The 72,089-nt window shown below is 38.5% G+C and overlaps 1 protein-coding gene across 1 annotated transcript; it reads right to left on the bottom strand.

The window, feature by feature from the left end:
• Positions 1 to 14,229: 14,229 nt before the first annotated feature.
• Positions 14,230 to 68,279, bottom strand: ASB4 (ankyrin repeat and SOCS box containing 4). Its single transcript, XM_003252519.3, has 5 exons — positions 68,070 to 68,279; positions 58,193 to 58,492; positions 26,192 to 26,682; positions 17,926 to 18,039; positions 14,230 to 16,906 (listed from the first exon to the last, which is right to left on the bottom strand). Exons 1-5 carry the CDS (start codon positions 68,254 to 68,256, stop codon positions 16,718 to 16,720), a joined length of 1,281 nt encoding a protein of 426 aa, XP_003252567.1. The 5' UTR covers positions 68,257 to 68,279; the 3' UTR covers positions 14,230 to 16,717.
• Between the last annotated feature and the right edge of the window lie 3,810 nt (positions 68,280 to 72,089).

Raw genomic sequence — 72,089 nt, 5'->3', positions numbered from 1 at the left:
AATACCAATATTGGGATTTTGCTCCAATAGTGTTATCATGACTTTCTATGGATCATCTCAATACTGCTGCATAAATGATCACCAACCTTGGTCAAATGTGCAAATGAATGTTGACTTCACTATTTCTGGTGTCCTTTTGACTTTCCCAATGCCTTCCTTCTGAACAACAGTACCCTATGTCTTCTTAGGGGTGTCTTCTGACTCTGCAACCTTGGAAACAGGACAACAGCTATTCCTTAAGCTTCAGCTATGTGCCTAGCACTTTGTGACATGTTTTCTATAATCATCTATTAACTCTTCACAATAACTCGATGTGGTCCTTGTCAAAGTCCCTATTTTACAGGTGAGGCAATGGATGCTGCATGGGGTTGGAAAACACATAAAATATCACATTACTGGGAGCCTCTCTGGGTCCCCTGGCTCCAAAGCCAGTGTCCTCTCTCTTCTACTTCACCACATCTCGTCTCCTCCTTGTGTTATAAGCATGTAGAAATTACTTTGTTCGCAAACCAGCACAAGACACTTTGATTTTAATAACAAAGTATTTTTCTAGTAATTAAATAATATTTTATCTTAACCAAATTGGAAATGAGACTAGATGATTAGATGACCTTTATAATCTCCTCAATCCTTAGTGGGTAAAGTGGGACTGTCCATAAAAGGTCAAAGAAAGCAAATGCCCAGCACAGCAAAAGGCGTATGGTCAAGTAACACAGAAAAACGTCCCTTCATGGGGGAAATGAAGACTTGAAGGCATAATAAAGGCATTATGCTTTATCTAAAGCAAAACTACAAATTGAATATCTTATTCGCTCTTTGATAGCAAAACATATGCAGACATTTTCTGAACATTTATTCTCTCTAGGTGACTAGAATAATATCTACCATTTGTGGAGCACTAACTACTTGTCTAAACACCTTGCATTTGTCAGCAATTTATTGAAAACTGTGAACTCAGAAAGATTCAAACCTGAGGTTTTGTCTCCTATTGTGGCTGTAACATGCTCTGTCGAATCTCCCTTTCCCAAGACTTCATGGCTTCTCCAGTAAATGCCAATTTTGTGACCTTTTTAGGTTGGAAAAGATGCAATCCAGTGCCATCCACTTCAGTTTCTTGTCCAATTCAAATGTCCATCTTCTCCCCAGGACACAGTGGCAGGGAGAGGAGGCTACTCTTAACTCTTTCCCCTCCCTCTTGCATTTTCTGAGCCCTTTCTATGTTGAGGAAGAAGAGAGAATTCTCAAAAGGCAGCAGAAATGTTTTGCTTACCAGTTGTTGTTATGACCTCTGTCCTCCATGTATGAGTCAGTCTCTTCATTGCACAACCTCCTTTCATAAGAAATCGGCTCCTGTAGACCTCTTCCAGTCTCCTTAGTTTCCTACATAACTCACCTTACAGGCTTTTGCTGCTGGGGTCTCTTCTCTTGGTAAGTCACAGTCTAGGATGAACTTGCTTCACAATAGTTCAAGCCTGGTACCTTTGTCGTATCTACTTGACATACGAAAGACTCATACATCTTTTTTCTACCAGACAATGGGAGTGTGCCTCATTGCCCTATTGCTCATTTTCTCTGTCTTGAGTTCTGTCCCTATATTCTTTCCTACTGCTAGAGTAAGCAAAAAGAATACTACAGATCCATGACATGAGTAGGTATCCAACTGAAAAATGAGATTTCAGGCTCAACTTATTGCAGGCATCCCCCAATCATTAAAAATGTTTTCCTTGGAATACTCCATTGGATTATGCATAAGGAGCACTGAGAAAGAGTAAAAGGAAAAGACACAGAACGCTTTCTGAAGCTGAAGAATTACAATTCAATAGTCCCCTCAAGATTAGTGAGTACAGTGGTAAGCGGAGTAGCAGAACGAATTTGCCTCTTAATGACTGGTGTTTACCAATCATCTATTTGTCCCCTAATTTTCACCTATTTGTCTCTAACTCTGGAGCCAAGTAGACAATTATGAGACAAAAAAAAATTCCACTTAGTATACTATGACACACAACTCTGAAAGATAGGCATTGTTATGCCTTAGGGAGGTAGATTGCAAATAATAATTACTATTACTTTTTGAGGGCAGGAGAATTTCCATCGCCTCACAGAGTGCTTGGCCTATATAGGGCTCAATAAATATTTATTAAATGACTACGCAGAGTGAATGAATAGCTCAAGGTCATGCTTGGGAAATGGTGACCTGGAGTTCAAATCCTTTTCTTTTTTACCATCAATATCTCTCTAAACAAAATGTCATCCTAACACTAATGCTGATTAAAGCCATAGTGGTGTCATATAAGAGTTTCTTCAGTCTAACTCAGTCACACCTTTCAGTGAAATAACTCATTTCTCTCCCCATATTGGAATCCAGTCCTGGGATGGTTCTACACACATGTGAAACCAATTAGCAGGTCCTAAGCCTAGAATGAGCTTATTGTGCCTGAGTTTGACATTCTATATTTTGCAGTTGCATATGGTTGGTGAAATCTCTCCATGGCAAAATCCCTGACATTCACAAGTATTAGTTTCCCCTGAGCTTTTCTATTTTCAGTTGCTTAATAAACAATAAGGATCGGTGTGACATTTATCATCTGTTAATTGCCATAGGTTCTCAAATTCAGTCATATAAAGGCTGGTTGGTTATTTTAGGGACTTTAAACAAAAAGTATTGGATGGATGGATGGATGGATGGAATGGACTAAATACCTACATTTCAGGGAATTGATACCTTATGAATTCATCTTGATTAATGGCAATTTCATAAGCCAAAAAAGCAGTTGAGTCTCAGAAACTTGGAGAACTATTCAAACAGCTTTAAAACAAAAAGCTGTACCCTATATAAATACAAGGGATATGTGAATAACTCATTTAAAGTGTTTTATTTAAAAACTGGTCAGGCGCCGTGGCTCATGCTTATAATCCCAGCATTTAGGGAGGCCAAGCCGGGTGGATCTCCTGAGGTCAGGAGTTTGAGACCAGCCTGGCCAATAAGGCAAAACCGTGTGTCTACTAAAAATTCAAAAATTAGCTTGACATGGTGGCATGTGCCTGTAGTCCCAGCTACTCGGGAGGCTGAGGCAGGAGAATTGCTTGAACCTGGTAGTTGGAGGTTGTAGTGAGCCAAGATCACGCCATTGCACTCCAGCCTGGGTGACAAAAGCGAGACTTTTATTTAAAAATGCATGGTTGATTCTTCCCAGTATTATTATAGAGGAAAAAACATGGTAAATATTTAATTTTAGAGCTGGGCCAAGTTGAAGACACCAAGGATTTAAGAAAACTTTGGGGAAGGGGTTGGAAAGACATCTTGTACATCAAAGAGAAGAGTCAAGTTTTTTTCTCAACATTGCCTGCACTGGCTGAATTTCAAGTAATCTTTGCCATCCTTGCTGAAGCTAAAGCAGAGGGCTAACGAGGAACAGCAGCAACTCAGACTCTTCTTGGGCAAATGGACAAAGTTGTTGACTATTTTCCTTGGGTTCTACCTCAAAGATCCATGGCCTGAGTCTCTGAGATGCAAAACAAATGCAAGCAGAAAGAATATATTTGCATTTGGGTTTGGACAACAAGATTACAGGTGCCCAAAGAGGTATGGCGAGCTCCAGCAATAATTTTTCAACTGATCAAGAGATTGAGAAGTGCAGGGAAACAGTTTCAGGCTTGCTTTAGAAGGCTAGAGAAGCACAGAGGAGCGGTAACAACTCAGCACCACACAGTGTCCCCTTCCGAGGCAGGAGAGAGGCCTTGCTTGTCTATTCTTGGCACTGATCAGACTCTCTTATAAGTTTTTGGCAACCTCTCAGAGAGAACGGCGTGTTCCCTGCTGAGTGTATAAAGGGCTTGGAAAACATGTTTGTGTGTGCAACCCTGTGGGCAGGGCCTGGCTTAGTCGCTCTCTGTCACATACTTCCTCTCTGGAGTGTCAGGAGGCAGCCTTTGACTTTTAGACCTGCTGTGCAAGTCTTCAGAAGCTAAGATAGTCCCCAGGTCCCGTCTGGGTACGTTGCTGTGTTTCCATCATCATGGAAGAGATAAATTTTTAGGGAACCTGGATGTTCCTGTAAACCATGGTTCATAAAGTATTCTGTTGCAATGAGTAAATACAGGTTGGATTTCCGCTAACCTCCTATTATGGTCACAAAGCCTTCCTTTGGAAACTTGCACCTGTTTTCCCCAGTGAGATTTGGTCAGGCATGATTACTCACCCTGTGGGAACTAAGATAACACAGATTAACACCAGTGCTCCTTGCTGCCATCTTGGAGCTAGTGACTCACTCCCTGCTCGTCAAACTTCCTTTTCAGAAGAGTGAAATTTGAGCAGAAGGAAGGATTAGTCAGCTTGGCCTGACAAGCCCCTTAGGAAGCTCCTAGGGTTTCCAATAAACAGAAAAGGGGTCTTTAGAGAAATTGTGAGCTCCTAGACCCTCTGGGCAGGCAACCTAGGTCCACCTGTCAGATTCTAGTAACAAACAGCAACAATACTGTAGAGTAGCTTAAAAACAGACTGTAAGGTTTCGTCATTACAGACCTGTTCTTGTGAACAAGGTAAATCCATTTTAAAAATGGAGTCTCGGCTGGGCGCGGTGGCTCACGCCTATAATCCCAGCACTTTGGGAACCTAAGGCGGGCGGATCACAAGGTCAGGAGATCGAGACCATCCTGGCGAACACGGTGAAACCCCGTCTCTACTAAAAATATAAAAAATTAGCCGGGCATGATGGCGGGCACCTGTAGTCCCAGCTACTAGGGAGGCTGAGGCAGGAGAATGGTGTGAACCCGGGAGGCGGAGCTTGCAGTGAGCGGAGATCGCACCACTGCACTCCAGCCTGGGTGACAGGGCAAGACTCTGTCTCAAAAAAAAAAAAAAAAAAAAAAAATGGAGTCTCCCATGGAACTTTCTGGAATCGAATCTAGTGAAATTCCTCCGTCTTCCAATATTTCAGGCACTTTAACCACTTTCTTAATATGGTCTTGCACTGTAGTTACCAAGTGCACTCTCTTTCTATATCCCCATCCTCCCGTAACTCTCTCCTAAGTGTCAGGGATTTAGTGGACATCCCCATCCTGCTATCCCATAAGCCCCTCAAAATCAACATCTCCAAAGTTAATTTTGTCATAAGAAACAAGATAGCGTAATGGTTTAAAAACAAAGCAAAACACACAGGCATTGGTATGCAAGTGATTGAGTTTGAATCCTGCCTCCACCTCTAATTACCTGTGAGATCCTAGGCAATTGCATAACCTGTCTATACTACAGTTTAATCGTCTCTCAAAATAAAAATAATAGTATTTTCCTCATAGGGTTGTAGTAAGAATTAAATAAATTAAAGCATGCAAAGGAATTAGCGTCATTATATTTTCCATGTCAGGTTTGCTATAAATAAGAGTTTAAAAATGAATGAAGCAACACAGTTAATGCTTAATCTAATACTTAGTCAAGCTACTGGTAACAAAAAACTCAAAACATGAAGTACAGATTTCAGAAGTCCAGATTTCAGAAGTCCAGATTTCAGCAGCAATTTTGATAATTAGTAACTAGACCTTGAGTGAGTAACATAACTTTTCCAGTCCCCATTTCCTCATAGTCAAAATAGGGATGGCACTAATAGCTACCAACTGTGGGGTGTTGACTGTGTGTTAGGTACCATTGCTGAGTACTTTATAAGCATTACAAATAATAACACAAAAGTTTAATAATCATTTTGGAATAATCACTGATAGACAATATAACATTCATTCATTCTTAAAACAGTATACACTGAGTGACTATTAAATGTTAGGAGTTGAGATACAAAGGGAACAAATGACAAACTATTCCAACAGACAGTTCACCAAAGAAGATACACAAATAGCAAATAGGCAAGTGAAAAACTGTTTAACATCATGAGCCCTCAGAGAAATACAAATGAAAAGACTTATCACTATTCACCTATCAGAATGGCTAAAATTAAAAAGACTTACATCACCAACTATTGACAAGAATGACAGCAACTGGAACTCTCATATTGCTGGTAGAAGTGCAAACATGTACATCACTTTGGAAAACAGTTTGGTACTTTCTTGTAAAATTAAAGTGGCTGACCTTGAATTTCACTTCTAAACATTTGCCCAAGGGAAATGGAAACACACCCAAAAAAAGATTTGAGCAAGAGTGTTTATAGCATATTCGTCTATTGTATTAGTCAAGGCTCTCCAAAGAAACAGAACCGGTAGGTTATATATACATAGAAAGAGAGAGAAAAAATATGTTAAGAAATTGGCTCATATGATTATAGGGACTAACAAGTTTGCAATCTGCAGGGAAAGCCAGCAGGCTGGAGACCCAAGGAAGAGTTAATGTTTCAGTCATGAATCTGAAGACAATCTGGAGGCAGAATTCCCACTTTCTCAGGGGACCTCCGTCTTTTTCTTGTAAGGCAGTCAACTGATGGGATGAGAACAAACCCCGTATTATGGAGAGTGATCTGCTTTACTCAAAACCTATTAACTTAAATGTTTGTTACTTCTAAAAAATATTTCCACAGCAACATCTAAACTGATGTTTGACCACATATCTGGATACACATAGCCTAGCCAAGTTAACACACAAAACTAACCCTCACATCTATTATTACTCTAAGCTGGAAATAACCCAAATCTTCATCGCTAGGAGAATGGATAAATATAGTCACAGGATGGAACACGATTAAGCAATAAAGAAGTATAAACTACTAATATATGCAAAATATGGATGAATCTCCAAAATACTATGTTAAGAGAATGAAGCCAAACACATAAGAATATATGCTGTATAATTCTGTTTTTGTGAAGTTCAAAACCAAGTAAACCTAATCCATGGTGATAGAAACAGTACAGTGGTTGCCTGTGGTAGACAGGAATTTACTAGAAAGAGACAAAAGAACACATGAAGATATTCTGTGATAATAAATGTATTGTTTACCTTGATTAGAGTGTTGATTACAAGGGTATATACATTTGTAAACATTCATACGATTATCCATTTTAAAGTTGTGTATTTCACTATTGGTAAATTTTCCTTAATCTTTTAAAAAACTGGAGAGTTTGCAGTTCCTTCTTTTAAGGAGGTTACAGCCTGGTGGTAGAGACTGGCAGACAGGCATTTACAACATAGTATAAGTGAGATACTTAACCTAATTTGCCTATTAAAGCTTTTAAAAGGGGACATGGGAAATTGGAGTGGTATTTTTGAAAGCACCCCCGGTATCTGAATGTGCAGACTCATCAGTTTCCCAATGAAGGCCAAGACTTTGCCATTATTCACCTTTGAATCCACAGCAGGTACAGAGTCCAGCTCAATAAATATTTGTTGAATAAATGGCAAAATTCTATGCTTCTCCTGACCAAAGAAAACCAAAAGTGAAATCCTGTGCCAGCAGCCCTGCCTTCTAATTCCATCCAGCTTTTTATTTACATAATTCGAGACCAAGAGCCTGTGAGAGGATTGAGAATGAAATCCAAGGATGACAAATGTATTTCACCTTGCCTATCAACTCTAAGCAATTGGAAGTAACAGTCCTTACACTGTACTAAGAAGAACTCTGCGGCTGAGTCTGAGCTCAAAAGGAGAGAATATTTTGGTTGGTTATTATTGTCTGCCGTAGGTGTAAAAAATAACACACACCACTTTTGCCATCCCTGAAGAGCTCAAATTCAAGCACCACATAATATCGAAATAAGATACAGACACAGCATATGTTCACTGAGTCAACCTTGCTCCAACGCAGAAAAAAAAAATTTAAGAATTATTGGAAACTAAATCAAATGTCTACACATTGAAAGAGGGCCCGTATTAATTTATTTAGATGCGGCCCATGTCTACAAATGGGCAGATTTCCTTCAGTGGGCTGCAACTGGAATATCACTGAATATCTATTCATATGCTCACATATTTTTGTTAGATATGTGTGTGTCTAACCATTTGTGGAATGTGCAGGGTCTACAAGTCAGTCACTTACAGAAATCTAGAACTCAAGCAGAATGGGACTATAATAATAATTACAATTTATTAAAAGTTAACCAAGTGCCTGACATTGTACTAAACAATTATTGCTCCTAGTTACAAAGGTGGGAACTGGGCCTCAGAAAATATTAAGTGGCAGGGAGGAGTTCCAACTCTGGCATGTCTGATTCTATGCATTACTCTGTATGGCTACCTATTCAGCTATATTATCTCAATAACTAATTCTTTAATGATTTTCCAGAAGGAAGCAACTCTGCGACCATACTGGTGGAGATGTCTGACCATGTGCAAAAGTACATGGGACACCTGTGACCCAGATGGCATGATTAGGCTTCTCTGGCATTGCCTGGGATGGGCAGAAACATGCATGTCTCATTTTGGAGGCTTTTCATCCTGCCTCTTTGGTAGTTTTTGATCCTAGCTTGGTCCTGAGCTCTCACCTGTAATCTATTGCTAGAAAGACAACAAACGCTATTCTTGCCAGTTGTTGACAGTCCCTAAGAATATATCAACATTTACTCTACATAAGTACATGCTCACACTGAGATCCTAGCCACGAAGAAGCAAAACAAAAACAAAAACAAAACCACACCACCCGGGAATGAGAACAAGAAACAATAAGGGAAGGGAGAAAAGGAGAGAATGTGAAAGAGACAGAAAGAAAAAAAGGGAGGAAGAAAGAAAGAAGGGAAATTGAATGAATGGAATTACTAATGAAATTGTCTATTTCAGTGCTACACAGAGAGAAACTAACTGCAATGTTGTTTTTTCCTTCCAGATTATGTAACCACAGGACAGAAACCTATGGTTCTAAAATCGTTTCCTGATACCCAGATCTCTTTCCAATGAAGGGAAGAGCAAAATTCTTTGAAACTGTAACCAGGAGATTAAAGAAAGGTGCCATAGAATACCTATTTACCTTTCTTGATGTTTCTGGTTTAATTTTCTTCAAAACGGCCTTTAGAAATGAAAGCTGTCTGTAATTCCATAGCTGTGATTCACGGCAGGGAGAAAATTATCCTACAGTGCCTCCTTCGGGCCAAACTGCCAGGAGCAGTGAACCCTTAACAAAACAGCTTGGGACAGTTTGTTTCAGAGAGTGAGTCTGTACCACGGGAAAATCATTGCAGTTAAAATGCAATAAAAAGAAAACAAAACAAAACAAAACAAAAACAAAAAGCTGGGTCTTTGGCCTGTGCACATAAATGTCTTAGAAACCCTGCCATATCTGGCTGGGCACAGTGGCTCACACCTGTAATCCCAGCACTTTGGGAGGCCGAGACAGGTGGATCACAGGAGTTTGAGACCAGCCTGGTCAGCATAGTGAAACCCCCTGTCTATCAAAAAATAGAAAAATTAGCTGGGCGTGATGGCATGCACCTGTAATCCCAGCTACTTGGGAGGCTGAGATGACAGAATCCCTTGAACCTGGGAGGCGGAGGTTGCAGTGAGCCGAGATTGTGCCACTGCACTCCAGCCTAAGCAACAGAGTGAGACCCCATCTCAAAAAAATTAAAATAAAATAAATAAAAATAAATAAATTTCCCCAAAGAGTCTTGAATGTCAAGTAGTTAATCACCATTTCCTAAATAAAGACATTGACACTTGAGTTAAGAAACTGATCCAAGTTCACAAAGATATTAAATGGAACAATCAAGATTAAAACTCAAGCCATTGGATTCCAAAGTCCATATATTTTTCTTTGTGCCACACTGCAGTGCTAATTGGAGTAAACAGTTTTCAGCTTCTTTGTATTTTTGTCATAGACTTAACCAGATGTTGCTTAGGAACAATTTGCTGATGCCTGTGTTTTCCTTGATGGATCATCCTAAGAGACCTTTTGTTGTCCATCTGACTTAAGCAGTATTTGGAGTCCTGGGATCCCTGGAAGACTGTAATGATGTCAGTGCTTCAGTGAATAATTCAGCACTTGAACACTGCCATGTTGAGAAATATAAGCAGTCCTAGACCTCCAAATTGTACTCTGTTCTGTCATTTTCTGATGCCCTGGAAGAAACATTTCTTTCTTTTTTTAATGCAATTTTTAAAATCTTTAGCTTTTGATAAAAAGAAAAAGTAAGGCTATCATCCCCTTTGTTGCTCAAGAGTAAATTATTCCATATGATTGGAGTGTTTTACATGAGAAGGGAGGGTTAATTAGTGTCATTTTTACAGGATCAGATTGTATTTGGGGGTGGCATGGAAGAAAAGAGTAATGATAAAGGCAATTACCTGGTATTAAACATCATGACGATGCTCTGAAAATGATGAATATCCTGTAAATGTTACATGGTTGTATCATAATTGTTACTGCTATAAAAATTATAAGGTTGGAAAAAGTATAATTATGATGATAATAATATTCATTGATTCCCCATGGTGCTTCCCCACTCTTTGAAACATTTCATAATTTCATCCCACTCAGCTCTTCCAACCTCATCCTCTGCTCCCCACACACAACAAATGTTCATCTACGTGCATCAAGTTACTCTAACTGACAGTGGTGGATACTCAGTGTATACTCCAGCTCTCACCCTTTGTCAGGGATACTCACTTTTAAATTCCCTCCCAAATCCCAGGGCCTTACTGTTACCCAAACTATTACCTAAACCCCACCCCTCTTCAGGTCACAGATCAAGTCCACCTGCCTTCCCTGGTCCATAGTGGCTTCTATCTGCCCTCAACTCCAATAGCACTTACCCTCCCGACCACCGCCCAGGCTGTCACGGACTTGTCACAGTGTTTTCTGTGTGTGCATCAGATCCCTAGAGGAAATGGAGGACACACTCAGTAGGGGTGACTGAAAAGAATCTAATCAAGGGCTGTCTGTGGAAGTCTAGGTAGGGAGCCAGGAAGGGCCCCAATCTTCTGCCAATCTTCCCGTGGACTGAAGCCTCTAGGAAACCAGGTGACAGGGAGTCAGTTGATACAGTGTGTGAAAGTCATTCTGCCAAGACCCAGAGCAGGGTAGAGAGAGGATCCTTGTTTAGAGAATGGGCAGCTCATTTTGTATGTCTTGCTTCCTAAATCAAATTGTTCGTAATCTATATTGGTTCCCACCACTTGTCAGTCAAATACTGACTTTTAGCTTCTACCACATTTGGAACAGGACAAGGAGTGAATGTTTGCCTTTGTGCCTCTCAGCAGGTGTGTCTCGGCTCCTGGATCTTGAGAAGGACCTCAGTAGCTACCTTCTACATCTGAGGCTGCCTTACACACCCCAGCATGATAGCAGTTTTGTTCATTTTTCTCTGCTTAATAAGCACTGAAAACTAATCCAGGCTGTCTTTAAGAAATACAAGGTGGCTATTTTATTTCCATAACTGGATTCAGCATATATTTGCATAGTGGTTATCCAATATCATTGAGACATAGCTCTTTCTGAGAAAACAGAAAACCAATTAGTAAAGAAGAAATTTAAGTTCACTTAAACCACTTAGTGTCACTTTTTTGAAAAGAAAAACAACAACAGCTGGCCAGGCACGGTGGCTCACACCTGTAATCCCAGCACTTTGGGAGGCCAAGGTGGGTGGATCATTTGAGGTCAGGAGTTCGAGACCATCCTGGCCAACATGGTGAAACCCTGCCTCTACTAAAAATACAAAAATTAGCCAGGCATGGTGGCAGGTGCCTGTAGTCCCAGCTACTTGGGAGGCTGAGGCAGGAGAATCGCTTGAACCAGGGAGGTGGAGATTGCAATAAGCCGAGGTCGTGCCATGGCACTCCAGCTTGGGTAACAAAGCAAGACTCTGTCTCAAAACAAATAAACAAACAAACAAACAACAACAACAAAAAAACCACTTTTGGGGGATGTTTTTGCATACATTGTTTTTCATTCATGGCAGATATGATCAAACATGAACAAAGCAACTTATCACTGAAATGCAGGTTTTTAAAATCCTTTCTGATGGACCAAATGGCTCAGTTAGACAGCACCTCATTTTAAAAAAAAACTGTGTAGTTTTTATCCTTATTTCTAAATAAAAACAAATAAACCAAAACCTTGAGCTACTAAAAATGAATCTTTTTTTTTTTGAGATGGAGTCTCGCTCTGTCGCCCAGGCTGGAGTGCAGTGGCACAATCTCGGCTCACTGCAAGCTCTGCCTCCCAGGTTCACGCCACTCTCCTGCCTCAGCCTCTCCAAGTAGCAGGGACTACAGGCGCCCGCCACCATGCCCAGCTAATTTTTTTGTATTTTTAGTAGAGAGACGGGGTTTCACCGTGGTCTCGATCTCCTGACCTCGTGATCCACCCACCTCGGCCTCCCAAAGTGCTGGGATTACAAGCGTGAGCCACCGCGCCCGGCCTAAAAATGAATCTTAAAGTGACTTGGTAACAACACTCCTCTTCTTCTTCCCACATTTATCAGAGAACTACACAGGTAGCATACCGAATAAAGTCTTTTTTTTTTTTTTTTTTTACAGTCAAGGTCTCACTGTGTTGCCCAGGTTAGAATACAGTGGTGTGATCATAGGTCACTGTAAACTTGAAGTCATGGGCTCAGGTGATTTTCCTGCCTCAGCCTCCGAAGGAGCTGGGACTACAGGCGTGTGCCACGACACCCAGCTAAGAGAATAAATTCTTGCATGTGAAAAAATAAATGAATGAAATTATTCTACCCTCTGCTCATTTATTCTGATACCCAATGACCCTCCCTGCTAGGGATCTCATTGCTAATCTATGTCCTGCTACAAAATTCATCTCCTCCTTCTCTTTCCCCCACTGCGAAACAGCTGCGAAATCAGCTTCGTACATGATACATTTTCAAGTGACTAAATTTTTCCATAGTCAAATAGATCATTGCATCTATTTTACTACTTACAAAAATACAAAGATGCAAAAATTAATTGGTTGGAGTGTTTACTAATCCCCCACTCAATGGAGAATTTCTATCCCTACTCTCTACCTCAAAAAAGCCCAAGAAGGTCAGGGACCTGGTTTGTCTTGTTCCCCCGTGGATTCCCAGCTGTCATCAAAGTCCTGACACAGTACAAGCTCACCCAACTGTTCCCAAAGTGAATAGAAATCTACAATGTATCACCTGCAGCTACAGCTTCACTCTAAGGATATTCTACTCCACTGGTGGGAGCCTATCTCTACAATATAATGATTATGACAAAAGCAAGGACATTAATAATAATAAAATGCTACTGAGTGTCATGGTCTGCTCTACATGTTTTAATCTGTTAATAACTTAACCCTCAAAACAATCCTATAAAAGTCCTATGAAGTAGGCACCATGACTATTCTCATTTTACAAATGAGAAAACTGAGGCGTGGAGCAGGTGTGTCATTTTCCCTATATTATGAGTCAGATAAAGAGGGGACCCCGACAGATAGCATCAGAGCCAAACTTCCAAACATCTAACTGTAATGCATCTATTTTATCCTCCTAAAGAAAGTAAGAGGAATTCCTTCCAGATACTAGCTGTGGTGTTTGTGTTTCAAAGAAAATGGGTGAATAGTTGAATTCATTTGTAAAAGTTTGGAAAGTGTACCAACTTAGAACTTTGTAAGTTCTTCACAAACAATCAGATGAGTAATAAAAACATGAGGCTCAGCTGTCTTTTCCAACATTGATAACCCACTGCAAATGGTTTGTTACTTTTCTTATCCCTACAATCATCATTCGACTACCGTGTTTTTATCAGAACCCACTGGGTTTGGAATAGAAGGACAAAGTAGAGACATAACACTCGGTGATTAAAAAATAGAACAGAAGTGTGTCTAGTTCCTAAGAAGGAGAGAAAACGAGATAGGTGATATTTCCCTCATATCTAAGATTCTTCCTCTCATGTAAGTTTCAGAAGAGAGATATTTTTTTCTTCAAGACAGTAGATCCTATTTACAGAAAGTTTTCTAAGAAAGTAACAAAGGTGTCGTGAGGATATAATTTCCTCTGTTGCTTTGCCCAGGGTTTAGTGGACAGTGAGAATGAAGGAAAATGAAAAACCCCAGGAGGACAGAGATGGTGAGAGGCAGAGGAGAATGATTCAGTACAATTTCTTTATTATTGTTGAAACACACTTGTTCTTACAGCAAGAGGCTGCATTGTATTTGTGTTCTGGCCACACTTATCCTTTACTTTCTTTTGAAAACATTATTTATTTACAGGTACAATTCCTGATTCTCTTTTTTTTTTAACTGTTGATAAAAGCAATGAAATGTGTAGAGTTCTTCAGTGTCATTGCTGAAAAGTCAAAGCTGGGTTAGGAAAAAGAGTCTTATTGGTAAGTAAACAACTCACAAAGACGAAAGGAGACAGAAGAGCTTTATTTAAGTTCTCTAAATAAAAGTTCAAAGATAAGGAAAAATCACTTTAATTCCACCAATGAAAAATTACAAACAAGTAGCCATGTATTCTACACTAGATGAACATAAGTGTTTAAGCACAAGCAAGGTGAATAAGAAAAGTTTTCATTTCCCTGGGCGAGGAACATCTTCTCCCTTTGTCCTCAACATCAGTTTTCCTTGCCCCAAGTCAGTGCATCACAAGCTTTTCTGCTAGAATACTCCTTAAGACGCAGGGCAGCAAGCAATCCTCCGATTGTTCCAGGGTGTGATCTTGTTTTACTTTGTTAATTATTACTATTTTAAGATTTCAATAGTTTTGGGGGTACAGGTGGTTTTTGGTTACACGGATAAATTCTTTACTTGTGAATTTTGAGATTTTAGTGCACCTATCACTGGAGCAGCGTACACTGTACCCAATATATAGTCTTTTATCCCTCACCACTCTCAAGCTTCCCCTTGCAAGTCCCCATAGTCCATTATATCACTCTGGATGTCTTTGCATCCTCATCGCTTAGCTCCCACTTATAAGTGAGAACATATGGTATTTCACTTTCCATTCCTGAGTTACTTCACTTAGAATAATGGCCTCCAGCTCCATCCAAGTTGCTGCAAAAGACATCATTTCATTCTGTTTTAGGATGTGTTCTAATACCACTTGCTGCAAGCAAACTATTTTTGAACGATCAAGCTTTATGTGAATAATTCATACAAATTCAGCATTCTATTCCATGATATAGATCTTGTTTTAGTACAAAATATCTCCACCAAAATATCTGAGTAAAACTGATACTTAAAGGAGATTATTGTATCCACCTAAGACTTTTCCTACACAGCCCTGGGAGTAAGACAATCCCAGTTCAGAAGCACAGTCTCAACTGAGATTAACCACAGTCTCAACTGAGATTAATCAGTTAGGTGATCGCCAGTTACATTAAATGATAACCTATTGGAATATCTGACATCATCTCTATTCAACACTCCAGCATCCAAAGTTAAATATGATGGAGAACCACACACATAAAAGAAACCTGCTCACAACTGACAGATTTGTTTGCAATTTACTTCTGCTTTAACCTCTAAAAAATGATGCTAAGAGCAATGAGCTTATCTAAAAGTGATTAGCAAGAACAAAAAAAAATGTGAAGCAAAATTGACCTCATAAACCACAAGGCCCAGAGCTTAATCACTTACATTTCTCTTTCTGCAATCCACTAACTAGCAAGCCTGATTAACACAGTAATCTTCCCAAGTTTCTCAAACTTTTACCATTTTCAAAAAGTCTCTCTATTTACTTTTTGTGGCCCACTGTCACTAGCAAAGTGCTCCTTATCTCTTAGCTACAATGCTATGAAATGTCAGTCTGCTACATAAAAAGACCGAAGTAATCAACTAGGTCCACTCACACACTTTCTTTCCCCCATTTTCCTATGCTTCCTTGTCACATGCACTGGAGCCATTGAGTGTGCAATATTTTTCTCAAGGAGTCTGGGAAAGTATTAATACTAACCAAGAAACCATAACAAAATGACACACTATCTAGAAAAAACCTTAAAAATACCCTAACAAGAGCAGGAGATCCTTCTACTTTACATAACCCCTTCGCTCTTTATCTTCATGCTTAAAAGAAAAATCACACTTCATGTCAGAAACACAACTTTGAAAGATAAGCATTAAAAATGAGTCTGCACCCGTACTCTTGCCCCGTCACTTTATGTTGCAGTTAGCTGTGTGTATGCCTGGATCCTCTGCTAAATGGTGAGATCCTGGAAGGCAGGAGTCACACGGGACTCATCTTTGCATCTCCAGTCTCTGGCTCAATGATGTCCGGTTCAAATGTCCATTCTTGACTATTAACTGGACTGATGTTTCTTTCTCATTTCTAATTTGACTCCAAGATCTCCTTGTTTTGACTATGCTCATATGCCTTCATCACTGAAATAAACTTGAGTAGCTTGGTTTGGGGGGTAGGAGTTTGCAAAACTAGCGACAGTAATTACTACTAAGGGGTAATGGGGGAAGACACCAAGTTTAAGAGGCCAATTGCAAAGCCTGCTATATGGCCATTTGAATGAAAATGTAAACATATTACCGATAAGGCACAGAATTATATTGGTTGGAAGAAAACCTGGGTCCCATTTCAGATGAGATAAGATATGAGAAATTTTACAAAAATATTTCAGGTACTTAGTAAGAACACTATACATATTAGTTATTATTGTTCTATCAGTACATTCTGAATACATCCTTGTCTTTGAAAATTCCTTAACTTTACTTCTTGTTTATTTCCCCATACCATGATATTCTAGGATTAATGACAGTGTTTGTAAAGTGTTTTGAAATCCCTGAAGTGTTATAATCAATCCAAGTACCATTTTATTTATGCAAACTGTGTCTACCCAGCGAGTCCACTTAAATACCTAGGATTGGGAACTGCTGTCTCATAAGGCTTAATAAATAATTCCCTCTGGCTCTAAAAGCAAGTACTTTTTCAATGACAATGGGAGGGAAAGCAAAGGAATTGCTCTATGGCATCTGTTGTGTAACGTTCTTCTAATGGCACATCTCGATAAATGCATGAGAGTCCTTGGAGAGTTACAGCACACAGTAAAGAGAGAGTGGTAAAAATCCCAGTATTTCTGAAAAGGAAGGCAAGAGAAATTAAAGTTAGCAAGGCCCCACAGTTTACATCAATAAAAATCAGCAATCCTGCAGCTAACCTCTACACATAATGGCAGCTTCCTAGGGTCTCTATTGGTGAGGCAAAAATTAAATGCAATATTGAAATGGGAGCAGTGAGGCGGTGGTATACAAGGAAAGGGGAGGGGAATAACACTCTACAATTCAGAACCCAGGGGATAAGATAAAATATGCATGTGTGAACTGCCTGGACGAATCTAAACCAAAATAGCAATTTTAAACACATTATGTTCTTGGTGTGATACATATACTCAGATATTTAATGGAAGTGAAGGATTAATGCAGCTCACTCAAGTTAGGTGACTTTTAAAAGTAACACAGCCAATAAGTAGCAGAATAAGATTACACCTAAGCCACAGACCTCCAAGCCCAGTGAACTTTGCACCCTGTGCCTGATACCTCTCCATGTGTTAGAGACAGACTTTGACATCTAAAACCAAGAACCAAGGGTGTTCAGTGGGAAGGACTGGCGTACATTGATAGCAAAGTTTGAAAGTCTACAAGTGAGAACTTGACTCTGCCAATGGCTTTCTGTAGGACCCAAGACAGGGTTTTTAAAACTCTTTCCTGCATAATAGTCACTTCACGATATTTAAAAGTAAATGAAATAATCTACACAAAACGCTTTAATATTCTGGTAAAAATGCTATATGAGCAATCCCAAATGTTATCATTTAACTCATCTAAATTAATTAGAAGAAAGGAAAACTGCCACATTTGTATACTTAATTCAACTTGCCCTTAAATGGAGGAATTCCCCAAGGCACTCCTTAATGCCACATATTTGATGGAAATATTAACTCTCAAACCTGCATTTTATAACCCTTTGTCTCATTGCATTTGAGTACACTTTAAAGGCATCCTCAAAACCAACTTTTTTATTAGAATTTTCCGTACTTTTAGAGCAGTCTGGAAGTACTTGATAGTGAAAACTATCGGAAGGGAATCGATTGTTTACCTCCAAGTCATCATCGGGGATAGCTCGTCTCCACTTTGTGTTCCATCTGATGTGTTCATAGGCATTGACTACAACTTCAATTGCTTTAGGACAAGAATGGCAGGCCTGTATCACCTGCAGAGGAAGCACAGAGTTTCATTTCTTTGATGCACATATATGGTTCATTCATTCTGCTCACAGAGACATCAAGAATTCACAGACCAGTGGGCATGGTAGCATGTGCCTGTAATCCCAGCTACTTGGGAGACTGAGGCAGGAGGATTGCTTGAGCCCAAGAGTTCAAAGCTATCTCGGGCAACATATCAAGACCCTATCCATAAAAAAAACCAAAACCCACAGACCTATTAAGCTCCCTGGAATGCCAAAATGATTTTGAGAAGTCTCATGCCTTTGAGTATTCCAATACACTGCCACAATGGCAAATAGATAGATTAATAAAATCAAACCAATTTCTTTCACCTTCCAAGAGCAAGTGAAAAAGAGGCACTAACAAAGAAGATGAGAACTGAAGAATTACTTTGCCTTTGTACATAACTGAAGCAATTTTGAGACAGACTGGACACAGAATACATTTCCAGCTGCCTGGGAAACTCTTCCAGCTCTACAGAACATTTTATCAAAAAATTCAATGTTAGTCAATCAACTTAGATTCACTGGTGACCACAAGGTAAAGTAAACTACAGAGTAACATGCAAGCTGAGCCAAGTTATCTTCCCAGTCCAATACCTGCAGAGGGCTGGTGTCATGTACTAAACCACACTTATTGGTATTTTACCTTTCATTAACAAATAAAAGATGACATGAAATTCAGTTAGCTCTTAGCACACTCTGTTTAACAGTTTATTGACCAACCAAAAATATTTGAAAGCTGAGTCAAGGTGGCCAGAATTTCCTTCAGGAGATAGAAAGATTTAGCTTTAACATTTAGATTAAACTACATGGATGTTTATACACTTAACCAACTTTTGGTGTGGCCAGTAAAAGGCATTCCTGACTCCCAGTTTAATCATCTTTCTTTCTATTGCCACCAGACAAGCAGCTCCAGCCACAGATCTGCTCTTCTAAATTTTCTCATCATGAGTTTCATATCAGTCCCATTTTTCCCATGAAACTTCGGAGAACATAAATCAACCTCTCTGAGGGGTCCTCCTAAAGCCCCTTTCACTTGGTGTTAGGTGAGGAGGAAGCCCATCCTTCACCAGTAGAAGAGAGGCATGCCTCTGTACTTAAACAACTTTCTCCAAAGACATTTCTTCCTAATTTCCCAGACCGTATCAACCTCAACCTATTATTGTTGAACAAAAGATCTTAAAACTGACTTTCTCTCCATAGGGAAATGTGATGCTCGACAACCTTCTTCATAGGTGATCTAGCATTGCCTTTTTCAGTGTAGGGTGGTAAAGACTAATGTCTTGGGATCACAGATAAAACAGAGACAGAAAGGTTATGATCTTAATACCCAACTAAGTAAGAGTGTGCGCATGTGTGTGCATGTGCGTGTGTGTGTGTGACTCTGTCTGTGTGTGTTGACAGTAAAGAGGCCAGCCTGGATGGAGTCAGGGCAGGGCTAAATGTCAGAGCTGGTAAGATGAAGCCAGCTGGCAGCACACCCGGAAGTCAGTCTGAAGAGCTTGGGATTGACTTGACAGGCAACAAGAGGCTATTATACACTCTTAACAAGAAGGGATGATATTCAACCTATCCATTCCATTAATAAGCCTTTATTGAGCACTGGGTTTAGTACTATGACAGTAATTCTGGGAGATTTATGACCTGTTTTTTGTCTTTAAGGAGTTTACAACCTAGTTGAAGAGGAAAGACACAAATAATTTCAAAGAGTTAGAGAGCAATATAAGTCAGTAAATAATAAAAGACTAACATAAAGATCATCAAGTGCTCCTTGAGCACCATCAGCAACCCACAGAGGAGAAGACAAGTGCATCAAGGGCAGAGAGCGGAGGGGAGGCTAATGGGAAGTGTACCAACTGGCTCCTAGGCTGGTGACAGCACTTGTGCTGGGAAGGAAGAGTGGCTGAAGCTGGGAGAAGGAACAAATATAGGGCTTAATACTAATCAGATAGGAGGAGGAAAGAATACAACTTGAAAGCCAGAGATAGAGGACAAACAGAGTTGCCACTGATTGACAGAAATGAGGAACATACTAAGCTAGGATGGACAGATAATGAGGAGGAGGATAGTTCATCTTTTTTTTTTTTAGATAGAGTTTTACTCTTTTATCCCAGGCTGGAGTGCAGTGATGCAATCTCAGCTCACTGCAACCTCCACCTCCTGGGTTCAAGCGATTCTCCTGCCTCACCTCCCAAGTAGCTGGGATTACAAATCATGCCACAACTCCTGACTAATTTTTGCATTTTTAGCAGAGACGAGGTTTCACCATGTTGATCAGGCTGGTGTTGAACTTCTGACCTCCAGTAATCCGCCCGCCTAGGCATCTGAAAGTGCTGGGATTACAGGTGTAAGCCATCGCGCCTGGCCATTCATGTCAGAAAAAATGTACACAATAGATGCTGCCATGAGAAAGCTAAGATGGAGTTATTATGTGTCATCAAAGTATGTGCTGGCTAAAGCCATGAAGTTCAGTGACACTCCAAATGGGTATAAATGGAAAAGATAGAGGATCATTACCTACAGCTTCAGAAATCCTAATAGGCATGACAGAAGAATAAAGGAAAATAATAGCTACCATTTTCTGAGTACTTACTATATGCAAGGGACTGTGTTAAATCTTCATATACTTTAACTTGCTCAGCTATTGAACAATCCTATGAGGTTGGTTCTATAATCATCCCCATTTCAGAGATTTAAGACCAAAGGCTGAGAAAATTTAACCTCTGGGTCTTTTAGCTAGGAAATGGTAGAGTCAGGATTTAAACTCAAGTCTGCATGACTCCAAAGTCAAAAGAAAACCAGACATGTCAGAGTGAAAGATACCAAATGAAGAAAGCATTCAAAGTGAGGTTATCAAGGGGGTCGTGAAGATCAAGAGATGAAGACAGATTAAATACTAGCAGATTGAATTAGAAGGTCAAGTCACTGGGAGTTGGGTGGACTGAAACAGGTAAGGAACAGATTGTGGGGGATAACTAAAGGATAAATGAAAAGTTGTAGCTAGGGCTGGCCTGTCCTCATCTTTAAGACCCTTGGTGTCACAGCATCAAGAGTGTTAGAGGCCCAATAAGTAATTTTCCCTTTTTAGTGTAGGACCCATTAAAAAATGAAATAAAGATGACAATCAGAGATCAGAATATCATCTTTATTACTGATAAAATAGATTACATATGTTTAGTTAGGGGGCCATATACAGCTTCTAACATTCTACCCCCAAACTGAATTTATACCCCAAAATTGCAGTCCTCTCCCTGGCAGACAGAATTTATTACTGGAAGCTTGCCACATAAATGAACAAAGAATTCAAGGATCCTCTAGACCCAAGGTTGAGCAAGCTAACCCAATTCCTCCTCCCAACTCATCAATCTGTTAAGTGAAGTGAGAAGGCTGGGGACAGAGATTAGTGGGAGTTTTATTTTAGCAGCATTTTCCTCATGAAAACATAAGACAAAGGAAACATGAGACAGCGGACTGGTGTGGACCCCAAAGGCAGAAACCACAGTCTCCTTTTGACCTTGCCAGCCCAGAAAACAGAGGATGTTCAGTAAGCTCACCCCGATAAGTCTCTGGCATCTCTATTCTCCCTTCATGGAGGAACAATTAGACAAAAGAGTTATTTCTACTGCAGTGACTACTGGAGAGAGATTTAGACACCTCATCTCATCATCCAGCCCCCAAAAGCACGGATTAATACACAATCTATTAAAAAAGAGATTCAAGGTAAGTCTCCCTGCCTCTCTTCTCATCCAAACGTCATCTGTAAGCCACTTCAGCAGAAACATTCTCAAACTACTTCCACTCTTATATATTGATATATATGTGTTCAGAAAGGTACTTAATGATCAAAGAGAACTGCCTAGCTTCATATACAGCATTGTTCAATGGCAGAAATCATCCTTACCTCTCCTAAACCCTCGTGTTACCTTTTCCTCCTCTAGAAAAATATGTTTCTTGCCCTACAAGAAAACCCAATCTTGGCTCCCTGGGGTGTCACTTTCTTCTGAATTATGCTGGGAGAAAAAAAATCAAATGTCCTTTTGTACCCTGTAAAGCAATTGCAAACCCTATAATTCTTTTTTCCCCTGCTTATGTAATTTACACACTGGCTTTCAGTGAAATACACCCTCTACAGATTTGCTTTGTATTTGGAAGAAAGCATCTTCAGCTCTGACCTTGTTCCTTGTAAATAAGGAAACTGAATTCCCCATCCACACAAGAACGAATCACTTTATCTTCTGGATAAATGAGTCAGTCACTTACTTGTCGTAAAGATGACTTTCTCTTTGGAAAGTCGGGCTGTGGAGTAGTTATTCTAAATCACTTTGAAGCATCTGCATAGTAAATTGAATAGTTTTTCTTTACTTTTCCTTTGGAGGGGGGCCAGCTCTCTACACAGTCTGTTGAGTAGCAACAAAAATGTTTGTAATACCAGCCATCTACCAGTAGCCAACTCTATACTAAATCTCTTTAGCATACAGCCAAACTAAAGGAACTCAAAGGAGCAAAACAACTGAATAAGAAAATGCTAACCATGGACAAAGTTGGTTGGAACACACAATTGTATGCCTACTTTACAGGTTGGTGGAGCCGCCAAGAAAAGCCAGCAGGGGAGATGCTTATGCTGGACCAAGAGCACATGTTGAGAGGAGGAGAAAAGTAAACACTAGGGTTGAATGCCACTACTCGAGTCCACAGCAAGTTTCAGAATACAACTCAACGTTTAGTCTCCGGGCAGGGACTCACACACATACTGTCTCTCCTGGATGGGAAGACTGCTATAGTAAACCAGGCTCAGGAGCACCAATTCTCCTGCTCAACACATGTGTAAGAATAATAATAGTCATAGCCATCATTTGTTTAATGGTTGCCATGCCCATGGCACCGTGCTAACCACTTTTCAAATACTATCTCATTTAATTATCAAAACAACCTTACAAGAAGGCTATTACTATTCATGGATAAAGTGATAGAGTATGTTTCTCTTCATGCCCTCTGTCCCTGCCCATCCTTTTCCCTGGAAGGAAAGTAGTCTTTGAATGACAATATGCAGAAAATTATGCTTTGTGAAGTGAGCTGTATTACAGAGGTAGACGTTTTTGTCTTCTAGAGGTAACATCATGAAGAATGACCAGCCCTTAGCAGATATAGGTAAGAAAAAAAGATGGAAATAAACAAAGAGAGAGATGTGTATAGATGTAGGAGAGGACTGAAGGGAGGAACTGGGAAAGAGACTCTGCAAGGACTGAAAGAAGTCCAAGAGAAAGAGGAAAGAAATGTTTGGCACTAGCCTCTGGGCTTTGAGCATATTTGTGATGTGCTATGAGTAGGAATAACTTCCTTCTGGGGAAGGACTGAGTCTGCATATTACTGCCAAGGCATAAATTCAGGATATACTCATTCAACAGGGGAAGAAACTGAGGCCCAGAAACTTTCAGCAGTTTATTTAATCACACTCTCAGGTAAGTGATAGAATCCAAGTCTGACCCCAAAGTCCATGATTCTCACCATCTTCACTATTTCCACTGTGAGTCGAAGCTACCCTCATCTCTCATCTAAATTATTGCAACTTTGCTGGCCCCCCACTCAGAGTTATTCTCTGAAAGGCAATCACAAGGATCATTTTAGAATATAAATCAGACTTTTATTTTTCTCAACTCAAAATCTTTCAGTGACTTCCTCTCCCATGCAGAGTATAACACCAAGAACATTCCCACAGCTTACAAGGCGACGTATATGGTCTGCAAACAACCCACATATATACCTCTTGGATTTATCTTCCCCTTGCTTACTCCACTTCAGCCACTGTGGCTTCCTTGCTCTCCCTCAAACATGCTTAGCCCTTTCCTACCTCAGGACCCTCGCACCTGCTTTTCCTTATGCCTGGAATGCTCTCCCCACCTCCCCATCAGGTATTTTCATGGCTTGTTCCTTCACATCGTTATTTTTTCTTTTCTTTCCTTTTTTTTTTTTTTTTTTTGGAGATGGAGTCTTGTTCTGTCACCAAGGGTGGAGTGCAGTGGCACGATCTCAGCTCGCTGCAACCTCCGCCTCCCGGGTTCAAGCCATTCTCCTGCCTCAGCCTCCTGAGTAGCTGGGACTACAGGCGCATGCCACCACGCCCAGCTAATTTTTTGTATTTTAGTAGAGACAGGGGTTCACTGTGTTGCCCAGGCTGTCCTCGAACTCCTGAACTCAGGCATTCTGCCCGCCTCGGCCTCCCAAAGTGCTAGGATTACAGGCATGAGCCACTGCGCCCGGCCCCCACATCCTTATTTTTTCTAATCAACTTAAAGTAGCACACATAATCTGGCATTCCCTTTTTTCTTTTTTTTTTGCCCTGCTTTTTCTCCATAGCACCTAACATATCAGAGTATATTTATTTGGTTGTTGTTTTGTTTGTTTTCTGTCTCCCACTAGAAAGTCTCTTTCATGAAGGCCTTTGGTTCATTGTTCTACCTCCAGCAAGTAGGACAGTACCTGACACTTCGGAGGTGTTTAGTAAATATTAGTTAAATAAACAAATGAGTGAACTTGACACTTACTCTGTGTGACTTTATGAAAATATATTAACACTATTAGCTTTAGCTTAATCGCCTTTTAAATGTGAGTAATGCCAGTGCCTATCTCAGAATCTATTATAAAAATAAAATGAAATAGTCTGTATAAAACCTATTTAGAGCTCAACACAGGACAGTTACTGTAACATTATTCTTATTCTATTCCTCATCTTAATCATTTGTAGTTCTCTAAAAAACTTTTGGAAAATTCATGACATTCTGGGCTTTATATATAATTTTAAAAAAAGAATTAGCTAATCTTCCATTAACATCCTGATAACCAAGAGAAAATTCCGTATTGAGATCACAGGATTGCTGAACCCATCAAATCTTCATTTGAAAGTTCTCTGGTTTGTCCATCTGGAATTTGCCCTGACTGAATGCACTACCCTTAAATTTTCTAGTAGAACTTTTCTTCTAACTAAGCCTCACACTGCAGGACTTCAGACGAGTTCCTGACATTTTACCCGGGTAAGAGGTAGAACTTAAGCTGTGAATTCAGAAAAACATCTGTTAATTTGCTTTCTGTGGCCTAATTAGTCAGCTGTTGTATACTTCAAACTCTTCTTGTTGTTAATTAAATGTTTAGAGTAAGGGGGAATCCTAAGTGTAGTATTATTTGATTTATTTTCAGGTAAAATGCATTTTGGCCTCCAAATTAATTACCAGCAATAAAACTATGCAAAATTCACTCTCTTCCATATTTCTGTAGCACTCATTATTCTTCTATCTTATCATTTACCACAGCATATTAAAATTACCCCTTTATTTGCTTGTCTCATCTGCTAGATTCTAAGCTTCTTGAGGATAGGTCCCATGTTTTAGTCATATCAATACTGGTAGCAACTGGTCCCTACCAGCCTGTTTGAGATTATGAATGTTGTTAAGAAAAACTGTGCAGTGTGATATCATAAGAATAGATGCTGGAACCAAAGTATCTAAGGTTGAATCCTGGCACTGGCACTGTGGGAGCTCAGGTAAGTTACTTAACTGTGCCTCAGTTTCCTCCTCTGTAGAATAGGGACAATAATAATATATACCTTGTATGATTGTTGTAAGAATGAAATGAAGGCATACAAAATGCTTATAACAGTGTGGCTATTTATTATATGCAATAAATATGATTTTTAGTACTTAATAAATGTTAGCTTTCATTAAACTGGAAAATCAGGTGGACTTTTCATGGCTACAAGCTAATTTCAAAGCAGGCTGAGTCATCTTTAGATCAGTCATTCTGTTTAAAAGATGGCAAATGTATGCCTGTCTAACACTATTCACCTTTCTGGTAGACTTACCTCAGTCCCCCAGGAAGCCACCACTGCATTGGTGTCCACACAAGGCATAACAAATTATTTGCTACTCTTGTTCTCATTCTAGCTCTCACACCCAATTTCAAGCAAACCTAGACTAGGATAAGATGAGGAGACAGCTAGGATTAGGTATGTAATGGAAGGTCAAAGAGGATCAGAGGTAGTTAGCCCAGGAGTCAAGCCTCATGCAAGCTTGAGTTACTTGGAGATTTCAGACAGGGCTGCCATTTGAGTCTTCCTCAACCTGCTGACCACTGGGCAGAGCCTCACCTTGTGGAACTGTGGAGGGTATATTCGGGCCGCCCCATGGTTCAACAGGAGCTGGTAGCAGATCTCAGGCTGGGCAGCAGGGCGCACAGAGGTGACCTTCAGCACATACTGGATAGCAGCACAGCCGTTGATATCCATGAGATTGGCTTCGGCGCCAGCTTCCAGCATCATGTGCATGAGCACGTGGTCACAGTTCCAGGCTGCCTTGTGGAGGGGAGATTTAAAGTCGTCATCCCGGGCATTGACTTCGGCTTTGTAGTCAAGCAGCATGCGGCAGACGAGGTGGTGATCCGTGCTGTACTCCTGCTCCTTAAAGCGGAGGGCCCAGTAGGCGGCGATGGCCAGGGGGGTCTCCATGTGGGCATTCACGCTGTCCACTACGGCCCCGTGTTCCACGTAGAAGGCCACCAGCTCCGAAAGGCCGAAGTGGGCAGCCGTATGCAAGGGCGTCTCCTCATCTTGGTTGTTAGTCTTCATGTTCACATTCGCTCCTATAAAGGGAAATTGAGGAAGACAATTATTTAACCATGTTTTATCATTATTCCTAAGGTTCATTAAACAAGACTTTTCTCACTGCTTCTCTTTTAACTTCCGACTGCCATATATCATCCCCAACCCTCAACCCCTTTGCCCCCAGGCTCCCTTCCTGGGCCTCGTGGAAGCCATTCCCTTGAAGCAACAGTGCCATCTCCTGGACAACCAGCAAAGGTACCCAGGGGAGGAGAAGGAAGGATTTGTGCCAGAATGCTGGCGCCTTGCTGAATTTCATTTCTTACTCCCAGGTGAATTTGGAAATACCAAGAGATTTCTACAACTAAATCTTTTTAATCAATATAACAATGATATTTGCTAATATCATTAAAAGCAAATGTTATGTCACAACATTTGACTCTTTAAAAACCAACTGTTTTGAATATTCTACAAAATAATACTTCTCTTTCATAGCAGATGAACCTAAAAGTTTGATGCAAGTAAACTTTAGTGGTATGGAAATTTCCCATCCCTTTGACTGAAATTGCAGTATTAGGGCTGCCCAAGTCTGTGAGGCTTTCTTGGAACACAGCACCACCACAACCACATATGCTTGTGCATGCACACACACACGTACACATGCACACACACACGTACACATGCACACACACACATGACTTTAGTCACCAAACTAGCCTAAAGGTTATATTTTTCATCAAAAGGGGCAGAAGCTGGTATAGTAGAAATATTCATTGAAAGAGAGAAAATGATTCAGAGACTGCCAAATGTTTGATTTATGGTTGACAAAGGATGTTAGAAATAGGAATTTTTTGTACTTGGAAAGCTCCTTAGAATTACTTAATCCAACCCACTTATTTAACAGACTAGAAAAATTAAGTGAATTTTGTTTTTCTAATTCGAAATGTTAAGTGTGAGAGTGGTCAACTCAAGAAGCTGAAATTTTCTTTCTCTGCCTAATTTAATGAGGTGAACCAAATGACCCTTGGGGGCCAACTCTAATATCAACGCTACTGGAATTTTTTATAGCTACTTCAAGTATAAGTCTGTAGAGACTTACTATTATTGTTATTATTATGCTAGTAACTAGTATTTATTAAGCACTTAACCATGTGCAACATTCTGGGCTAAATGCTTTTCATATACTGCCTCATTGAACCTTCCAAATAATCCTTTGCAGTAGGTGCAGTTTTTATCCTAATTTTACGGATGAAGAAATTTGTACTCAGAGAGGTTAATAATTGGCCAAAAGTACAACCAGCTAGTTGTTGTCACAGGTGCAACTAGCTGGGGCCTGTGTCACAGGTGGTAAAGTAATTTACCAAGACAGTTGTAGGTAAAGGAAGGCAGATTTATTAGACAAAGTATGAAAATACATTGCAAGGTTGCAACTGACAGTACAGCAGAGAAGGGGCTGTGTAGAGGCAGGGTACAACTGGAGTGAAGTTTTATAGGGTTGTGCTGGAGGGAGCTGCTGTGCTGAAGGAGGTCATTGTGCCCACAGTACAAGGTCATTGTGCCAGGAAGAAGTCATTGCTTGTGATTTCCCATTTCTCAGAACAATTGTTCATTGTTCTTCCCCACCTGGGGCTCTCTCCCACTGGGGACCCCTTCCTCATTGTTGAACTAAGGTTTGATAACAGCCTGGCTTTGAAATTCCTTATCACTGTTCTGTTCCACCTCATATTACTTTTCTGAAGGGAAATTTTTCTGTAGTTTACTCTCTTTTACTATATGAAAATCAGAAAGTAGTAGAAAGGTAACATTGTATTTTGTTAGCTTTAAAAAAAATCCGTTCACCATGTATTGTTCCTTTATGCCCTTATTTATGGCATCTCCTGATCATATGGAACATATTTGAGAAAGCCAAAACTCCTACAAGCATGCTCAATATCCTATACAAACTCAGTCCCCAAGGAAGGTACCCAAGAGTACATTGCTCTGTAAACTCTAAGACTGTATTTCTAACTTGTAGAAGGCAGAATTGTAACCAAAGATGGTCTTTCACGAAGCCATCTGTGTTTATCAGTATTCTGCCTAGAGAAGTTCTGGGTCAGGTCTTATTTCAGGTCAGCTCGTCTTTGCTCTGGAGTGAAATGGAATGAATGAGAATGTCTTCCCAGAAGCCATGTGCAGGGTCACTTCAGATGCTGGAGAATTTCCAGTAAGGAAGAGAATTAAAGGTCAGGATGAAATTCTTACAGGCCAACTTGGAACAAACCACATCTTTTATTTTTTAATGTACTTGGACATTTACGATTGATCTTTGACCTGTTGGTGCAACTAGATATGCTACCTGGTTTCCTTTTCTGAATAGGAGTTCCTTATTTTTATACTTGAATTGTGTGGCCAGTGTAACTTTTCCAGGAAATATATAAAGTACAATTATTTGGCTACTTTTTTATTTTAGATTTTGTGATTTATTCAATAAATTAGAGACCAGAAACATCAACTCCTGGAAACTTTGAAATACATTTTTAATGTGAAAATACAGTGTATTAGTTTCCAAGAGCTGCCCTAACAAAATACCACACACTGGGTAGCTTAAAACAACCGAAATTTATTCTCCCACACCTCTGGAGACTGGAAGTCCAAAATTAAAGTGTCTACGGTTGGTTTCTTCCAAAGACTTTGGAGGAGAATCTGCCTCAGAACTCTCTCCTACCTTCTGGTGATGGCTGGCAGTCCTTGGCTTGTAGACCTATCACTCCAGTCTCTGCCTTTACCTTCACATGGCATTCTGTCTGTGTCTCTGTGTTGTAGGAAAATCGGGGTTCTTGTCACATGACCAAGGTAATTTAGGCACGCAGACACTTTGAAGGGTGAGGGGTTACAGAATTTATTCGGCAAAAAGGAAAAAGACTGTCAGCAAAGTGAGACGGGTTCCTGTTAACAGGCCCCCATCTCACAGGCTCAATCCCAGGTTACCACCCAGGAAAAGGAGAGGCCAGGCTGCTGCCCACTGCAAACAGCACGAACTTCCATAGCTCCATCCCATTCTCCCAGTGCGCAGGCTGGTTAGAGGGTCTCTGGGGACCCCATTATACTTGGCTGTCTCATTTGTGTCTCCACATGGTCATCTTCTTATAAGAACACCGGTCATATTGCAATAGGGAACAACCTTACTCTGGTATGATTTTAACATAACTTAAGTAATTACATCTGCAGCAACCTTATTTCCAAATAAATTCACGTGCTGAAGTATTGGAGATTGGAACTTGAACGTATCTTTGTGTGTGTGTGTTTTGGGGGGTGGCGCACAATTCAACCCATAACACGTACCATACATTACATAGTATATAAAATATATACGTACAGTTTTTTTTAATTATTGTAAAGCCGTCACCATCTAATTACATCCTTGGTCAAGAAATTAGACACTCTTAGCCCCAGAAAATCCTTCCATTTTCCAATTTTTGAAATTTGAATAAATGGAATCATAAACACAAATTCTTTTGACTTGCTTCTTTCACTCAACATTGTATTGGTGAAAATAATCTGTCTTGTGCAGCTTAGTTCTCATTTGTTCATTTTATTATGTCTGTCTTTTAGCACGAGTAATCCACAATTTATCCATTCAACTGGGGATGGGCATTGCCCGTGTCAGGCTATCCCAAGCACTGATGCCATGGGCATTCTTGCACATTCTTGTACGCTGGTGCTCACATGCAGGGGTTTCTCTGGGCTCTACATCTATGAGTGGAATTGCTGGGTCACTGGTATGCATACCTTCAACTTCATTAAGTACTATCAAATAGCAGTCATACCAGCTTACACTCCGATAAGCCATGGGTGAGGGTTTCTCATTGTACTACATCCTTATCAGCACTGGTATTTTCTGTCTATTTAATTTTAGCCAATTTGTTGGTTGCAGAGTGATATCTCATTGCATTTGAATGGTTTCCCTAATTACCAATGAAGTTAGACACGTTGATATTTTTACTGACCAACAGTGCTTTTATATTACTCTTATAAGAATTTCCATGTTATTATATAGTCATTTTAAACATAATTTAAAATAACTACATACTCCTTAGGGTAAGTTTACCCTACTGTGCTGATTTTTTCCAAAATTTTGATCTTAAAATTAATGCTACAATTAATAATTTTATATGTAAATTTTAGGATTATTTCCTTGGAATAAATTCCCCCAAAATATAATTATTAAGCTGAAACATTTGAACTATGTTAAGAGTCTTTATTAATAACTACCAAAAGTTATATTTTTATCTCTCTCTGTGATGCATAAGACTACTTACTTCACTAACCAGTATATTACACATTTAAAGAGAAATTCTTGCAAAAGAAAGTCTTATTTTTTAAAATCCAAATTCATTTGATTATTAGAGTTTAGACACTTTCTCTGTAATTATTAACTAATGGTATTTCTTTTTTAGTTAATTGTCCAAATTTAGTTCATTGACTCTTTATTAGGTGAAATCATTCTGCTTTGTTTGCACTTTTATGAGCTCTTCATCAAGATATAAGCTTATGCTATCATAATTGCTATAAACATTGTAACCAGTTTGATGTTTCCTAAACACAGTGATGTTAACTTTCGATTGTCAAGTTTTCCCTTGCCTTTTCCTTTGTACCAGAATGTCCTACTCCTTTCAGAAGTTGCATAACAATCTCGATTACTTATAATCTGGTTTTTATAAATGTTAAAAAAATGTTTAAAATTTGACTCGTCTGGCTTTTATTTTGGTGTACACATCCATTTAGGAAGAACTGACATTCTTACAGTGTGGAGTCCTTCCATGCAGACATACAATCTGTTTCTCTAAAAAGTTTTCTTTACATTTCTATAAACTATACTCTATAAAATTTGTAGCAGTTTTCGTTCTAAGTGGGCAGAGTACATTGTTTCTGGGGTAAAGTGACTTTTAATGGGAGAAGTTCCTTCTTGAACCTTTTAATTTATGCAAGAGGGTCTCCAGAACTAGTCTAGAATTATAGTAAATGAGACAGATAAAAAATTAAATTTTCTCTGCATGATGAAGGAATTTTCAGATTTCATCTGTGGGCAAAGGAAACACTGGTTTGTGTGCACTGAGAATGGGATGAACAGGACAGATAGGATAAGAATTTCAGCAGAGAAGATGGAGACCCCTTCCTGTCCTGATGGTCTTGATTTCTTGAAGAGCCTTTGTGTGGAAAGAGACTGGTACTAAATGGGAGGACCAACTCACATAAGTGCTTTCCAACCCTTCCAGACACTTCCTATGCTGCAGTGTAAGCTATAGAGAGTATCATCTACACATAATCTTTTAAAAATAAATATAACTCCCTGGCTAACATGTAGAGGCAAATTTATGACTGTTACAGATAATATAAATAAACTACAGTGATGTAGTGTGAAATTCAATATGTTAATATTTAGGAAAGATTATCCTAAATGATATAATGAAATATGATTTGCTTGAACCCATGTGTAGAATCTGAAGAGCTACATATTCGAACTGATAGAGGTGTTTTATATTTGTAATTCAAATACCACGAGCATCATTGTCATCATGAACGGTATTCCAAAATAAAAAAAATTATTGGTAAAGTTCTAATAAACCAAAGTTCAGCCTCACCTTGATTTATACCACAGCTGCATTTAAATGCAGCTATAGTTATTTAAAATGCTATAGTTATTTAAAAAGTCAAAATTATTTTGTGTTTATATATAAAAGAACTCTGTTGTTACTGCATCTAAATATCTATTATTACATCAGCGCCAAATCTAAGACTTTAATGAATTATGAAATAGTCAAACATAGAGAAAATTCCAGAAAATATTGACACCTGTATACCATACCCATATTTGACTGAATTTAATTATTGCCATATTTGCTTTAGTTTTCTTCTGTCCTATGAGTTTTACAGAAAACTCTAGCCCTTTTCTTTCTTCTTCCTCCCGTGTTTTTTTCCACCACAGAGATAACTACTATTCTAAAATTGATGCTTGTCATTGCTTGGTAAATTTTTGTTCTTTTTACTATTTATATGTGTATCCATTTAAAAATATACTATTATTTTGTGTTTTAAAAGCCATATACATTGTATCTCACTTTTGCAACCTATTTTTATCCATCACAACATGTCTTTGAATAGAGAACTTTTTTTTTTAATTTCAACTGCTGAACAGAATTATCTTGTATAAATCACAGTTTAGCTATTCCTTTACGAAGGATGGTAAAGTTGTTTTAGCTTTTTCCCAATAGTAAATATCTTTCAAATTGTGAAGTAGTTACTTGAGAGGAAGAAATAGAATTACTGGGAAGTAATGTATGAACATTTTCAACCATATTAAATTATATTCATCAGTGTATATATCAATGTATATGTCCATCAGTAGAGTTTAAAGGTTCAAAACCATTTCCAACATTTGATACTCTCAAACTTCTTAGTGTTTGCCAATTAAATGGTATTTTGATTTAATTTGCCTTCTCCTGATTACCAGTAAAGTGTATTCTCATATGTTTACAGGCCACAGAATCTCACTTGTAAGAATTTTCTCTTCATAGCTTCTGCCCATTTTTCACTGGATTGTGCTTTTCTTATTTATTTTTCATAATAAAGGTCATATTCGAAAAGGAAACATTTCTTTATGTATTGAAAACATAATCAGAATATATAAAGATCTACTATGAAGGAAATGATAAAATTTTTATTGAAGGCAAAAGACTCAATAAATGGAAAGTTTTACTATGTTCATAAATAGAAAGACTCATTATTGTAAAGATGGCAATTATTTCAGAATTAATCTATAAATTCAATGCAATTCAAACATTTTTCCCCACAAAATTTGCAAAGAGCAAAAATAACAAATCAATTTTGGAAAAGTGAAGTAAAAAGAATGAGAAAGAAAAATTTTTAAAAATTGAAAAAGAATAAGATGGAAAGAAAAGACAGTGAATAAGGGGTACTTACCCCACCAAATATCAAAGCAAACTAATTAAAATAATGTGGTGTTGATGCATAAACAGAAAACTGGACCAATGAAATAGAATGTAAAGCCTAGAAACAGACCTACCTACAGAAAGCATCTGTAATGACAGGTGTGGCCATGGATAAATAATGGACTATTAATAAAGGTATTGGAACCAAAGACTAGCAATGTTGTGAAAGCACAGATTTCATCTCTAGTGTGTGTAGATGGGAATGGGGGGTGGGGAGTGGGAGTGTGTGTTTAATTTCAGATAAATTAAAAGCAAATGAAAAGCTAAATAATAAGCTTCTAAGATAAAGGTGTAGAAGTAGGGATTGGAAAAGAACGGGCAATACTCTGTATTCAGTCACTATGGTTCCAGAATACCCTTTCAACTTATTTACTTTTGATGGGCACGTTTTTAGCCAAGCCTTCTATTAGATCTGAAACAACAGAGCATTGTTTTTTATTTCTTCCACCAGTTGAGCTTGTTTGTGTACTTTCCAATAAACCTGAGTTTGTAGACAGGATGTTAATTGTTTTCACTTTGTTCAGTCTCTTAGTTGGCTGGAAGAGTTGGAGAGATCAGCTGAACAGCTGTTAATGGTATACTTTGTTTCTGCTCCCTTTGTCCGTAACTTCCTTAAAGATTCTGCAATGCAGTACCCACCACCGTGTCAGAGACACATGTGCCCCTGTTGGGGGGACACTTTCAAAATTCAGAATTCAAATTATTCCTTGACTCAGGGATATAGCATATCATTGAATATAATGCCCCAGCACTGAAATTTAATAGTTTATTAAAGGTTTTTCTGGGCTTAGATGTTTTCATTAATTTTACCAAACTGAACCTACCCATTTCATCTCCAAACCAAGGCATGTTTTTTGATGAAGATTTTTTTTCTTCTACTGTTTTGAAACATTGCCCATATTCAAAAAGAAAACATCTCTTTATGTATTGAAAACTATAAAATCATTTTTGCTTAAAATATTCACGACCCACCAATTATCAAGTAAGTTAAAGTCAATGAAAAAAAATCCCCTCTTAAAATTTTTAACTCCAGTCCTCAAATGCATGACTTAAAACATAATAAATCACTAATGGCTGCCTTTTTAACATCACCTTAAAAAATTACACTTTTCTTAGAAAAGGTATTAAGACAGGTCAGAAAGACCATGGAGAAAATATTATCATGGTTTGTTAGTAAGGATTTGAGAAGGAATTTTGTTCCATTTACTATAACTTCAGGTAGAAGTTCAGAATCCTCATTAGTTGTTTATTTTATCTGAGATGTTTGATCCTTGTTGGTTTACACTTGCTCTCATCACCTTGACCTGCACCTGCCTCAGTACAAAACCCTTCTGGGCTGGTATAGGCTTCTGTGCAGATAAAGAACAGCACATTTGTCATGCATTCTTTTATGAAAATATTAATTGTGTCTGCTATTTTTTGAGCACTCACCAAGAGTTTAACATATATTGTCTCGCTTACTTTTCACAGCACGAATTATTTGGAAACATCTATTATTCAAAGGTTAGATCCCTTTTATTCTTTTCAGGACTTTTCATTTTCTGCGTGTTCTGGAATTATTTCTCAAGTCTGCTTCTTTGTCAAGGATGCAATTTTGTACAGTGTCGAGTATGTTATGAACTGCCACCAAAGCATAATTTCAGTTGGCTGCTTTTTTCTAGTTTCAATTTTGCCCTTTCAGTCTACATTCTATGGCAAATATATTCTCTTGTGTCTTCGATAGTCTTGTCTCAAATGAAATCTTAAATGAAATACCATTTCCTTTAAGTTCTCATTTATCTAATACTCACATTCTCTAGAGTCTGGGGTTCAGAACTACCTTCTTCCAGAGCAACAAGAACCATTAATTCCTCACCTGTGCACCTCATTCTTTAAGATTTATGTAGTCCAGTGAAATTACTCTTTATTTCTTCTTGTCTATAATCTTACTAACTCCCAGTGACTCTCCCATTTTCCCTGAAGGCACAGGTATCTGGCTCAAGTCTTCCTTTTATCTCTGTCCTGATGTCACCCTGCGAAACCTTTGTGGATGGCCCATCCAACACACTTGCACTCACAATTCTAAACCTTCTGGGGCAAATTGTATGGCAATGATAAAAAAATCTCATTGGTCATTCCTGCAGTGAATGACCTGTTAAAGATTTGTTCATCATCTTGTTGGACTCAGTCTGAGTTAGTGGTTCCAGTTGCCCAGTTTCATCTCCATCTTACCCTTATCTAGGTATCTAGGTCATTCAACTCTTTCTTGAGTGCCAATATAGTCTAATTTTTTTCCTTAGGTTAGGATTTAATCAGAATAAACAATTATGCTGCTGTAAAGACACTCATATTTCAGTGGCTTAGAGCAACAGAAGGTTATTTCTCACTGTCACATAGTGCACTGCAGTTCCAAGGGGCAACTCAGAATCAAGGCCCTCCGTTTGATTTCTCAGGACTCCAAGCTGCCTCGGCCTTATGGCTTCGCCATCTCTCTCTGAGGCTTGCCCCACTATTACAATACCATGGGGAGAAGAAGACTTTAAAAATCCCTCATGGACTTTTCATTGTCTAAGCCTGGAAGCCACTCTCATTTCTTTTGTTCATATGTCATTAGCTAGAAGAGACATATGCCTGCTGAACTTCAAGTGGACTAGAAAGTGTGGTCTTCCATGAGCCTGGAGTGGAAGAGAACTAGATATTGGTGAAAACTAGTTATTTCTACCATTGCTGAATTGAGTTTCTGTGGGTTTTGGTAAAACAAACAGAAAATGCTGACTAATTCAGCATCTTTACCTTCTCTATCCTTTTGGGGGAAGTAGGGTCTCTCTTCCAATTTAAGACCAACACCTTCCTCTTTGCAATTGATCATACACCCAGCAGTAGAACGTTGCTCCACAAGTAATTTATCTCTATTATTTACCCAACATCTCCATTCCCATGGACTCTTTGCCCTCATATGCTCAGCATACTTAAGCTTTTGCAACTCTTTTCTCCCTTTTAGCTAACCTCCAATTTCTTTCTATTGCTTTTTGTTTGAACTCCTTGAAACGGTGGCCTCTGTTTTCTGCATCCACTGTCTCACCACCCATACACTCCTGAGTCCATCAAACCTTGCTTCCGTCCCCACACTCCACTGGAAATGCTCAGATGAAGATCACTAGTGGCCTGTAATTGATTATCTACATTTTTCAACCTTCCAGTTAATGGTATTGATGACTCATTTCTTGAAATTCTTTGGGTTTGTTTTTGTTTTTGTTTTTCAGTTTCCTTGGGTGTGCTTTCTTCTCCCTCTCTAAAAACAAAGTCTGTGATGATTTTTCTGTGATTTCCTTTCTTCCCACTCCCTAAATTTTTGCTTCACTTTGGGCGTCATCATTTGCTCCTTGCACTTCCTATTATACATAACTTCCTTGAGCAATCAAAACTACTATTTTCTCTTTAACTGTGAACAGACAGGTCCCCAAATTCTATCATCATATATATATATAATAAAAGACTCGTGTCTAGCGTACATAAAGAACTATTAAAACTAGACCTGGCATGGTGGCTCACATCTGTAGTCCCAGCATTTGGGGAGTCTGAGGCAGGAGGATTGCCTGAGCCCAGGAATTTGAGGTTACAGTGAGCTACGATGGCTCCACTGCACCTCAGCCTGGGCAACAGAATGAGAACCTGTCTCCAACAATAACAACAACAAAAATAGAACTATTACAACTCAATAGAAAAAGCCAAATAACTCAATTTAAAAATGGATAAAGCATGTAAACAGACATTTCTACAAGAATAAACCACGCAAATGATCATTAACACAGGGATAGGAAACACTTTCATTCTGGACATGGAAAGCTTGAGAGGATAACTAAACATCCAGTGGAGACAGATTATATATAGTTGGATAGATGAGTCTGGAGTTCAGAGCAGAGGCTCAAGCTAGAGATACCAAGCCGAAAGTGAACACCATTTGATGACATTTGAAGTCACAGAAGCAGATGGGATCACACAGGTTTGAGTTCAGATGGAGAAAAGGGCCTCTTAGGCTGAGCCCTAGGACATGCAAATATTTAAACACAGAAAAGAGTAACAGATCCAGCAAATACGACTGAACAAAGACCAGTGAAGGAATAGGAAAACAGCTTGGCTTTATAAATGCTTATTAAACCAAACTTTTTGACACTTGGTCTGCTCCCATAACAAGTTTCTTCTTCTTTAACAGCTACTTGTATTTTTTAAGCTATATTGAAAACAGGAAGCAAATATCACAAACTATTTCCCCTGTCTCCTGAAGCAAATCTTTTTCATATCAAAGCTTATCTGCCAACTCCACAGAATATTGCTTCTCATCCTTTGGGAGACACATTTTTTTCATTGAACCCATGTTTATTTATCATTTTGTTTATTTTTAATTTACTCAACCTTAAAGAAAAGATATCTTTCTAGACATGCTATTGGAGAATAACCAAGATGCAGACACTGAGCTCAGTCACCCTGTATTTATTTTATTTTTTATCTTTTTAATTCCAAAAAACCATTGATTAAAATTTAGCAAAGTAACCATTGATAAGACTGAATAACTCAGACTTTGGAATATGTACCATTACTGTATTATTTTGCACTAATCTGTTGGGCTCATGAAATCAGACCATATATGATGGTCAGAAAGGTGTTTTCATTGAAGGAAATTAATGCTGCTATTATCATTCAACTGAAAAAGAGGTTAACCCTGAGGAAGATTGATTTTTTTTAGAGGGTACAAGTTTGGATAAAGTGATAAGGACTTCTTCCTCCACTCAGGGACAAAATTCCGTCTGTTCTGGACTCAAAGGCAAGAGGAGGCCTGGACCAGCCCTAGGGGTAGAGGTGAATGGCCCTGGCTCATGGAGGCAGGACTGGAGTGAAACAGGGAGATGACATGGCATGGAGAGTGGTACCAATGGGGCATTGGGTTATCAGAAGCCAATTGTATGAGAAGGAATTTGTCAAGCAACAGTGAGCCTACTTTTTTGAGTGGCAGCAACAGCAGCAAAAGCAAGGGTGATGATGCCCATCTCTGGAGCAGCCAGCATCTTTGATAATAAGTAAGGAGTCCTTTAGTCCAGGGGGAACACCAGGGTTTATTCTACAACCAGTGCCTTACAGAAAGAGCAACTGCAGCTGAACACAGTGGCTCATGCCTGTAGTCCCAGCACTTTGGGAGGCCAAGGTTCGGGGGGATCACAAGGTCAAGAGATTGAGACCATCCTGGCCAACATGGGGAAACCCCGTCTCTATGCAAAACACAAAAATTAGTTGGGCTTGGTGGCACATGCCTATAATCCCAGCTACTCAGGAGGCGGAGGCAGGAGAATCACTTGAACACAGGATGCAGAGGTTGCAGTGAGCAGAGATCGCACCACTGCACTCCAACCTGGCAACAGAATGAGACTGTGTCTGAAAAGAAAAAAAAAAGAGAAGAGAAGAGAAAAAGAAAGAAAGAAAGAAAGAAAGAAAAGAAAGAAAGAAAGAAAAAGAAAGAAAGAAAGAAAGAAAGAAGAAAGAAAGAAAGAAAGAAAGAGAAAAACAATTGCTTGGACAGAGGTTGTCTCTGCTGGGAATTCATATGAGGAAGGAGTACCTTGAAGAAACAAGATTCCCTGCTAACAAGTATGTGGAGGACCACAGTTGTTAAACACAGGGGTACCTAGGTGTGATACTGTCTATGTCAGCAGCTAGGAAACTAGAGCTATGGCTACATAAAGATTTAGAACAGCCCCTTAGGTGAACTGAAGAGGGAAGTTTTTTCTCCAGCTCCATTTGTGCCTTTATCTCAGTCCATCATCTCCTTCGGTCTCATAGAGGCCAAGTCCCCTTCACACTTTGGATGGAATTAAGCAAAAGCCTTCACAATTTTTGTCTGTTTCTTGCAGAAAGGCCATTTCAGAATTATCTTCCTCTGCGTAGTTAGGGTGAGGCTCCCTCTATGCTGGGCCAGAATATTTTCATGGACTCCAGGTTGCGCTTCTTTGTACCATCTTCTTCACTGAGAAAGGGTAAGACAGGTAGTGACTAATCATCTGAGAGTATCTTTTCAAATACATGACAAGTTGTATGCCTGTCAGAATGATGAATTTAAAGGGAAGGAGAATTTGTGTACCCTGAAGCGAGACACTGAACATGTCAGTCAGCCTCTTCCTCTAACTCTTGGAGGGGTTGTCTGTCCATTTTGTTTAAGAGGGACATCTAAATTCATTCCCTTTTATGATGTAATTAATAGAAATTTCACCATTCTTTGGTTTATAGTTTGTTCATATATTTAGTTTACATAGCTATTGCTAAAGGGCTTTGGTAAGTTTTTCTGTATTTTTATAGATGATTTAATAGTAGGCAGGGAACGGTGTATTAGAGGTGTATATGGTCTGTGCTTATCTAGAAGGATTGTATGCAGCAAAGTTACAGTGTCGGTGAGACAGAAATTCAAGTAATCAACAAGGAAGCCCAGACTGAGTAGAGAAAAAAATGATGTTAAGAGAGGATGAGAGACCTGTATACAAAAAGGGGCAAGGAACTGGAGTTATGAAGATATTAAAGAATTGGTGCAGTGTAACTGAGACAGAATGATGGAAAGATAAGAAGAGAAAATACTGGAGGGCCATAAAGGGTCAAGGATGAGATCATGTGAGTGCATAGCTGACCTGGAGTGAAATGAAGATCATTAGAATTGTGGAGGTCCAGGAGTTGTGAGGGTGATTTTGGACTGGTAATTTATGCCAGCATCAAAATCCTTCGTGGATGATGGCAGAATTAGATAAATGGGCCAGAAGTGAGAGACAGATGACCAAGTCCTCAAAAGGAAATCACTTACATTATAGCAGATAGTAATGCCTAGGATGCCTAGGATGGGTAGGTGAGAGTCCTAGCTTCTTATTGCTGCTGTCACAAGTTACCACAAACTGGGCAGCTAAAAACAATACAAATTGATTATTTACAGTTATGCAGGTCAGAAGTCTGATACAAGTCTCAGTGGATGTAATGGTTAATTTTATGTATCAGCTTGGCTGGGCCATGCTGCTTAGCTATTTGGTCAAACAATATTCTGGATGTTTCTGCGATGTTTTTCGGGATGAGATTCAGGTGTAAATCAGCAAACTTTGAGTTAAAAACAGATTGTTCTCCTTAATGTGGGTGGGCTTCATCCATTCCGTTGAGAGTCTTAATAGAATGAAGACTGACCTCCCACAAGCAAGGAAGAGCTCTGGCAACAGACTGTTTCTATTCCCTAGGTCTCCAGCCTACTGGCCTTCCCTCCAGATTTCAGACTTGCACCTCCACATTGCATGAGCCAATTCCTTAAAATAAATCATTCCTTCTCTCTGAACACACACACACACACACAAACACACACACACAGACACACACACACACATTCTATTGGCTCAATTTCTAACAAAGACCCTGACAGTGGGCTAAGATTGAAGTCAACCAGAATATATAGAAGAGTCCATTTCCTTACCTTTTCCAGCTTGTAGAGGCTTCCCACATTTCGTGACCATGGCCTCCTTCCTCCATCTTCAAAGCTAACAATGGTGGGTAGAATCTCTTATACATCCTATCTCTCTGACCTTCCTTCTATAGCCACATTTCCTCTAACTATAGCCAAAAAAGGTCCTCTGATTTTAAAGAGACAGGACCAACATGGATAATCCAAGATAATCTTCTCATCTCAAAGTTCTTAATTTAATCACATCTGCAAAGTGCTTTTTTTTGCCATATCAAGTAACATGTAATCACAGGCCCCAGGGATGAGGACTTAGACATCTTTGGAGGGTCATTTTTCTGCCTAACACAGTGATAGAATCTGCCCTCAGAAGAGAAGCTGGAAAGAAGACTGATGTACACAGGGCTAAATGGAGTTCTTGCTGCACCAAATGTGAGTTCCCCTTCTAGCTATAGGCCCTAATTTCATTCTTCTAAGCCAGCATTGCCCAAAGTCTGCTCTGTGGCATATTAGTATTGCAAGATGGATTAAAAATAAAAGCTCTGTGGTTAAAAAATGTGTAGATTTTATGTGCCTTTGTATCTTTACAATTCACATTAGCATATGAAAGATTCTGAGAAGTTTATGATGAGGAAGTCTGTCCAGTTTAACATGGGTTTTCCAGGACTTATTTTTCCAAGGAATTCTCTTTTTGAAACACCTATTAACAGCTCCAGCATCATTGCTTAATACAGTGGACTTTGGGAAATGCATTTCTAGACAACACAAAGATACTTTCACAGGTCCAGGAATGGGGGAAAAGAGCCTTACATAATCCATAAAGCCTTGCTGGAGTTCCCTAGAATCAACTTGAATTATCCACAGCCCCATTTAGTAGGTGAGGGCTAAGATTCAAAGAAGTTAAATTTTGCCCTCATGAATGGAATAGTCAAGGTCTGAACCCAGTCCGTCTTACTCCAGAACCTTCACTTTTAAGCACTGTACTTGAGTTCCTCTTTTCATATCAAGCCATGTTCGAGCCTCCTGGCCAGCCCTTGGTTGAACACCACCCCTCGTCTAATAGGCTACAGCATGGGAGGATCAAGTGTTATAGAAGATAGCAACCTGTGCTTCCCCTTCATCAGGGGCTGGGAGCAAGGCAGTTATAGAAGAAGCTGAGGGAGCGGCAGGTTTGCTGACTGACGTATAGAGTCTACAGTGGAGATGAGATTCACAGAATAAAGCAAAAACAGCAAAGTCCCTCAAGGCAGTCCCAAGACTAATTTACATTACCGGCAGGACTCTAAGCAGCAAAGGGAAGGCAGCACCACCTAGTGGACAAAACGACAGCTCTGTATTGAGGTCACTGCAGTCAAAACCTGGTTTCAGTATTAAGCAATGTCTCAAGTTCAGTGTTTTAATCTGCAAATTAGGATAACAGTCTTAACCTCATAGGATAGTTGTGAGGATTAGTGAAAGCATAGACAAAGTGCCAAGCATGCAAAATAAATGCTATATCTAGCTGTTGTTATTATTTTATTATTTTATTTTTTTGAGACGGAGTTTTGCTCTTGTTGCCCAAGCTGGAGTGCAATGGGGCAATCTCGGCTCACCGCAACCTCGGCCTCCCAGGTTCAAGCGATTCTCCTGCCTCAGCCTCCCAAGTAGCTGTGATTACAGGGTTATTATTAAGTCCAAGCCGATCTTTCTTCACGGCTCTTCCTCCTGCCCCCACCCAGGTTAATTCAACTATGCTTGCAAGAAGTTCACGTACTTCCTACTCTTACCACCCAGGTCTTTGGTTGGTGTGGCCCTCTTAATTTAAGAGTGTTGCTGAGGGCTGCCAGAATTCTGAGGCCGCAAGAAAACAAAGCAAAGGGGGCTGGAGTGATCTGCTTTCAGCGGACTCCCTAACTGGGCCTTCCCTGCAGCATTCACTTCTTGGTGGCTCTCGGTAGGGGCTGGCTGCCAACAAAATGTTTTGTCTTGGAAAAGAGAGGGGTCCACCGTTATTCTGTCCCCATTAGCTTTCTAATTAGTAAAAACTTCAAGCAGCTGGCATGTGCTTGATTCTTAGCATCCAATTGTGAGCTTTAATCATTTCCCCTATTTGTATGTTTTCTTGGTTAGCTTAATGGAAAAACCTTCTAAAATTGTTTATATTATCTTCCATAAGTTATTACTTACAGAGATGACATTTCTGTCTGTAAGTCTGATATCTTTTGCTAAATGGGTATTTAAAATGTTCAGAGGATAATAAGATCCAGGCTCCCCTAAGTAAGAAACAAATTAAAGTGCTGATAGAAAATAAATAAAGAAGTACAGGCCTAAGGAAATTTCATCCTTCAATTTCCGGTTTCAGATGCTTCCAGTTATAAAACAAAGATAACACATCCAGACTGAAAACTCAGAACAGAAGACACATATGGTTTTTCATTGTAGAATTTAAAGAGATTCGGTCAGAGAAGGAAACCTATAATGCTAACAGGTGGGAAAGAAGGCTGTGATTACTACTTTTCCTCTGAAGATCCGCTTGGGAATCACCTGGCTGCAGTAAGCAACCCAAACTTGAGAAAATTGACCTAAAATTGTCATATAGGTGAGACCAAAACAATTAGTGTTTGGAGAAAAATAGAAAAATGCTAACATCTAAGTTTAGTGACAGGGATATTTAACATATGCCTAGTTATTTCTATTATTTTAAACCTTGCTATATTACATTGTTGGAGGTAGAAATTAGAAATTGATCAAAGTGTTGCTTTTAATTAAAGAGTTTAATTTTAAGGAAAATGAATTAATGGATTTTCAATATATCTTATTCAATGACTTATCTACACCCTTGTTGGAGCAAATCCAGAAACCAAAATAAAGGCATGATACTTAAAAGGAAAGAATCAGTTTCTGTGTTGAGAGTGTGCTTTGCAACTCCAATTCTTCATGTTAGGAAACGACAGAATGGGGATAAACAATTGCCTTGATGGGACTCATTTCGGAAGAAACATCGACAGTTTTTCATGTCTTTTAATTAAACACACTTCTAATATACCCAGCTGCCTTCTCATTTTTTTTTAAGAAAAGCCTTTAAAAAAATCTTAGGATAGTTAATTTTTTAAGCTAATAGGATTCTGATATAGCATTTAAGCTTCTCTTTTAGATATTAAGTGTCACCTTAGCACAGTCTTTTCTCCTAATTTTTTATTAGCCAAATGTCCCGGAAGGATAAGCATTATTCAATTTCCAGCAAGACACAGTGGGATCTGCTTGAATCTGACAATTTGATCTGCTTGAATCTGACAAGCTTTGTGAACTGAGGCCTGATTCAACTTATCTGAGTCTCTGATTCCTCATTTTTTAAATAAGGAGAATAATGTGCAACCTCACATGGTTGTTGCAAGGATTAAATGAAACATTTTATTTTCAAGTACCTGACATAGCCACATCATAGATGCTTAATATATATTATTTTCCTTTCAGTTTTCCCCTTCATATGCATATATACCGGCAGCATCAATTTCCTTTATATGTAGCGCCGATGCTGTTAACTTTATTAAGCTAGATTTTTCCATTAAGCATTTATCCTTATTCATTAGCTAGGAGGACTGACGCACAAAGATATTAAATTATTTACTCAAGTTTAATGAATGAAATTGAAAACCCCTTTCCTCTGCTTAACATGAATGTGCCCTTTTCAGTATGCAGAGCTTTGTTGCATTTATTCAGAAGCTATTGCTAAGTGCTTAGTTTGGAACAGAGGATTAATGAGCCTGGAGACATGGCGTTGGTCACCATGGCAACCAAACTAGCTTTGCTGTGTTCCAAGCTCAAACAACGGACGTGGGATGCTTAACTCTGGCCTGTGGTATATAGCTGGGTGTTCTTTTTCATATATCTGACTCCCCATTGCTCCTTCCAATTACTCCCTAATTCTCGTGGAAAGATAAATAAAAAGAACACTCCTACTTCTTTAGGGCTTTGCTTTTTCAGCTATACCACCTAATCTCCTTCCCGAATATAATTATCTTCCCATCTGTTTCTTAAGATTTTGCACCTAACTCACATTACTCCTCTCCTCAAAAATTCCTGACATTATTCTGGGGGTCTTTAATACCGCATGAATGACCCACCCAATCTCCTGGTCTCCCCGTTTCTGAATCTCATTCACTTCAGTGACTTTCTCCTACTCTGACTTGATGACTCCAACCCACAGTCATACCTGGACTAAGTCATTATCTGAAATTTATCTGTCTCCAGAAATCACTGATTCACGTATCCAATTCTCTGCCCACAATCTTCTATCTTTGCATCTTGCTTGTTCAGTGTCCACTATAACCATTCTTGGACTCCATCAGATCCCTCTCTGTGTTCTCTTTGTCCATTAAATGTTCCTTTCTTCTCTCCTTCTCTATCCAGCTTAGTTCCATATTTTATCATTTTAATAACTCTTTTGCTGGAACTTTAAATTCCCTTCATCTCTTCACAGCATCTATCTGGGGCCATTATGAATTACCCTAACCCTGCATGAGCCCAATTATCTGCTGTCTCAGTGCCTGCACCCAAGCAGCTGAGTGCTGTGTGGCAAAAACCACCTGTGCCACCTGTGCAAGACTAGTACCATCATAAAGTCAAACATCAAAACTCAATTGGACCCTCCAGACTGCTCAGAAACCCAATGTTTCTCTGTTTGACTTACTTTCCCCTGCTCTATAATTCCCTATAATAATTATTCTCTATAATTATAGAAAATATATTCTCTCTAACAATTATTTCAAACCTCTTTTTTCCTCAAATCTTTTATACTTCTTCTCTTTTCACTCTCAACTCTCTTCACTTCTTACTTTACATAAAAAATGCCCTTCAAAGGAAAGCTTCCTTAACGCCTTCCCACCACACACATCAACTCTCATTCTCTCCTTCTCTGCCTCTGGCTATGATAGAACAGAGGTTCTCCTCTCCAAAGTCAATCCTTTTACCTGCTCTGGATCTCAGTTCCCAAACTCCTCAGAATCCTCACACCAAAAATTATCCCTCCTCTCTTCTTTGTCTTCAATCTCTGCCCTACTGGTGTATCTTTCCATCAGTTTTTTAAATGCTCAGGTTTCTATCATCTAAAATAAAAAAAAAATGTTCAGGCCCATTTTCCTCTTCATCTACCTTCTCATCTCCTCTTCACAAATACTCCTTAAAAGGCTTGTTCACACTTTCAGACACCCTCCTTTTTAGTTCTCAATCGCCCCCGCTCTGAATTCTGCATCCATTGCTCAACTGATTGGTATAATCTTCAGTTCCGTCCATGGCACTAAATCCAATAGCAGCTGTTTAACTCTCAACTTACTGGATCTCTCCGTAGTATTTAACACTTCTGACTTCTCCCTCCTTCCTGATATACTCTCTTCATAAGGGAAAGAAGCAACGCGTACAACTGAGCATGATTTTACTGGTAATGATCATGAAATTGCTCTGGTTCAACCGCACTCTTTTCCCTAGTGCTAGAACTTGTTGTCAACTGAACACTCAATAAATTTTTAACAATCAACACCCAATATGTACTATGCACTGGGCTCTGCCAAGCAAAACAGTCTCTGCTCTCCTGAAACTTATGGTTTAGTGAGGGAGGCAGATACTAATCAAAGAATTCAACAAATAAAATGTAAGTGCCACAAAGGAAAGCTACAATGTGCTATGAGAATACAGAACATAGCATAGGGACCTAATTGAGTTCAAAGGAATTAAGGAAGACTGATCCTCAGAAGTGAAGTCTGAACTAAGTCCTTGCACAGGAGTAGAAGTTTGCTCAGGAAAGAAGAGGAGCAGAGCATTCTAGATAGCAGGTATGCTATATTTGCATCCCCAGCCTTTTCCCCTAACTTAGCACCTGGAAAAATGGCATTTAGGTCTTGACTCTCTAGAAAAAAAGGCAGTTAGATTTTTCTTCGGAGAATCTGACCAATCTCAAGAAAAAAAATTCATAAGAGACTATGTCAGAGATTCCTCAGATGAAAGGTCCAGCCAGATACCCTACAGAAAAAAAAAAAAACAACAAAACAAAAAAAACCTCTATGTAGATAATTAGATTCCGAATAAGCTTTTAGTTACTCGGATCTTAAATATAGGCAGACAGCCAAGGAATATAAGACATCTAAGTAAAACCTCTAATATAGTTGAGAGAGACAATAAAAACAGAGAAAAACAACCTAGAAAAGATCTCCCAGAAAGTAGAGAATAAAAAAACGTAAAATAGGAGAGACAAGGCAATACAAGAAAATTAGAGAAACAGTCCAGGGAGGTTCGATATCCAAATAAGAGTAATTCAAGAAAGAGAGCATATAGAAAGCAGAAGAAAAGAACTCATGCAGGAAATAATTCAGGAACATTTTTCGGAACTGATAGACAAGCATTTTGGAATTGAATGGACTCAGTACAAAGGATGAAGATAAACCTACCAAGGCAGTTCATTGTGAAATTTTAGAACATCAAAGACCAAGAAAAAAAGAATCTAAATTCCCCAAATAGGAAGATAATAATTCACACAAAAAAATGAAGATGTAAATGGCTTTCAATTTTCCAGCTGCAGTACTGGAAACTAGAAGGCAATGGGGCAGTGCCTTCACCATGCTAAAAGAAAATGTTTATGAATCTAGAATTCTACTCTAAGTCGGGGGTAGAATCCATGCACTGGGGTGCATGTATAGTCTCATGCAACCTTTCTCAAAAATGTACCAGAAGACATATCTAACCCAAACAGGTAACACACCAAGATTTAGGAAGACTTGTGGTCCAGAAAACAGGGGAGAGGAAAAGGGTGTCCCTGGGATGGTAGGGAATGGGGATCCCAGGATGACAGTGGTTCACCAGATGCACATCAACCTGAACCTAGTTGGAGCAGGTCTGAAGACTCCAGAACGAACTTTTACAAGAAAATAACATTGATAAAATACCCACTGAGTTTAAATATTTCGGAAAAGATTAAAACTATTGTCTGACCAGGCGCCTCACACCTATAACTCCAGCACTTTGTAGGCCTAGGCAGGAGGATCACTTGAGGCCAGGAGTTGGAGACTAGCCTCATCAAAATAGCAAGACCCTGTCTCTACTAAAAATAATTTTTTAAAAATTAGCCAGGCATGGCCCATGCGCCTGTAATCTCAGCTACTTGGGATGCTGAGGTGGGAGGATTGCTTGAGCCTGGGAAGTCAAACCTGCAGTGAGCGATGGTCATGCCACTGCATTCTAGCTTGGGTGACAGAGTGAAACCCTGTCTCTAAAAATAAATAAAATAAAAAATAAAATAAAATAAAATAAAAATATTGGCAAAAGCTTTGAGGTTAAATAGCAATGAGTATGTAGAAAATTAAGCAAAAGAATGAAATAAGACAGTTTTCTACAGAGATAACAAACATTGCACAAAAAAAGAAGCTATCATAGTTGACCACGAGCCTCATGGTTATAATATAACTCCATCATAAGGGACAGGGAATGAATAAGGACTTGGGGGGAGAGACACGGATAGGGGAAAAGGAGCCAGATCCTCATTTTCCATTAGAATAAATCAATAGATTCTCATAAAGCTGCTTCTATTGCTACTTATTCTTTTCCACTTTTGTGGATAAACAAATGATATTTACTTAGTAATTTGGAGCTAAATATCAAACTAATCAGCTCAAGGAAGTAAAAGTGGTTGCCTCTGAAGAAGGAATAATCTAGTACTACATTTTTCATAATAAACCTTGAATATGGTGTCTTCTTAATGTCTTTTAAATAATTTTCATATTTCTTCCACCTCTTTTGCTAAATATGTTTTCTAGGCCCCTTAAATTTCTTGTGATATTATAAATATATCTTTTCTTACATTACAATTTCTAGCTGCTTATTTCTGGTATACAGAAATGCAATTAATTTTTGTATATTGATCTTAAATGCACTACCTCTGCTGAACTCAGTTACTAGTTGTAACCATTTAATTGTAGATTTTCTTGGATTTTCTATGTAGACAAACATCCTGTTTTAAGTAATGGCCATTTTGCTTCCTTCTTTTCAATCATCATACATTATTTATTTTTCTCTTCTCTTTGTGCCAGTTAGGACCTCCAGGACAGGGCTAAAGAGACTGTGATGAGAGCAGAAAAGTTGTTTCATTCGTGATTCTAAAGAGATGCTTCTACAATTTCACCACTAAATAGACTATCAAATTGAAAGCACTGCTTAAGGTTGTGTTTCCTGAAGTGTGGTATGATTTTTCGTGGAACATTCTTTATGGGACTGGAGTAATTGCTGACTGACTGAGTGTGAGATAGGGACTGCAAACTCATTTCAAGTTCACTCACTCAGAGCAGAATGATTGGAGGCAAGGCTTCTGGAAAAAGCAGTGACCAGAAGACACGGCCTTTTAGAGTCATTTTCTGCCATCTGAGCACAGAGGGTCTCTGAGCAGATGGAGGTCAAGGATTTAATTGCCTTTTATTTACTGTTACTGTTACCCTCAATGTATGTCAAGGGATTTTGGGTTTCAATTTTTACAGTAATATCAAGTTTCCTTTAAAATTGAATTTAATAAGTAATATCAATTTGATGAGAATATTAAATTCATATTGTACAGGTGGTACTCACAATACAGCAGATGTGGCAAAAATCCTCACGATGGTTTGCAAATGACTAACATGGTCAGATTTATGCTATTACAATGTGTAACACAGAAGCTGAAAAGATGGAACGCGGTGAGGTGTTAAGAGCAGCGTCTGTCCAGCAGGCATATCTATTTCGGATTAAAATGAAGGCCAGTGACATCTTGCCTTACCATGTTCCACTTCATTGACCAGGGAATTTCCTAACATGTGGGTGACTTGTGTCACTGTCACATAAAGTAGCAGGGAACAGTCTTTTAAAAGGCATGGTCCCGTTTACATTGCCCCCATGTTACATTCTGCTAAGGAACATTTGAATTTTTATGGCTTTCCTGCAGTAACAAATTTTCCTCCTACTGTCAGGATTTGCTTCATGCAGAGTAAAGCGGGCAGCTTTCATTTTCCTCTTACGAATGAAATAGGTAGAAATAATATGCTGCTTAGCAGCCACCTAAACCTGCCCTGACTCTCTTTATTCACAGGGAAATGCAGGATTCGAGGAGAGGACGTTTTTCACCAAGGTAAATAAGCCTTCTCAACTGATGAACACTATTTTACTAATACCAAAGGCAACAAAGGCCAGGAGATGGGGGCATTAAGTAGAAAGGCAAACAGAAAAATAGCAGACAAAATCCAGCATGGGGACAAAGCAGGCTCTGCAACACTGAAAAAATAGGGGAAAATCCTTTAAGAGAAAATTGGATGCAATTTTTTTGCCTCAATTAGCCTTTTCCACAAAGAGCACTTTTCCACAAAGAGCCCATTAAATAGCAAATGAAATTACATCGGTTTTCAGTTGCCATGGCATTGGTTCTTCCTCTAATGGACTTCCCTGGTTCTGAGCTTAATGTTAGCCTGACATATTTTCCATGTCTGTATGTTGTCTCAATTCCCTCTGTCCAGCTACAAAGTGATGTATTTGAGTTCTCCCCCAGAGTATCTATGACATAATCTAAGAGAGAGAAAATTTAGCCTTTGGCTATATCTCTAGAGACTGAGAGGGTAAAACTGATGAAGAGCAGCATTTCATTAACCATGAACCACACAGTTTTCATTTATTAGGTGGCAGTGGGTCCCCATCCATGCACTCAGGGCTTCTGGAGCCATTCCCAGATCTGTCAGTAATCTCAGTAACTCTTTATTGAGCACTTTCTATGTGCCAAGCGCTGTCCAAGAAGCTGAGGCATAAAAATGCAAAGGAAAGAAAACAAAATGCTCACAGTCTTTTAGTTTCCAGGTTAGAAGACCTACCTGCAAAACACTTACTTTCTCCTTCTATTTCTTCATCCATAAGATGGGTTGAAATTTTACCCAATGATCTGATTCACAGGTTTGTTTCTTATTTATATATCTGCCAACTGCCACACTTTAAAAAATTATTCTAGCAGCAAGGATCTAAAATAATAGATTTGCCTTTTTGAAATTGCTTAGCTACGGTTAAACATTCGTTATGATATCAAGTTTGACTCTGATATTTTAAATATTATTTTGATATGCATAGTCACATATAATTTTTAGAAAAATACATCTATACAGTCCATATTGTCCCATAAGCTGCTTTTTACAATCTTCCCATGTGAACGGACATTCTTTTAAACATCATTTTAAATATATTCATGGTATGGCGGTAACGACATGAAATTTTCTGTTAGATATGTAAGTGTTTTTCAGTTTTTCAGTAGTATAAATGACTCTCTGAGGGCAAACAGGAATCAAGAAATTTTTTGAGACTCTAAATACATTTAAAAATTAAAAGTGCCTATCTATATATTTTCAATTGTGGTACATTTTAAATGTTTTTCTTAACCAATCAAAACTTCTAAGACAAAAATATGAGGTAAAATAAGTAAAATATACTCTAACTGCATTATTCTGAAAACTCTTACAGAATTAGGAGAAAGTCTGTAATTTCTAGTGTACTGCAGGTCATGTGACCAAGCACAATTCTAAGTTACATGATCAGTGTCTTTCTTTTTCTTTCTCCCCAGTTATCTCTTTGACTTCAGGTATAACCTAGTTCAGAGATAACATCTAAAGTCTCAATTTGAGGCCCTAAGTAAATGACAGCCCTGGGTAAAAAGGTCCCCTGCCTAGAATTGGTCACTAATCCTAGAGGTGAAATTTCTAAGTTACAAGAAAGTTTTAAGCTTTTGATATGTGTTATGAATTTGCCCCCGCAGGCTGGTACCTATTTACATTCTATTAAGCGTGTGTAAGAGCACTTCCCTATGTATTTGTCACATATGTATTATCTTTTGTATGCTTATTAATGTAATAAACAACAACAAAATATCTAATTGTTATTTTAATTGACATGTTACTGATTACCAATGAAGGCTATCATTATGTCATAGATTTATTTGCTGTTTATTTGATTATTCTTTTTTTTCCCTTAAATATTCCTGTTCTTGGTCATTTTGTTCTTTTTCTTTTTTTAACCACTTTCTCTCTCTCTTTTTTTTTTTTTAGTTGTTAGCCTCATTACTTTAATTGAAAAACTTCTGTATATAATAAGCCCTTTGTCATATAGTCTCAAATACTTTCCCCAGTTTTACGATTGCCTTTTAATTTTATGGTGTTTGCCCTACTGAAGTTGAACATTTTTGCTTTCTCTAATTTATCTTTATTTTCTTTGTGAATTCGGCCTTTGATGACATGGCTTGAAAGAGTAAGTGGATCTTTAATGGACTTCTATTCTCTCTCCTTGATTGTTATAAGCCTAATTCATTAGTGTCAGCCTACAAGCATTGCCCAAGCTTCCCCCTACCTCTTTCTTCCTTCTCATCTCTAGGTAGTCTCCCTCTGTTGACAGGAACAAAAGAGATGGGGAATAACTGTACCGGCTGGGAAAGGTGACACCTCTAGGGAGTGAAAGGTTTAGCCACTGTGTCAGTTTGTGGTTGATGAAGTCACATGAAAAGGCGGCAATGTAAAAAGTTAACAAAGTTTCAGTTACATCGGATAATGAATAAGTTCTGAAGATCTAATGTACCGCAGGATGACTATAGTTAGTAACACTGCATTGTTTACTGGAAATTTGTTGAAAGTAGATCTTAAGTGTTCTTATTTATGATTAAGATGAAAAGATGGAACGCAGTGAGGTGTTAAGAGCAGCGTCTGTCCAGCAGGCATATCTATTTCGGATTAAAATGAAGGCCAGTGACATCTTGCCTTACCATGTTCCACTTCATTGACCAGGGAATTTCCTAACATGTGGGTGACTTGTGTCACTGTCACATAAAGTAGCAGGAAACAGTCTTTTAAAAGGCATGGTCCCCTTTACATTGCCCCCATGCTACATTCTGCTAAGAAACATTTGAATTTTTATGGCTTTCCTGCAGTAACAAATTTTCCTCCTACTGTCAGTATTTGCTTCATGCAGAGTAAAGCGGGCAGCTTTCATTTTCATTTCATTATTACAAAAAGTAAGACAAAAAATATTTTAATTTAAAAGTTAATGATTAAATTAATATATAATTTCTAAAATTCCTAAAACTCTTAAAAATAAAAAGCTTGCATGTTTAAACTAATTAAATTTAAAAATCAATAAAGATAAAAACTAAATCTAAACATAAATGAATGAGTAAATGTGAAGAGTGGTGATGGCCACACATAGAAAATGTGGGTAAGCTCTAAATTATGCCTAACCTTGTCCCTGTAGCTTCCTTCCTAAGGGGGAGGCTGCAAAAGCGAAGAAGAGCACAATTGCTGGAGGGAGGTCACAGGCCAGTATTATCTACAGTTGGAGATCAGAGGAAAACCTTGTGTGCCAAAGGAAGTGATTCACAGAAATAACAGTTGAAGATGCATGAGACAGGATAACTGAAAGGTTCCAGTCTTTCAGAAGTTGAGATGAGATGAAATCCAGAGAATATGGGATACATCCTCATTTTTAACAGGTGAACCAAAGAAGAAGGAGAATACGCTGGGCTGAATTTTTTCTTCTCCTTCATTTCCACAGGTTGAAAAGATCATGGCTTTTTTTTTTTGGAGACAGATCTTGCTCTGTCACACAGGCTGGTGTGCAGTGGTCCAATAATAGCTCACAGCAGCCAGCCTCAAACTCCTGAGCTCAAGCAATTCTCCTGCCTCAGCCTTCCGAGTAGCTAGGACTACAGATGCACCACCATGCCTGGTTAATTTATTTTTCCCTTAGTAAAGATGTGGTCTCATTATGTTGCCCAGTCTGATCTCAAACTCCTGGCCTCAAATGGTCCTCTTGCCTCAGCCTCCCCAAAGTTCTGGGATTACAAGCATAAGCCACGGCTCCTAGCCACATGGCATCTTTTATAAGTCCAGTAATCCTACTACATTTCTCTAGTAAGTTTCTTCTCCCATTTTTTTTCTCCCGAACTTCTCATTCGTTCTCCATTCTTATCAAAATGTCTACGCTTTCTGCTCTCCTCTCATTTTTTGGCTGGTGACTTTGACACAGTGTTGAGGGGAAAAACCATCAGAACTCCCTCATCTTAGCACCATCAAATCTATAAATATTCTGGCATTTAAAACCATCTTTTGCTTTGTCCCACTTCTTAAAAATGAGGATGCTCCCAGCTACTTGGGAGGCTGAGGCAGGAGAATGGCGTGAACCCAGGAGGCAGAGCTTGCAGTGAGCCGAGATCGCGCCACTACACTCCAGCCCAGGCGACAAAGCGAGACTCCGTCTCAAAAAAAAATAAAAAATAAAAATAAAAATAAAGGAGGATGTATCCCATAGTCTCTGGATTTAATCTCATCTCAACTTCTGAAAGACTTTCAGTTATCCTGTCTCGTACATCTTCAACTGTTTTCTTTCTATGAATCATTTCCTTTAGCACACAAGCTTTTTCTTTGATCTCCAACTGTAGGTATTTCTTGCCTGTGACCTCCCTCCAGCCCCCTCCAGCAATCATGCTCTTCTTATGTTCACTTCTGCAGCCTCACTTCTTTTTAACAATTGTTAACTATTGTTTACCTGTGACATCTCTGGTTTCTTACCACCCATTTGCACTTTATACCATTCAAATCTGGCTTTTAACACTGTTTCACCAAAACTATTTTTGTCAGTGATAACTCTGTCACCTAATCTAATGAACATCTAATTAACCCTGTGTAGCTATCACTATAGCTGGCCACTCTCTGCTTCTGGAACCTACTACCTCTTTCTTTGTCCTTGTGTTGCCAAAATACTCTTGGTTTTCTCCAATTTTACTTATTAGTATATCTTACTCTCCGTTATTGGTTTCTCCCATCCTTCTAACATTGAAATGTTAGAATTCATTGGGGCTTTTTCATAGATTCACTTTTCTCTACATAGACTTTTTATCCAGGTGATTCCATTGATTTCCTTGGCTTCAAATACAATCTATAGGCCAACAATTCTGAAATTATAGCTTTAGTCCAGGGCTCTGTTCTGGAATCTATACTTTTATATAAAGTGCATCCTTGACATTTTCACTGAAGTTTCAAAGAGATATGAAAACTCTCATACTTAAAACTGATCTAGGAAGACTCACTCTATCTGATTTCCAGACTTGACACAAACCTATGGCAATCAAGTCAGTGGAGCATTAGGGAAAAAAAATAAAAAGATATATAGGTCAATGGAATAGGCTGGAGTCCAGAAATAAACCCATACATATATTGCCAATTGATTTTTGACAAAAATACTAAGGCAGTTTGATGGTGAAAGAATATTCTTTTCAACAAATGGTATTGAAACAACTGGGCATCCATATAAAAAAAGACGAAACTAACCCATAACTTATACCATATAAAAAAATTAACTCAAAATGAATCCTACACCTAAAAGTAAAATCTGAAATGACAAAACCTCTAGAAATAAACATAGGAAACAAATTTTGTTGCTAGGAGGAAAAAAATTGATAAATTGAATTTATCAGAATTAAATACTTCTTCTCTTTGAAAGATACTGTTAGGAAAATGAAAAGAAAAGCCACAGAATGAAGAAAACTACGTGCAAACTATGTATCTGATAAATGACTAGTATTCAGAATATATAGCAAGAACTCTCTCAAATCAATATGAAGACAGGAAACCGATTTTTTTAAAGGAGCAAAAGTTACAGACATTTCACCAAAGTAAATAATATACAGATGGCAAATCAATACATGAAAACATGTTCAACATCCTTAGTTATCAGGGAAATTCAAATTAAAACAATGAGATACCATTACAAACATATTAGAATGGCTAACATTCTAATGATCTACCCTCCAGTAGAGGGACATTTAGAATGTTAGCCAATATGTTAGCTATTCTAATTTGTTTGTAATGATTGCAAACTGATGTTGCCCACGCTGATCTCAAACTCCTAGACCCAAGCAGTTCTCCCACCTTGGCCTCCCAAAATACTGATACTATAGGTGTGAGCCACCGTGCCCAGCCTAATTTTTTTTATCTCACATTATCAAGTTCTGCCAAGCAACTGGAATTCTCATACATTGCTGACAGAAATACAAAATGATAGAACTACTTTGGAAAAGAGTGTTGCAGTTTCTTATAAATTTACCACACAGCCATCATCCCACTCCTAGGTATTTACATAAGAGAAATAAAAACGCCCACATAAAAACCTGTATGCAAATGTTTATGTCAGCCTTCCTTTGAAAACTGACAAAACCTAAGGACATTCCAAATGTCCCTCTACTGGGGGGTAGATCAATTTTGTTATGTGTATACAATGGAATACTACTCAGCAATAAAAAGGTCTAATTTATTGGTCCATGCAACCACATGGATGGATCTCAAATGTATTATGCTAGGTGGGAGAAACCAGACTCAGAAGCCTACATATTTTATATTTTAATGTATATGACATTCTGAAAACAGGCAAAATTATAGGGACAGAAAACATCAGTGGTTGTCTATAGATGTAGTGGGGGAGAGGACTAATTACAAAAGGCGTCAGGAAACTTTTTAAGATGATTGTCATGATAGTTTGACAAAAATAGTGTTTCTCAAAATGTTAAATTGTACTGTTAATTTTACTGAGTGAAAATTATACCTCCATAAACTGACTTTTTAAAAAATGGATTTAATGATTATCCCTACATAGGTGCCTCTTCCTCAAGTTTCTTTATCTCAAAAAATGGCATCACTATCTGCCTATTTTCTAAAACCTGAAACCTGGTAATGATACTTGGGACTTCCTTTTTCCTTCATACACCACCCACAATTCTACTTCGAAAATGTATTGCAAACCCATCTCCTAAACTTCCTATCTGAGCTTGCCCCTAGCACAAGCCACCATCTTCTCTCACCTAGACTATTACAATAGCTTCCCTACTGGTCTCCCTGCTTCCGTTCTTGTTCACCTCCAATCTATTTTCTGCATAACTCCAGAATAATGACTTTAAAGGAAAATTAAATGATGTCACTGTCTTACTGAAAACTTTCTTGTGGCTCTGTTTCAGAGCCCTACACTTTGACCCTTGAAGGCCCTGTAGGATCTAACACATCCAATGTCATCTTGTGACACTCCCCTCTACCCTCTTGTCCTTCCCACCCTACCCCATACCCGTGATACTCTGGTCATAGTAGCCCTTTTCTATCTGTTTAATATTCCAAGTTTTATTGCTCTCTTGGCAATTTTGCTCAAGCTATTTCCTATAGCTAGACCCCTCTTCTTCTCGGCTCTCTTTTTTAATGGCTGTCTCCTTCGCATTTGTTTTTTGTTTGTTTGTTTTTGTTTTTTGTTTTTTGTTTTGAGACAGGGTCTCACTCTGTCAGTCAGACTGGAGTGCAATGGCAAAATCACAATCACTGCAGCCTTGAGCTCTTGGGATCAAGTGACCCTCCTGCCTCAGTCTCCTGAGTAGCTGGGACCACAGGTGCATGCCACCATGCCCGGCTAATTTTTTTTAATTTTGTAGAGATGGGGTCTCCCTATGTTGCCCAGACTGGTCTCGAACTCGTGGGCTCAAGTTATCCTCCCATCTTAGCCTCCAAAAGTTCTGGTACCACAAGGATGAGTCACAGCACCTGGCCCTCCTTTTCATTCTTAAAGTTTCAGCCTACCTAGCATAATATCCTTAGAGAAGCCTTTACACATTTTATAGTAATTCACTTCTGACATTCTCATTCATAACTCCTGTTTTCTCCTTCACAACATTTTCCCAACTTATAATTATATATTTATGAATTTATTTCGTTAATATTTATCTCCCCTATTAGAATATACTTCCTTTGAGGGCAGGAGTATTTTCTCTTTTTCATTTACTTAGTGCATTACCTGGAGCTAAATAATATTTGTTAATAGGAGCTAAATAAATATTTGTTAAGTAAATGAGTAAATGAATGAACTTCCTGCTATTAGATAATAATAATAAGACTTTAATGTGATCATCACTGAATTACCTGAATCAACAGAACTATGTATTTTTTAGGGGCTTCTGTACTGGGCATAATTGCATCTTTATGCTTACTACATCACCTGAGGTAGGTAGGGGTCACAAAGTCTTGAAACCATGAGTGTACAAGAAGACAACAATGTTGGCCACCCAGAAAGGCTTACCTCTCCAAACCAATTGCTTGGCACAGAGAATGGAACTTGGAGTTGTACAAAAGTGCAAAGCCGTGTGTCCACTTAAGGAGTAGCAATTGAGCTTTGCCCCACGATCACAGAGGATCTTAACACAATCCACATTGGCCATTTCACAAGCCACGTGAAGAGGGGTTTTCCCATTGGGTCTACAGTTGATTGTAGCATTGTGGTCCAGTAGCACCAGAAGACATTCCACATGACCAAACAAGACAGAGAGATGCAGGCCTGTGGCCCAGGAAGACTTCAATTTATAGCTAGGCAACCAGTAACCTGGAAAAAAAAAAAAAAAGGAAAAGGAAAGAAAGTTTAACTTCTTGACCTAGGCTTTCTCCCTGTTTTGTGAGGATTTTTACAAGTATTTTATTTTGGCCACATTTATAAAAGTGGGGTGGAGAGGGGATGACAGAGGTTTTAAACTAACGGCTAATGGGTCTGCAGGCGTTTTGTTTCATAGCCTATTCTGATGTTCATCAGGGGAACAGGCTTTCTCAAGCTCTCACTGTCTCTACTATTTCTTATTACTGTGTCTTGTTCCTTTATTTACTTTACCTTTCTAGGTCTTGAAGGCATTTAAGTTTGGGATCTTCATTTATGTAATTGTATTTTATTTTGCATGCTGAGTTATTTGAGATGCTTCAAGGATTTTTTTTTTAAAAAACTTTCAATCATTGAGAGTTTGTCTTGAATGATTCCAAGGCTGTCAGTTGCAAGCTTGTAATTTTTATTCTATCCAAAATTTTTTTCCTATAGTTGTTGTCAATCCAACATATGAATGTATTTAATCTTTTTTAAAAAATTATCACTCCAAGATTTTATTTGCCTGCCTGTTGATTTATGCAATATCACTTTCCAAAGACGAATTTAAGGGAACTCTCAACTTTCACACACTTAAAGATTTTTCAAACGATTTATAACATAAGGGCAAAATTAAAAAGTAGGAAAATAAAAATGTCAAAAGTAAGACAAATGCCTACACAAAATATAAACTGTATCCTATACCCTAAAATAGCATTGCAAATTTGCCTTTGAATTTCCTAGCAGCCAAAATAAACAGGAAAATAAGACATGTTGCATAATTAACTATGTCTACAATCCATACATAAATGAATTGGGCAGGGGAAGCATAGATGGGCCTAGAACTGAGATCTTCAATAATTTTTCCCATTGGTTTTTGGAAATGTGCATTCTTTCTCTCTGCCTCTCTCTCTCTCTTTTCTCCCACTCTCTCTCTCTTTTCTCCCACTGATCTCTGACTTCTATACGCTGAGCTGGTCTTTTTTCTATAAATCTCCAACTATTGCCACATTTGGCAAGCTATAACTATGATGACTTTATAAACCTTCTTTCTATGTCAGTGCCAATAGCCATAGCATTTAAGCTTTTATGAATGGAGAATGGAAAATAGGTACAGAAAGAAAAAATACTGAGGGCAAGAAGATGAAGAGATAGTTCTTCAACAGTCACAGTGTAGAAGTTACTAGGGCTGAAACAACAAAATAAATTTTAACATGGATAAATCAGAAGTTTGCTTATAGATTATAAAAATTCCACTTATAAGTACAAAGTAAGCAGAATATGATTTAATGGTCATTTATTTGAGAAACAACCTAGGGATTTGAGCTGTAATCTTAAAATAAGCCAACAGTGGGCTGGTGCTGCCAAAAAACTAATACAATCTGAAACTACATTAATAAAAGTGTAGTGCCCAGAACAAGAGAAGTAAACGTTGTATTCTTCACTGATTAGATAAGGTCATAAGAAATCTAGAGTATTACGATTACTACTGGACATTGCCCCTTACAAGAAATGATGAACTACTAGAGGGTGCTCTGAGGATGATGACAACATTAAAAGTGGGCCTGGTGATCAGGTATTAAATTTCTCTCATTTAAGTGAAAAACACTAGAGACATGCCACTCCTGGGTGTTTATCCTATAAGCATAAACACCCATGTGAAATGTCCTAAAGGACCACTGTATTGCACAACTCCACAAAAAACACTATTCGCACTGTACTCTGTGAAATGTGCTCCAGGACTTAGGAATCTTGCCAACCTGGTCTACATACAAGAACATGCACTACACTACAGCATTGTTCGAATGCTTAAACAACCTCCATGTTAATTGATAGGAGACTGCTTAAATAAATTATGATACATCCATCCAATCAAATACTATACAACCATTTAAAAAAGGGGCAGTTCTATATAGACTGAAATGGAAAGATCTCAAGATATATTACTGAGTGACAGAAGCAGAGAGCCAAACAGTATATAAACTATGCTATCATATGCAAATATATTTGTATACACTGGGAACACGAAACTGGTTATAGTGGTGGCCTCCAAGAAGAACTCGGGGGTTGGGGGATCAGGACAGACATGCACTTGTTCTTGTTACAAGGAGGTAACATACCAAGTTACCTCCTTGGTAACTTCTAAATTTAGTATCCTGTGCATGTATTGCTTTTTAACAAAAATAAATAAAATTAAAATGAGCTATTGTCTCTCTGTCCAGAAGGGAAAGAATAATTTAATTTAAAGAAGCTATTTACAAGATTGTGCACAGTGATTAATCCCACAGGAATGAATGAACTCAACCCAAAGTTTGTCTTTCTGCACTGTATCCTCCAACCTAGCTACACACACACGCACACACACACACACACACAACTTTAATCCCTTTTTTATTCCATTCAGAATTCTAGAGCCATCTTGCTTTCTCTCCCGCCCACCTTTCCCTTTATCCAAATCTACTCTTTAAAAAGAAATCCAGTTATTTCACATTAAGGTCTAATGGACTGAGGATTGTTTAAAGTATGATCACTCTCAGGATTATCTGAATTTATGGAAGAATCTATATTCAGCTAATAGAATTAAATTCTAAGATATTAATTTGAGATTCCAGACACTGGGAAGAGATGGTGTTGGATTATATGGACTTTCCATGGCAAAACTAAGTAGTGTCATAGACAGTCTGAGCTGGGGAGTATCAACTCCACGCCTCGTGTGTATGTGTGTGCAAATTGATATGCACACACAATGTATGTACATATAGATTCATTTATACATTTCTATTGAGTTATGTACATTGAATCTCTGTTCCAAGCAGAGTTCCTAAGCTGTATGTCTTGCAGCTTGCTTTTGATGATGAATGAATCACATTAACTTCAATACTTAATCAGTCATTTTAATACTCAAATTTCCTCAAAAAGCAACTGGCAAAAACAGTCTTTTCTAACTGCCTAAGAAGTTGGTTCCAGGTCTGAAAACCAGGATGTGTTTTGCCTGCTGATTAACAGCAAAAATTAGGCAGCTCTCTGTGACAACTGATTGGAAATTTGCGCCTGCTCTGCAATGGGAAGAAAAATGATCCCAGAAAGGAAGCAGCAGAGAGCTGATTAAGAAAACACCATTTTGATGTAAAATCAAAGAAACACAGAATGTTAGCACTGGAGGGAAGATTATCCAGTCCAAGCCTTTCCTTTTCCAGATGAGAAAACTGCCACTTTTTCAGCCTGCTAGAGCCATGAGTCGCCTGCCTCAATCCAAACTCATGGACTCAGAATACCCGCAATGCAGATTCCATCTGTCTTTGTCTTTGTGGAAGCCGAATAGAATTACCTCCAAGCCTGTTTCACAAATCACAAGGAAAGGAAGAAGATCCTCAATTCATCTGTAATATTTTGCATCTCTGATATGGAAATGCATTTGCTAGTTGAATTTTTTTCTTCCTCCTAACTTCCAGGTAGTACCTAAAGAATCTATCCTGTTCATGTATTATGTGAATCAGTCATCCTTGGCCTCTCAGTCAGTTTCTTCTGCATCTCCTGTAATCATAAACATTAACTGGTCAATCAGGCTCACAGGTCCTGGAATTCAGTCAACTCCCAGAATGGAGCTGTGGTTACAACTCACCTCTCCTAAGATAGGAATATGTGTAGGTAGGTGGTAACAAGACACCTTAGCTGCTGCCCCTGGGGAGCTGAAGTGGAGAAATGGGAAGAGGACAGATTGCAGGCTATAGCTTAGGGTATACTGAAGTGTATCTGGAAGCTGTGTTGCAAAACTTTGGTGGTAATGTGGGGCGAGGGATTTTTGAATAATTCAGCCCTGAGCATATCAGGAAAGCCTGCTGCTTTGAGCAGAGAAAAGAGCAGCCCCTGGCAAAAGGGCCATCAACGTACAATCATCACTTTAAAATGAGGCTGGGCCTACAGGTCACTGTGTAGCAAGTGTGGAAGTAAATACACTTACTGTCATGGAGGACCAAACCCCAGGTAAACCTATCTTCAAAAACCACAGATGAGGCTGTGCCTGTTCACAATCTTCTGCTGATGCTGATATGTCAAGAGATCAGAATTTGTCCCCCAAAATATAACCACCAATGATCACAGCATGCTAGAAACACAATTAACTGATCAGGCATATTCATTTTTTACACACTCCCTTCTTCCCACAGCAAAATTTTCCTAGGGCTTCGAAACCTAGAATGTGATTTATTCCTAGTATTTGTCTTTCAAAAGCCCCCCTCTGCTCACCTCTGCAGATTTCAGGCTGCCCTTTTACTATGTGTTTAGACTTCACAAAGGACAGAGGTGAGGCAGAACCGGGGAACCAAGCCCATGGGAGCTGGGGGTGGGAGGTGAAGCAGAGGCTGCCTCCCTCTAATGTAAACCACTCACACGCTACCCCATGTCTACAGTCTGTGTGCAGTGACAGCTCCTTGCAGAAGAGTTCTGTTTGAATAAGAAGCTCCACTAAGAAGAAAAGAAAAATACAGATTATTTCCCCTATGTACAAAACCCACAGGAACTCCCAAATACAGGCCATGCCCATGTGGCTTTGACCATGATACATAATCTGTTTACATAGTTTCACCTTCATAATGTGATTAATTATCTGCGTGCCGGAATCTGAACTTAGAGAGGGTCTTGTCAAAGCTTCCATTTTACAAATGAAGATAATTAGTCTGGAAGAGGTTAAGTAGTATAAAGTGTTCATGTTCACATAACAAGTACCCACAGAATCAACTCTAACTCTCAAACTCCATTGCCCCCAAATCTTTAAATAGCCATCTATGATCCGAAGGCTACATGCAGTTTACCTCCAAACTGATATCACTTGTAGCTAAAAGTTCTAAAGGAATTTTAGAAGTTTTATCCCCGAAAAGAAAACATGCAGACTAATCGTGTGTGTGTGTGCGCGCGCGTGTGTGTGTTTAATTTAAATCTGAAACCAAAGAGATATGCCCCAATAGCTGAGTAGAAAGCTGCCTAGAAATATAGCAAGGAGCAAAGTGTTCGGGCCTTCTTTTGGAAGAAGGGATTGGTTCTGCTTCAGCGTTTGGAGAGGATGCACACATTTCTGGTAAACCTTCAGCTAAGCCTGGGCTCTGCAACAGTTATCAACTATAACGTTATCTGAGTCAAAAGAACCCCACACACGAGAAGCCTCTGTTATTACAGCCAAAGGTTACACACACTGCTCGTGGCTGGATTAGCAGACATTTGCTCTGCCTGTGTCCACGTATTTACACAGTCCTGAAGGATTACAGACTGAAGCACAATTCTTGGCTATTTTTTAATAGCTAATATTTTCCAGATAACTCAAAGTTCCCCTGGGAAGGGGGGATAAAAGCAAGTTTGAAGTGTAAAATGTAAAAGAAAAAAGTTTGAACATCAAAGAAAGGAAAAGAACCCTAGGATGGAAATGGGAAAGCAGGAGAGTGAATTTCTGGCAAAGAGGAAAATTAGGTGATAAAGAAATTATCCATTCAGAGAGTGGAAATAAGAGCTTTCACGATATTTGGATATAAGTTGCTACTTAGTAAAGTAGATAGAGTACCTGCCAGAAAGTTTTTTAAGTGAAATCATTCACTGGTTATTTTAATTAAAAATATGACTACCAACCAAGGCATCAGTGGCTATGGGCCATAAATGAAGTACTTAAAGTGCATTACCCTGATTAATAAAAGGACTCTGATTAACCTTGCTGACTAGGGAATTTCCTACCAAAGAGATAAATATGAAATTCTGCCTGTATCATTTATGAGCCAAAGCTTATACATCTGAAGGAAGATCAAGTTGGTAAAGCCTTTGGAAACAGTTTTATGGACAGTCCTTCATGTTTCCAGTATGGAGGTCACCAGTGAAAACCAATAGAAGGGACCTTTGTGTTTTCTTTAAAGATTTCTTCTGTGCTTGACTTCACTCTAAATACTCAGTGGTTGGCTCATAATGAATGTTATATCACTGACATCCCTTGACTTTCAATGACTTATTGCATTTGGCAGTTGGAAAGTTATTCTTTGTATCATTTTTATTTTAAAGTGATCATCTGGTAAACGCAATTTTTGCTTACTTGTTTTTGCTTTTAAGACCCATTATCTCCGCCATTCCCAGGGAGGTCTCTCAAATGCCAACCAGCACATTTTAAGTGTTTGCTTTACAAAATGTGAGAAAAGTTTCTTTAAATTAATAAAACATGATTTCATCTGAAGATTTTATTATGAAGCTTAAAATAACTTAGAAAAGTAAAGTGAGAGCTCTCTAACTTTAAGAATCATGATTAGGTGCTGGAGAAAGACAGGATCCACAGTTTGAACACGAACTCTGGAGGCTGGCTTCTAAATCTGTTCTCTGTCAAACTGGTAAGAGAAGCTACTCAATGAGATGGGCCCAGTGCTACACAGGAAAGCAGAAATGAGCTTCCAGACTTATTTGTAATCCAATAGCTTTATTCTGTCTTCCTCACAAAATACACACTTCATATTTGCTTATGAGCTAAACTTTTGATTACTGTTATGCCCAATAGATTGTAAATTTGGGAAGCACTATTTAGATTTTAGGTGATTTATTTGCCAGCAGAGTTCTGAGTTCCCTTTTCAAAAATTATACACTGACTTTCATATAGGCTTAGATAGACTATATTTAGGGATAAAATTTAGTTACTTCTTAAATCCTATAAAAATGCTGTATGTTCTAAATAAATAAGAATGGTTTAGAATTGATTGTACTAGTTTTCATTTTCTATAGGACTATCAAATGTTGAATATAGAATTTTAGTACTGATTACACAAGGAAATTTAAGAGTAGCATGAGATTTTTATAGGTTTTGTGCATTGTCTTTCTTATTAAGCCAAAAATAATTGAAACCTGAAGATTCCCACACTTTAAAAGTAAACACGAATGTTCTGTTTCCTCATCTGGATGCTGGTTACATAGGTTTGTTATTTTGTGAAAAGTAATCAAGCTGCACACTTATTTATGCACTTCTGTGGAGAGCTTTTCAAAAGTGCTTTAAAAAAATCAAAGAGCAGTGTGCAGCAGTTCAACAGCGTCCAACGTCCAAAACTTCTTTGATTTAATAAAGTCTCACAAACTTTAATCCAGCCACATACCTTTTAAGGCCACACAGAAATGGGTCCTATTCCTTTGAACTATTTAGACAAGAACTAACTAATCACTGTAGACTGCTCAGCTCCACGCTGTTACCTGACAATGACTTTATGACTTAAGAAATTGATATAACCACTTAGATCTACTAGCAGCTAGGATTCTATTTATCATTTCCATTCCTAACTTTCCATTCCTAAGTTTAAAAGGATCGATGACAAGGCTGAAAGCATGTGAAAAAAATTGGAAGAAATTTTTTTTTTTTTTTTTTTTTTTTTTTTTTTTTTTTTTTTTGAGACGGAGTCTCGCTCTGTCACCCAGGCTGGAGTGCAGTGGCGCCATCTCGGCTCACTGCAAGCTCCGCCTCCCGGGTTCACGCCATTCTCCTGCCTCAGCATCCGGAGTAGCTGGGACTACAGGCGCCTGCCACCACGCCCGGCTAATTTTTTGTATTTTTAGTAGAGATGGGGTTTCACCGTGTTAGCCAGGATGGTCTCTATCTCCTGACCTCGTGATCCGCCCACCTTGGCCTCTCAAAGTGCTGGGATTACAGGCATGAGCCACCACGCCCGGCCTGAAGAAACTTTTAAGAAAGATGAGGTTTTCACCTGGGTTTAAGACTAAAGAGACAAGTCCTTGTGCCCATATTCATATTAAACAGAGTAGTGGAGTAGTGTGTTTCTTTCTACACATGAGTGCACAGACACAAATTTCCTGCATAAAAACTAAAAGTAAGACCACAAATTTTACTAGTTCTGTGCAAACATCCACCTGGCATACATAAGAAAGGAACTGTTCTTTTCCTTTTCCAGAGGGTGTAATTTGCTATCTCCCTAATTGAAAGCTACATCCCACAGTCCTAACACTATGAAAACACTTCAATTCGTGTGAATGAAAATTTAGCTCCATGAGGACCATAGGAGTCAGCTCATATTGACAATAAGAATTTACAATTTATTTTCTTTTCTTTCAAGGGTGATGACACTGGTGGAAGCAGGAGAACCAACCCCACCCCTCCCCTCCACTTCCCTAGAGCCTGCACCTAAAACTTGGTTTCTTATATCCTCAGAAACTTCACACAAGCTGTGCAACTTGGCTTGCTCAGGAGATGAGAGAAGACAGTCTTTGCAACTCAGGGTCAAATAACTTACCCACTGACCTGAACCTGAGTTATTTCACCCTAGGCACAAATATAAGCTTTTTAAAAACATCTTAAAAATTAGTTTAGCATTCAGACATTCTATCACTGAACAAAGTTATAAGATGAAAGCAATCTAATTATATAGTATACAAATTTTCTTTCTAACAGACCCCGTAAACTTTTGAAAAAATAGATCCCTTCTTTGTCTTCCCATCAAAATATTAATGCCATTAATGCCAAAATATTATAAAGCCCTTGAGTAAAAATCATAAACACAGTAACTAGCCTCAACTCTTCTATACGTCCCTCAGAACTGACAATTAATGGAGAAATATATACTGTACCATTAGCATTTGTATCTGGAAATGTATTATACTGATGATTTATTGATGGCCAGAAATCATCTTTAAACATTAAAATAATGACTGTCTCTAAATGCTATACACAAGACCTTAGCATCTATGTTGTATTAAACATTAGTGACGTTGAGCAGCATGTTTGCAGTATGCTCACTAGATGATCTAACTACTCACATTCCCCCCATTAACCAGTTGATTTGGGAAATCAGAATCAGTGGAACTCTAATTTATTTCTGATTTATTAAGCATGGGTTCCAGAAATTTCCTTGGTAAAAAAAATTGTTCTAATTTTTGTTTTCCTTAGGTCTTTATAAGGCAGGTATTCTGTATTAAACACATCTACAATTTTGAACAATTATTGTAGTCCAGGAAAAAAGTTAACTTTTTGGTTTTGCTGAATTCAGCTTTTGTGCCTGAACTGAAAACTCATTAAAATGATGAAGACCATGAAAGTGCCTGTGGCACTGCTTTATCCATTTATTAACTCTCCAAATGCTGGGGAGATTCCTCTTTTTCATCCACATGGACATAGAGAGGACATATCTTTAAGTAGCTGTTAATGGAGAATTAGCAGCCTGTTCTTAAACCAGGTACATTGTCTAAGATAGGGTTTCAACAATCTGCTTAGCCATAATCTAAAAATGTTTTCTTCCTTCTATATCATCATAGTCAGAAGAAAAGTTAAAAACGGAGAGTGCATTGCTAAAAATGATTGTCTGGGATTTCAAGTCCTAGGCCCAAGGGTGGGAAAAGAAAAGGAGAGACACAACTTATACATATATATCAGCCCACGATGTGTTTTAGTTCAAAAAGAAAGAAAATATCAATTTAGAAATATTTTTAAATGAATAAAGAAACAATAAAAGCTACTGTTTAGAGTGGATAACTGACACTGTGCATTAAAAAAAAATCATTTTCTACCAGTTCTACAATAACACCTATTTGTTTTTACCTTGTTTATAAGATGCCAAAACCATATTCTCATCTTCGACTTCAAAAACAGTGTCCACATCTATTTGCCTTTGGATTAAAATAGCCTTCAATTTTCCGAAGTCATTGGACTTTAGCGCCTCAAGGAAATTTCTCTTAACTAACTTGGCAGCTCCAGATTTAGTGACAGGGGCAGTGGTGCCGTCCATCCTTCCTCTCCCTCTGGAAGCTTTGTTGTGATTTATCAAGAGAACAGCACGGAGCAAACAGGCGCATGCTGGAGAGTCCACAAACTGTCGGCTAATTTTATCCCAAAGTTATGCTGATCCGTTCTATTTATATAGGGATCATTTCAAACTTCAAAATATCCTTCTTGGCTGTCACTACATTTTCAGGTCCTTTAAACTGGTTATATATTAACTGATCCATTCAGTTATATATAGTGTCAATATGAAGGAAAGCCCCCATGATACATTTCCAAGCATGAAATGTCACAATTATTTCTTATATGATCAAAGTAGTAACATAAGATTTAAAAGCTCCTAATGCTCTTTTTTTCCCCTCAATAAAAACATCTGGTGCCTGGCTGGAGATCCAGCGTCTTGCTCTGACTAGCCAATATCCAAAAATGAAAATCTGTTACAGTTGTTGATACGTTTGCTTCTAAAAACCTGTAATAATTTTGCAATATGAGCTTGTAAAATCAACCATGGTCATACATATTTGAAGACAAACAGGAGGTTTTCAAGTGACCTAGACTTGAAACATTTTAATATGAAAATCCGGGAGGGGAGGGGATGGGGAGACGGTCGGGGGCAGGGACTCTTTTCGGTAAAAAAGAAACTGAAGAGATAAAACAGCTAAATGCAACATGTGAATGAACTTTATTGAATCCTGTTTTTTAGTCAGCTAGAAAAGACAGTATTGGGACAATTGTGGAACTATAAATGTGGACTAGATATTACTTGACAATATAGAAGTGTAATGATAAATGTATTGTGGTTATGTAGAAAAATATTCTTACTTTAAGTGATATATTAAGGGATAAATTGTCATGATGTCTAAAACTTCTTTAAAAATAGCTCAGAAATGCAGACAGATAGATGTGTGTGTATGTATATATACATATATACACATATATATACATACATACATATGAACACATATATACATATATACACATATATACATATATACACACACATATATATGTATGTGTAAATAGAAACAGAGAGATAGCAAGTGTGGCAAAAACTTAAAGAGTTGGTGAATCTAGTAAGGGATATATTGGTGTTCATTAGATTATTCTTTCAGCTTTTCTGTAAGTTTGAAATTTTTCAAATAAAAAGTTGGAGAGAAAAGTATATACTTAATTTTTCTTACATAAAATCATTAAAAATTAGGAAAATTATAATAGCAAGTACTAAAGAGAATGCAAATAAATTGCATTTTTATATGTCGTGTGTGGAAGTCAAAACTAGTGCAAACTTTTGCAGAATAATTAAAAACAAGAATTTTTAAAAACTTACAGTGATACTATTTGATTCTTAGAATTTACTTAAGTATGTAAATGATGCAAATCACAACATAATTTTAAACTTATTTTATTGATGTGTAATATAAATGCAAGAAATTGACAAGTTATAGGTTTACAGCTTGTCAAATTTTCAGTGAACAAACTCATGTAACCAACACTGAGGTTAAACCATAGACTAGTTCAAGTTTACCTGAAGCCCCTGTATGTCCTCTTCCAATCAAAACACCTGCCTCAAAGAGATAACAATACATCTTAACTTCTAATACTGTAGATTAGTTTTGTTTGTTATTTTATTTTGAGACAGGGTCTCACTCTGTCACCCAGACTGGAGTGCAGTGATGTGATCTGGGCTCACTGCAACCTTTGCCTCTCAGGCTCAAGCCATCCTCCCACCTCAGCCTCTGGAGTAGTTAGGACTATAGGCACGCAACCAGCACACCTGGTTAAATTTTGTATGTTTTTTTGAAGAGACAGGGTTTTGCCATGTTTCCCAGGTTGATCTCCGACTCCTAAGTTTAAGCGAACCTCCTGCCTTGGCCATCCAAAGCGCTGGGATTACAGGCATGAGCCACCATGCCTGCCAATTTTTTTTTTTTTTTTTTTACGTTTTAATGTTAAACATTTTACAGTTTTTGAAAATTTTAAATTATATAATTTTTGAAAAATAGCAACAACAAAAAGAGCCATATATGGAAATACTTCCTCAACCAAGGGATTGGCTCCCAACTGACTCTCTGTGACACACTGCTTTTGTTGAAATTGCATTGGCATTTTTAGGGAGCAGTTTGCAAGTCTGTTTTATGCTATTGTTATGATTCTTTCCACAAATACCCATCGAGTATCTACCATTTGTCAGACACTTATTCTGGGCACTGCAGATACAGCAGTGAACAAACACAAAAATCCCTGCCCGTATGTAACTTAGCTCACTAACAGATTTAAGTGGCGACGGGAATCCCTAGATCGCCTCCATTTCCTATACACTAGAATTTGTCACAAAGTTGCAAATATACTAAATTTCATACAAAAATAATATAATTTGTTTATGTCTAATCATTTGATCTGACCCCCATTATGCGTCTCCCCACCTTAGTGGCAAAAAGAAGGACAATTTAATTTTGGTCCAACCTGATGTGTTAATCTGATCCAAATATTTAGCAGTCTCTTTAGGTAAATGATCAGTCTCTTTGAATAAAATTCTCTGTGTTTGAGAGTTCAGGCTTTCCCTCTCAGAGAGCTTCAGGGAATATGGGATACACGGAGGAACAATATTCACAATGCCAATATTTAACAACTGGTATTAACTAGAAGAGACTTTTGTCATAAATTACCAGTATGGCCAGACCATGTGTATCAAGTGAATAGCAGTCAGCAGTAAGAGTGCAGCTTACGAGACCTCATGGTGACTGAAAGACAAGGGGGTCCTCAGATGGAGTCATTGTCCTCTGGACCCTCCCTGATATCTCTGTGGCAGAATGGGTTCTCACTTACTTGGTCCTATCTGGCTACTGGAGTGTGTGATTCTGGTCATTTGACTACAGTTTTGATGCCCTCAAACACTGCAGCCCATCGGCTGACAAGGACGATGAAGAACAAGTCATCTTCTATTGTGCCACCTTCTTGCCATCTTCTTGGGGCCAGAATAGACATGAACCTAAGTTAAGGAACGGAGTTTCCAAGGGGTCTACATTCTCTCTAATGCTGAACCGCTAACCTCAGCGTCCTCGAACTTCCTCAGGCATATCTGGTTGTTTCTAAACCACCCCCCATCCCATCAAAGTTCAACCCCGGAAGAAGTGTGTGAGGAGGGCTGAGTACGTGCCATGTGACCCCTGGATCAGGCTATATGTCCTCTCATAATCTATCAAGACTTCTAGCCTTCCGAGCTACAAGGGTCCAGTTGGACTATTTACCACCTCTCTAGCTTTTCTTTTTCTCCCTACGTCAGCAAGCCTATTGATCTCCCTCCAGAGGTGGAACGGTTATCAACTTTGCCTTGTGAAAGAAACCCTATGACGTGAGTCCTTCAGGCATGGTCCTTGAAATGCTAAATAAGGAGATAAGGTGATTTAGAAATATCCTCATTTCCTAATGCTTGAGTCTCACAACGGCTGTCTTTCTAAGTGTCTGCATTGAGAATTAAAGCTGATCAATGGACAGATTGTCCTTCAGTCCTTTCCTCGGGTTGGCAAACTTCAAAACTTGGCCCTCAAGGTCGAAGGACACAGGGAACATGACTTCAGAATGAAATTTTAAAGCATTGCTTTAATATCTGGATACAAATTTAAAATTTTAGCCTAAAGAGATGGCTATAATTTTTCCCACAGAAGCTATTTCAGTCTTATCCCATAGCTATATAAATAAATACTATATCTAAACTTGGTGGAATGATCCAAGAAAACAAACAAAGCAAATTTTCATTTAAAAAATGTATCAAGTTGAAAATGTTATCTATATAATTCTGCTAAAAATCAATTGATCAATTTACCAGAGCAGCAAAGGATA

The sequence above is a fragment of the Nomascus leucogenys genome, chromosome 11 (assembly GCF_006542625.1).
Source record: "Nomascus leucogenys isolate Asia chromosome 11, Asia_NLE_v1, whole genome shotgun sequence".
NCBI classification, from domain to species: domain Eukaryota; kingdom Metazoa; phylum Chordata; class Mammalia; order Primates; family Hylobatidae; genus Nomascus; species Nomascus leucogenys.
This window is presented reverse-complemented; position numbering and strand designations above follow the sequence as displayed.

Excerpts from the sequence above, each read along its gene's own strand:
- ASB4 (XM_003252519.3), bottom strand. The coding sequence starts at position 68,256 with ATGGACGGCACCACTGCCCCTGTCACTAAATCTGGAGCTGCCAAGTTA. Across the intron at positions 58,493-68,069 it reads TTTGGCATCTTATAAACAAG|GTTACTGGTTGCCTAGCTAT; the intron begins GTAAAAACAAAT and ends TTTTTTTTCCAG. Across the intron at positions 18,040-26,191 it reads ACCCTCCACAGTTCCACAAG|GTGATACAGGCCTGCCATTC; the intron begins GTGAGGCTCTGC and ends CTTCCTCTGCAG.